This window comes from Cannabis sativa, chromosome X, assembly GCF_029168945.1.
Source record: "Cannabis sativa cultivar Pink pepper isolate KNU-18-1 chromosome X, ASM2916894v1, whole genome shotgun sequence".
Classification (NCBI taxonomy): Eukaryota; Viridiplantae; Streptophyta; class Magnoliopsida; order Rosales; family Cannabaceae; genus Cannabis; species Cannabis sativa.
Genome location: NC_083610.1, coordinates 41195184 through 41267272, shown reverse-complemented (window position 1 = coordinate 41267272; position 72089 = coordinate 41195184). Strand labels below are relative to the sequence as shown.

The 72089-nt window shown below is 30.8% G+C and overlaps 3 protein-coding genes and 1 pseudogene across 3 annotated transcripts; 3 read left to right on the top strand and 1 right to left on the bottom strand.

The window, feature by feature from the left end:
- Window positions 1-1925: 1925 nt before the first annotated feature.
- LOC115713254 (chalcone synthase-like protein 1) lies at window positions 1926-5631 on the top strand. The gene is made up of 2 exons (XM_030641739.2): window positions 1926-2177; window positions 4488-5631. Exons 1-2 carry the CDS (start codon window positions 1991-1993, stop codon window positions 5483-5485), a joined length of 1185 nt encoding a protein of 394 aa, XP_030497599.2. The 5' UTR covers window positions 1926-1990; the 3' UTR covers window positions 5486-5631.
- Window positions 5632-24050: 18419 nt separating this feature from the next.
- On the bottom strand, window positions 24051-25337 carry LOC133032160 (uncharacterized mitochondrial protein AtMg00810-like). The gene has a single exon (XM_061106024.1). It carries the CDS (start codon window positions 25335-25337, stop codon window positions 24051-24053), a length of 1287 nt encoding a protein of 428 aa, XP_060962007.1.
- Window positions 25338-50454: 25117 nt separating this feature from the next.
- Window positions 50455-51824, top strand: LOC115723137 (dof zinc finger protein DOF1.2-like; annotated as a pseudogene).
- Window positions 51825-59415: 7591 nt separating this feature from the next.
- LOC115723129 (dof zinc finger protein DOF1.2-like) lies at window positions 59416-60702 on the top strand. Its single transcript, XM_030652560.2, has one exon. The coding sequence runs from the start codon at window positions 59761-59763 to the stop codon at window positions 60643-60645; it is 885 nt and encodes a 294-aa protein (XP_030508420.2). The 5' UTR covers window positions 59416-59760; the 3' UTR covers window positions 60646-60702.
- The last annotated feature ends 11387 nt before the right edge of the window (window positions 60703-72089 follow it).

Here is a 72089-nt window from a genome sequence, read left to right as displayed (position 1 = left end):
CTACTTTTAGTAATAATTTTTTTGTCACAACATAAATTTTTTGTGACTAAATGTAATTTTTAGTCACAACAAAAAGTTACTTGCGACTAAAACATAGTATTTAGCTACAAGTTGGATCACTAGTTTAGTTTTAGTCACAACAAATATTGTGATTAAAATACATTTAGTCACAATAAATTGTAATTTTTGTGACTAATACTTTTAGCTACGAACTTTTTAGTCACAACAAATGAATAATGATTTATAATTAATTACAACTTTTTTATATACTTTTAGTTACAAGTTTTGTTGTCTAATAAAAATAAAAAATTTTATAGTGATTGTAAGTAGTTTTAAGGCTTATTTAAATACAAGTACTATATAGGTTGTAAATATATGTTTTGAGAATACAAACACTTATTTGCAGATTTATCAAAAAAAAAAAAATAAATAAATAAATAAATTTATTTATATATTATAACTTATATAAAAGTATGAATTATTTAGGTAATTGTATGTGTTTAAAGAAACATGCATTTCATGTTGTTATTGCCTAATAAATAGGTAGATTTCCATTAAAAAAATAATTAAAAAAAAAATATATAGGTAAATTGATAGATTTTTCTTTTACCTATACATCTCATAATTAAACGATATATATAGAGATATTGTCATAAGGTGGCCAATTTATTCAATTAGTGCCTAACTAGCATTATTATAAGGTGACGCTAGCTTTGCTAGCTTTAGAAATAGTATAAAATATTCCATTATAGTTATTATTAAATTATACAAACTTACTATTTGGCTCTTACAATTTTTTGATGTTTTTTTATGTTTTTTATAGTTTTTGTACTTTTTATGGTTTTTGTGCCATTTTATGGCTTATTCCTACTTGTTTAGGATAAGTTTGTGGTATGATGGACAAGAAATTTGATCCATTTTGTGCTCTCGTTTTTTACTTCAACAACCTTTTCACTTCAACAGATAAGTATTTTAAGTCTTTTTAAGTTCTTAATTTTAATATGGATTGGTTTACCATCATTTCTTTCGCATACTCTTTTTCATTATATTATTTGGTAATGAAGTTTTATTTTTGTTATTTTGTAGGTTGTTTTGTGGAGCGCCTATATTTACAGAGAATTTATCGATAAGTTTTAATTTTAAATATAATCTGTTTGTTATTGATTTTTAGCAATTTTAATAAGGGTGGTTATTCTTGTAATTTTGTTGGTTTTTTAGTTTTTTAGTAATTTTGAGCTAGTAATTTGGGTTGTGTGTTAAATTTTAAGTTTGTACTTTAGATTTTATTTTGAAAATTGTCATTCTAATATAACTGTGTTTTGGTTTGGTGTTGTGATGTTTTTTCAGTCTCGCTAACTCTGGCGACAACTATTAATAAAGGGAAGGTATTTTTCAAGGTGATGTGGTATTATTCAAATACATTATAGCTTTATTGTCTATATTTCCGGGGGCAGTTTTATCCTATGTGGCTTGCGTTTTGTTTTTCGCAGCTCATGGTTTGGCAAAACATGCCTTTCGGTTAGACAATGAGCTATTCTTGTTCGAGGGGCTTCATCGCTGATTGTGGTGTGCTGCATTGTTAATCATGTGTGACTTTGTTCACCACGTCAAAAAAAAAAAATATACAAACTTAATACTTAATTAATTACACTAATAGCTAAGGTGCTAGGTTGTGCTATTTCTCCATTGAAATTAACTATCAAAGTTTGTGGAATTGTTGTTGAAGTTTAATTAAAGTCCAAAGAAATTACAATCGTGCATGTATCAAAGTCTAAATTAATAGTACGTACGTAGTTGGTGTGTGTGAGTGTGTTGGATTGTATACATTTGCATACGTGGCCACTCAGATGACCGTCCATTTAACCTAATAATTGATTCAACTTATACTTCATATATATTTCCTCACTCTATATATAATATATATATAAATATCTTTCTAAGCAATATATAATACAATACATATACATATATACATTATTATAATTATTATATGATGGCATCCATAAGTGTGGACCAAATTCGAAAGGCTCAACGTGCCAATGGTCCGGCCACCGTGCTAGCCATCGGAACGGCCAATCCTCCTACTTCCTTCTACCAAGCTGATTATCCTGATTTCTACTTCCGAGTCACCAAAAACCAACACATGACTGAGCTCAAGGACAAGTTTAAACGAATATGTATGTCATATATTCAACTATATTACTATAATATACATATATCTTTATATATTAAAAGTGTCTATCTAACGGCATTTCTTGTTTAACATTCTTGGTTTAACAGAATATACTTAAAATAAAAGAATATTCTGTTAAATTTAACGATTAGGTTTGATCTCCCGTTAAAAAATAAACCCAATAATTAAACCCAAAAAAATTAAACAATCTTTTAAATAAACAATCTTTTAAATATTAATAATCTCTTTTTAAATTAAAAAAATCATCTTAGCCACATATCTCTCTAACAAACCTATGTTGGGAGAATATTAATAATTTTTTTATTTATTTTTTTAAAAAAAAAAATATAGATAAAATATTTAGAAAAGATAATATAAAAGAATATTGATTGTGTTGGCTTAGACATTTTTGGGCTTGGGCTTAAAAAAATAATAATAAAAAAAAAGATAAAATGGGCTGTAATTAGTATTTACCTTATATGTTTGTGCTTATTTTTAGTTTTATTTTTAATTTTACCACCAAGAGTAGAAGGTTGAAAAATATTAGAATATGAAAATATTATTGGTGCTTATTAGTAATTTGCAAAGAATGTGAAAGTCTATAAATATATAGTTGTGTAGCTATTATTAGATATGAAATGAGATAATAGAACTTTTTTCAATTAGAAGATTAATGTACATTTTACTATTGATAACATACATTATTATAACACAACTATATTTTACTTACTAAATATACTGACACATATTTTATTTTTATAAAATAAATCGTTCAAATAATTGTACTATTTTAATTATTAATTCAAATAAAAAACTAAAATATTAAATAAAACTAACACTACGTGGCTTGGCACGTAACAATCACCTAGTAAATATATATGTGCCATAGATATTGTGTAGTAAAATATTTGTTTATATAGTCAATATATAATGCTAAATCCTACAAGTTTAAACGGATATATGTATACTACTAGTAATAAAAAAAATATTTTTATTTATTTTTAGATTATATAGGTTTTTAAATTTAAAATAATTAAACATTATATATGATCACGTGATAGATGACACTTTGGATTTTCCCAACGTAGTTAGGGACGGAGCCAAATCATCTGTCCCAATTTTTCCCTGTCTCCCTATCCCAATCCAATTAAAATGCTCCACCTCAATTAATTTAAAATGTATATCCCCCTTTTCAATAGAGTTAATATATTTAAAGACTATTTTATTTTACCATTAATTTCTTCTGATAGAATTTTTTTTTGGTTAAATGTTCTTTTCATACTTTTTTTTAATAAAAAAAAAATATACAATAAAGAAACTTGAATAAAATAAAATGAATTCCGTTAGAAAAAAGAAGAAGAAGAATAAAATAACATTTTAGTTAAAAAATAATATAATTTTATATAAAAAAAATAGACCTATTTCTTTTATTTCAGATTTTTTTTTATTAAGAATCTTCTTTTTTTTTAAAAAAAAATTAAACTATGTTATCTTTAATATTTTTTAAATATTAATATTAATAATATATATTTTTTTTAAATGTATTAGTATTACAATTTATGTTAATATTAATAATATATTAGGGTAAAATCTAATTTATTCAAGTGTCTTCATTATTTTTTTTTTAAAATAATGACATGACAATAAATTATTATTAACAATAAAATAAAATGGTCCTTAAATATATTAATTCTCTTTATTTTGGAAAGAAAAATATATTCACTCTGTTAATAAATATACATTTAATTGAGGTGGAGCATTTTAATTAGATTGGGATAGAGAGACAGAGAAAAATTGGGACAGAAGATTTGGCTCCGTTAGGGACTGGTACATTGAATAAGGAAATGTTCTATTAAAAAGTTGTATGTCATACTGTGTTAAACCAATCTAAATTTGACACCTCAACTAATTTTTCATTTATTAAAAAATGAACCATTTATATAGTTTTTTTTCTTAAAATGCTCAAATAATTTTCACAGTGAGATTAATTTAATACACTATGAAACACAATCTTTTAACATAAAATCTTGATTCCTGGTAGATTTTGCCAAAAAAAAAAAATGGTAATTTAAGTTAATTAATTCTATACTAATAGCTCATTTCAATTTAGGACCGGCCCTGTTGACACCATGTAAAAAATCTCGTGTGCGATTTTACTTTTTGCAATCTTTTATTTTTGTGCTAATGTTTGATCGATCAAGATTGGTTTCTGATTGACCCTACTTTTGTTTTGATTAATCAACTTAATTATTCATAATTTCAGATTAATTGATCATAACAAACTAATCATTTTAAGACGCATGCATGTTTACAGGCGAGAAAACTACAATAAAGAAGCGTCACCTATACTTGACCGAAGATCACCTAAATCAGCATCCAAACTTACTGGAATACATGGCACCATCTCTAAACACACGTCAAGATATGTTGGTGGTTGAGATTCCCAAGCTAGGGAAGGAGGCAGCAATGAAAGCCATCAAAGAATGGGGCCAGCCTAAATCAAGAATCACCCATTTAATCTTTTGTAGCACTAACGGTGTAGACATGCCCGGTGCCGATTACGAATGTGCGAAGCTTCTGGGTCTCAGCTCATCTGTGAAGCGTGTGATGTTGTACCAACAAGGTTGCCATGCAGGTGGTTCTGTTCTCCGCATAGCCAAGGATCTAGCAGAGAACAACAAGGGTGCTCGTATTCTCACTGTAAACTCAGAAATCACAATCGGAATCTTTCATAGCCCGGACGAAACTTATTTTGATGGCATGGTTGGTCAAGCTTTGTTTGGAGATGGAGCTTCTGCCACCATTGTGGGTGCTGATCCAGATAAGGAAATCGGGGAACGACCGATCTTTGAAATGGTTTCGGCTGCACAAGAATTTATACCAAACTCAGATGGAGCAGTGGATGGGCATTTAACAGAAGCGGGACTCGTGTATCACATCCAGAAGGACGTGCCTGGGTTGATATCTAAAAACATTGAGAAGAGCTTGGTTGAAGCCTTGAATCCAATTGGGATTAGTGATTGGAACTCCTTATTCTGGATTGTGCATCCGGGTGGCCCGGCCATTCTAAATGCTGTTGAGGCTAAGCTCCATCTGAAGAAGGAGAAAATGGCAGACACTCGCTATGTGCTGAGTGAGTATGGGAACATGTCAAGTGTAAGCATCTTTTTCATAATGGATAAGTTAAGAAAGAGGTCATTAGAGGAAGGGAAGTCCACCACAGGAGATGGATTTGAGTGGGGTGTGCTTTTTGGGTTTGGACCTGGTTTGACAGTGGAGACAATTGTCTTGCACGCCTTGCAAACTAGCTAGGCTTTAATAACTTATTTATCCTAAGCTATATTTATACAATATTTTCATAATAATTGTTGTTGTAACAGTTGCATGGTACGTTGTGGCAAATGGTGAATGATATCTTTTTTATATATTCAATAACAAATTACAAGCTTGGATTCTCATGGTCTTGTTCTTTGTGATATTGTTTTTCCATTTGATATTAAAAATTATAATACTAATTTGTTAGGATTGGTACCCTTAAAGGTTATTTCTAAAATAATTACTAAATATTGAAATAAAAAAAATTATATTTACTCATAATTATATTTAGAGTAATTTGCGGCATAACCTCCTTAAGTGGTCAGGTTTTTGCAACTAACCCCCATTTCTAAAATTTTGGCGGTAAAACCTCCTAAACTAGTGTTCTGTTAGCACTTAGTCCTTTCCATCCATTTTTGGCGGTTAACTGCCATGGTGGAATAATTATTTCAAAAAAAAAATAAAAAATAAAAAAAAATTCTTTAAAAATTAAAAAATTTAAAATTTAAAAAAAAAACAATTTTTAAAAAATAAATAATAAAAAAAAAAACCCTAATAACCCTATCCCATTCCCACGCCCTCCTCCTCCTCCTCCTTCTCCTTCTCCTTCTTCTTCTTCTTCTTCTTCTTCTTCTTCTTCTTCTTCTTCTTCTTCTTCTTCTTCTTCTTCTTCTTCTTCTTCTCTGCTAAGACAAACATACCCACTACCAAGAATATTAAGAACAATGAGCTCCACCTTTCATTTTCCTTTTCTACGTTACAACCTTTCAGCCAAGTTCCAGCTTTTCAAGATGAGAGCCTTTCACTCTTCGGTCAATACTTGCGTTCGCCCAACTTTCCAGATTTATCTCCGTTACGTCGTTCGAATACTCTCCGCTCGATTGAGGTCCTCCATTGCTCCCGACTCGGCTGCCATTGCTGAGTCCATCAAGCGCCGACTCGCTAATAGGTAAGTCTTCCCAGGCCCTTGTTGGGTTTTATGCCCTAAATAAAACTCTTTACAATCTGATTAGTAATCAACATAAGAAATTTGAAGTGATTGATGTTTGCATGAATTTTACATGCTAATGGTTTAATATGTTTAATATGTTTATTACATTCATACACACAAAATCAGTTAAATCCAGATCATATGTTTATTCACAATTATAGTATCGTCAACACAGTGGAATGTGATTATGATCATATGCATCAAAAGTTTTGGTCCCTGTTTCATCAGTGTTATTGGATTTACACTAATGTGATAATCAGCGATGATGTGTACTTACACTTGGAGTAAGTGTTATGTTCTTTCCAGGACATTAGTAAAGTATACTAGTTTCGAATGTATGGAGTATACATTGGACTGGACCGATATTGCAACTAAGTTAAGATATTACAAACTTACCGTTATACATATCTTTCCAAGTCAATATCAGTAGTTGATCTTAAGATTAAAAAGAATCTAAATCCTGATATGCTTGGGCTCAACTCAGGAGTACTATTCATGTTCTTAGATTTATTAGTTAAGCCTACCTTTGGGTCAGGGTGATACGTATATTTTGGGAACATGATAGTATGATTGAGTGGGAGTGGTGAACATAAATATGGAATCTATAGCTTCTACTAGTGTATAGAAGTTAAGTGATGATTCCCTTCGAGCTTAGCAAATAGAAGTAAATGGATGAGCTCTTGTTTAACTGACTAATTATTAGATCACTAAATACCATTTACAGGTAGCTAAGTGTTTTAAGGGGCAAAATACATTGAGGGGTGAGAACGGTAAAGAAATCCCATCTCGATGTAAATCATCTATATAGAGGATCTTTAAATCACAATAAGATTATAACAATGGTTAAATGAGATAGTATATTGGTATCGTGAAACATACAATATGCTCTATATAAGTCTGAGAGTGCAATTCTAAGTTCTAAGAGTGGATTCAACGAAGAATTAATAAGTAGGAATTTACTTGGTAAATTTGGTTCACTTATTGGAAGCTCAGCATATAGATCCATGGTCCCCATTCTAGTTGAGAACATTCTGCTTGTAAGACTCATTAATTGATTCGTGATTGATCAATTATAATTCTAAAATTAGACTATGTCTAATTTTATGAATTTTCACTATTCAGGGGTGAAATTGTAAGGAAAAGAGTTTTATGTCTAATTAATAATTAAATTAAATGACAATATTATTTAATAATCTATTTTAGTTATTAAATAATTAGTTTTGGCATTTAAAAGGTTAGAATTGGAAAATTAGCGTTTTTGAGAAAATAGAGATAAAATTTGATAAAATTGCAAAATTAAGTAAGGCCCAATAGCACCATATGGCCGGCCACTTAATGATGATTTTTCAAATTATTATTTTCATTATTTTAATGCCAAATAATTCTAAACCTAGACCTAGTAGTTGCCTATAAATAGAAAGTGATGGCTCATTCACAACACATGCTTTCATAAGCCTTTCTGACAGAAAATTCTCTCTTCAGAAAACTGAGCCTTCCTCACTCTCTACCTTGGCCGAAATCTCTCTCTCTCTCTCTTTTCCCTTCATCTTTTTCGTGACCCTAGTGAAAGAGTAAGTGCCCACACACAGCAAGCAGTAACTCAATCATAGATTGGAAGACTGTGAAGGATCAAAGCTTGAAGAAGAAGGAGATTCGGGCTCAGATCTTGATTATACTCTGCTACAGAAAGGAATCAAGGGTTAGAGATCTGAGTGGAAGGAGACATTTATTCCGCTGCATCAATGTAAGGTTTTCTTAACTTTATATGTGTTTATTTTATCGTTTTAGAAAGTTCATATTTAGGATGTTAATAAACATACTTGTGAGTAGATCTAAGATCCTGGTAAAATAATTCCAAACAACTGGCCTCAGAGCCATGGTAATTGATTTAGTTACATGTAATTTGGACTTTAAAATGATTGTTTGTATGTTCTTTGGATGGTATCATGTTGTATTGAGTGTTATTTGATGATTGATTGATGATTGTGAAATTTTCGTGAAAAATAATTGTTATTTCGGTTCTGAAATTATTTTTATTGGATAGTATGGAAACAATTAAGCAAGTTAGCCTTTTACAGAACTCAATTTGGATTTTATTTGAATTAGTTATGATTTTTTGAAGATTTGACAAAATCGGGTCTGTGCTGATATTTTCCTGCGATCGCAGAACTGTCCGTACAGTTTCGAATTTTTTCTTTTTTCTTCAATTTTTCATACTTTTTCATGGAATCAACTTCCAATTTTTTTGTATGGTTTTGTATATATACTATTACTATTCCTAATTCAATTCTAATTATCATTTTGAATTAATTTAATTTTTTTTAATTTAATTCAAGATATTAGTGTAATTTGAATTTGAATAGAATTAGTATTTATCTTTTTGCTTAAAAATCTATCTTATTTTTAAATTTGATTATATTTTTTTAAAATTTTAAGGTCAGATTTTATAAGATATTTATCATATCTTTTAAGATATTTATAATATCTTTTAAGATATTTTAAAAATATCTTATCTTTTAAGATATTTTAAAAATATCTTATCTTTTAAGATTTTTTAATTAAATCTTTTTAGATATTTTGACCATATTTAAATTTAAAATAAGATATTTATAATCATGTAATTTTAAATAGATATAAGATATTTTGCTAACTTTTAAATTTTGTTATTTTATTTATTTGAATTAAATTTAAAAATCTGAAAAGATATTTCATTTATCTTTTCTAATTTTTATTTAATTTTTATTTTTAAAATAACATTTAATTTTTAAAAGTAGTTAGCAAATTTTGAAATGATATTTAGGTTGGTTGAAACCTAATTTTTCAAAAAGTAGGTTTAATTTTAAATATTTTTTTAAAAATTTCGAAATTTAATTTTTTTTTTATTTCCGAAATTAAATTTTTTTTAATTTTATTTTATTTTTCGAAAATTAAATTTTTTATTTAATTATTTATTTTTCGAAATTATTTATTTAAAATTAAATAAATCCTACTTCCAACTATCCAGCTAACCTTGTTGCAGGAGTATGTGTTTTTAGCTTATGTGTAAGTTTTTAAAAACCTATTATTACTTGATTGGAAATAGCCATGGTTACTTTTTGCCAGATCTAATGATCTGATGGCTCCCTTGGTCAAGTTAATAATTTGTAATAGGTAAATTTTACAATCTTCTTTCATCTGTGTATGACCAAGCAACATGATAGGATCCATCCAAAGTGTGCCTGTGTGAGCCTATATGTTTATTTTATTATATAGATGCATATAGGTTGTTGCTAAATAAAATGTCACACCATGATAGATTTTATTTAGGTCCATTTAGTTATTGGACCTATTCAATTAATAACAGTTATTCATTTTAAGGTTAAATTCCTCTCTTTTGGGCCTTGTGTGAGAGTTGGGAGCCATAGAAGTGGGTACGACATACTGAACCCAGCACCCCCTCACATGAACTACCCCAATTGTGAAGGCCCATTTGCCTGATTTGAATAACTGTACTAGGTTAATTATATTAGTTTGACCTAATAAAATTGAGTTAGCAACATAATTAACTTTTAAAATATATGAAAATTTATTTTTCATTTTAATATTTTAAAGTTAATTTTAAGAAAAACACTTTTAGTTTAGATATTATTTCTAGATAAACTATTTGTATTTTTCTTGTATTTAATTAAATATAGAATTTTAACTAACTAAGATTCTTTCTGGAGCTTATTTAATTAAATATTCCTATTTAAGTTATAAATTAGTTGTATCAACTGATTTTTCTTATCTAACTTAAATTTGAATATTTGATTTAAATTTTTAATCAAGTTGAGGAATCCTAGGCATTAGTTATTAAAGATTCTTAAGATATTTTTTAAGTTAATATCTTTTCAAATATAAACTTGAAATGGAATATCTTAGATATTTTTTTGGTTAATATCTTTTCAAATATTAACTTTAAAAAGATATCTTCAAATTAAGTGGTTACAACTTAATTTGTGATATTTAATTAAATCTAGATTTGAAATTATTTAAGTTTTAGATTTTTTCTATATAACTTAAATTAGATATTTTTTAAATTTTGAAAAGATACTTAGTCAAATAAGATATTTTCTAGATAGTAATTTCTAGACTACTTATTATTTCTAATATTTAAATAAGAAAATCATACTTTGTGAAATTAATTATTTAAATAATTAATTTTGGTACAATTTTATTAAGTATATTTTTCCTAGTATTAAATAGAAATTAATAATTAAGCCTTCTCTACACTTAATTATTATTTCTTGAATTTAATACATTTAATTAAGTTGAAAAATCTAAATATCTAAGTTGATTTTCATCATGATACTTAAATATTTATTGATCTTTCATGACACTTAATTAAATAGAAAATTATTTTTAGGTTGAAATTTAATTTCTCAACTTAAATTTAAATAATTTTCAATATATATATTTTCCTTTATTTTATTAATCAATTTCGAAATTTGCATTTTATTTATGCAATATTTTCGAATTTTTTGAAAAATAGATTGAGTTGTAAATTAATTATTTATTTTAATTAATTCTTGGACCAACTCAAGTCAATGATTTTTTCATTTAATTGATTAATTTAAAATAAATGAATTTAAAATATATATATATATATATATTATTAGAAATTGAATTAACTAGTCAAAAGAAAATCTAGATAGGTAATATTTTTGCTTGAAGTATTTCTTTTCTATTTTTAATTATTTTTCGAAAATTGTATTTTCATATACTTTAAATTTTCGAACCCAATAAATATATTCTCAAAGGAAATTTTTAAGTTGCTAATTATTTATTTAATTCAACTTAAATTAATTTCCTTAATATTTATATTTAAGATTATTACTAAGATGGAAGTAATTAATTTTATTTCAATCACCATCTAAGTATAATTTTATAAATATTATATTAAATTCTTATTTTTTGAATTTTAATTCTTAATTTAGAATTTAATGAGATTTATTTATTAGAATAATAAAGAAAATACATTTTAAACAATGAGCTTTATTATTATTAAGATATTCGATCTCCATTGTGGGTTTTACACCTCGTTTGTTTTAGTGAGTAATCCTCCCTAATGGAGGAACGTTCATTAGCAATTTCGCATCGTTTAATCTCGCATGATAAGTGGTTTGTAAGTGTTTTATATGGTATAGATCACCCTAATGGTGCGACCATATTTGACTTGCAAATTGCGAAACAATGGTAGAAGCTCATGAGATAGAATAGCCTTGACTCTCGCCTAAACGGGACAACGCTGGATTCTGATCTTGATCGAATAAAAGGTTGCTAGAATGTTTAACATTTTAGATGAGCTGACAACTCTATTCAATGGATGGTAGCTTTGACTCTCGCCTAAACGGGACACTGATATCAGTTTGTTGAAAACCTTGGAAATTATTTAGGATTGAATTTTTTAAGTATTTTCTCATATCATTCCTACTTGCTATGTGCTTATAATTTCTGAATTGATTTTGTGTGTTAAACCATTATTAATTTCTATTTGTTGATTTCTATTATTTTGTAGTATCCTGTTTTGTCAAAATGAATCCCATGTTATCACTGTTGACTGAAAATAAGCTGAATGGATCTAACTTTAATAAATAGAATGAGAACATTAATATTGCTCTCATAGGAGAAAGTGCCTTGTTTGTTTTAACTGAGCCGTCACACGAAGTGCACAGGGATAATGCATCCAAAGCTGTGAAAGAAAAGTATGAGCGTTGGCAGAAGGCAAATGACAAAGCTCTATACTTTATGCTTTCTAGCATGGTTGACACCCTCAAAACTCGGTTTTCTAAAACCGAGAAGGCTGCTGAAGTTGTGACGAAGTTAAATGAGCTATTCGGTAAGGCATCACTTCAGTCACGCTTTGACGCGACTAAGAAGTACATCAATGCACGGATGGAACCTCATCAAAACGTGCGTGATCATGTCCTCCTCATGTCCAGTTATTTCCAAGAAGCCCAGGATCATGGTGCTGAAATGGACAGTGCTACTCAAGTTAGTCTTATCTTGAATAGCCTGACTCCAGCATTTCTACCATACACATCAAATTATGTCATGAATAAGAAGGAAATTGACTTTCATGAATTAGTCAATGACCTTCAAACTTATGAAAATTTGATTGGAGGACCCAAGAAGAAAGTGTGTAAACCTCATAATCCTGGTAATGGTAATGGGACGATAAAACCTGAAGCAAATGTTGCATCTGCTTCAAAGCCCAAATCGAAGAAGAAGTGGAAGAACACCAAGAAGCGAGCCAAAGCCATGAAAAAGGCTGCTCCTTCTGGTGATGCTACACTTAAAGGAAAGTGTTTCTACTGCAATGAGAAAGGTCATTGGAAACCCCAGTGTCCTAAACTTCTTGCAAAGAAACAAGGTATTTCCATTTATAAACTTTAAAAGTTTAGTGAATTATTATCCAATTGGATTTATGATTTTGGACTAAACTTTGTTTATTTGTTTTCTTCTTCTTATAGGCCCAGCTACTTGAACTCAATTGAGTTGGATCAGAAAGCTGGACCAAGGGTGAAATCGTCCAGATGAAGATGAAGCTCTTCAATTTTTTGAATTAATTGTTTTAGTTTAAAAACAATTTGGATTTCAAATTTTAGTTAGGGATATTTATCCCTGTTTCTCTCACATTGTTGCAATACATTTTTTTATTAATAAAGTTTCTTATTTTCGAAATCACTATTGCAATTTATGAGATTGAGCTTCATTTAATTTATCTTCATCAATTATTACCACATTATATTTGTATGTTTGTATGTGTAAGTGTTTTTATTATTGATGCAAATTCTATAATATTTACAACTCTTCATAGAGTTATGTTAAATAAACACTAGAAATTATTTCTATGTTTATTAATAATTGTTAATTCTAATACAATTATTAAGAATTTGTTTAATAAAAGGATATTTTGATCTGATAGGGGTGGAGAAAAGTTAAGAAAACTATGCAGTTCAACGATCTTTTATATCTAATGAACTCTGGATAGTATTCAACTCCACATAAACTCTATCACACTTAGAGAATCACGATCTTTACAACCTTTAGGAATGGATCATAATCTCTATATACTTAGGGGTGGAGGTTATCCATAGTACCCTATATGTATATTCTTAGGGGTGGAGTCTATTCCACAATTCCCTATGAAACACATATCTTGTTTAAACATAGAAGTAATATAATGAGTCAGCTATTGTCAATATAAATTCTTGATCTTGATTGTATGTTCCATTTCGATTTTACTATTGTAAGTAAAAGTTTGATACCTTTGTAAGTTCTTTGTTAAAGTTTCACACTACCTTAATTGAGTGGGAGAATTTTAAAGTTCTATACCCATCTTCATTAGGTTGATAATTGTGATAGGTACTTAAGAACACTTCTGAAAAGCAAATCTAACCATTCACATGGATAGGTATAGCTTATCAGAATTATGAGAATAAGATAAAGAACTCTATTTCAGTCCATTCGAATGACTTGAACCAAGAATTCTAAATCCTCATAAAATTTGATGGTATCTTAATTTTGATTACTTTAATCTCTGGCATGTATTTTTCACTTCAAATACTAGTCTGTTATGTTGATGACTTAGTCTTGACTTAAAGTTTTAGACTAATACAAAAGTCACAACTAGGTAACTCTCCAAACAATCAGAGGTTAAAAGTATTATTTAACCAGACATCTGCTATTGAGTGGGAGCTATCTGAGATGTAATCAAATTGGGAACATTAGAAGATATTCAAGAAGGATTTATGAAAGTGATCTATATGTTAGATATTAAGGAACTGTGTATCAGTTGTCTTTGTATCTCACCATCTAATTTCGATTTCTATAAGATGGTGCTTACTTTGGGGGTGGAGGAATTATTGTATAATAATTCAAGCTCTACCAGAAAAGAACTACAACTTGGTCTATTCGAAAATACCATAAAGTTATATCACTGAAGAAAAGTCTACACTGTATTATCTCAATTACATATTTTAAAATATGAGAGATATGTCCTCTGTTAATTCAGATGTACTTTTAAAACAGTAAATATTTCAGTATCCCTTGATGAGTAAAGCATATAGTAAAGGATGTTTCATAAGAGTATTTATGAACTAGTTTCCAGAAGTTTGGGTGGATTCAAATATACTACACTTGATCTGAAGATCAAGACATCAGATTGACCTATTTGCACAGTTTGTTTTATATTAGTGCAAGTGGGAGTTTGTTGGGTTTTATGCCCTAAATAAAACTCTTTACAATCTGATTAGTAATCAACATAAGAAATTTGAAGTGATTGATGTTTGCATGAATTTTACATGCTAATGGTTTAATATGTTTAATATGTTTATTACATTCATACACACAAAATCAGTTAAATCCAGATCATATGTTTATTCACAATTACAGTATCGTCAACACAGTGGAATGTGATTGTGATCATATGCATCAAAAGTTTTGGTCCCTGTTACATCAGTGTTATTGGATTTACACTAATGTGATAATCAGCGATGATGTGTACTTACACTTGGAGTAAGTGTTATGTTCTTTCCAGGACATTAGTAAAGTATACTAGTTTCGAATGTATGGAGTATACATTGGACTGGACCGATATTGCAACTAAGTTAAGATATTACAAACTTACCGTTATACATATCTTTCCAAGTCAATATATCAGTAGTTGATCTTAAGATTAAAAAGAATCTAAATCCTGATATGCTTGGGCTCAACTCAGGAGTACTATTCATGTTCTTAGATTTATTAGTTAAGCCTACCTTTGGGTCAGGGTGATACGTATATTTTGGGAACATGATAGTATGATTGAGTGGGAGTGGTGAACATAAATATGGAATCTATAGCTTATACTGGTGTATAGAAGTTAAGTGATGATTCCCTTCGAGCTTAGCAAATAGAAGTAAATGGATGAGCTCTTGTTTAACTGACTAATTATTAGATCACTAAACACCATTTACAGGTAGCTAAGTGTTTTAAGGGGCAAAATACATTGAGGGGTGAGAACGGTAAAGAAATCCCATCTCGATGTAAATCATCTGTATAGAGGATCTTTAAATCACAATAAGATTATAACAATGGTTAAATGAGATAGTATATTGGTATCGTGAAACATACAATATGCTCTATATAAGTCTGAGAGTGCAATTCTAAGTTCTAAGAGTGGATTCAACGAAGAATTAATAAGTAGGAATTTACTTGGTAAATTTGGTTCACTTATTGGAAGCTCAGCATATAGATCCATGGTCCCCATTCTAGTTGAGAACATTCTGCTTGTAAGACTCATTAATTGATTCGTGATTGATCAATTATAATTCTAAAGTTAGACTATGTCTAATTTTATGAATTTTCACTATTCAGGGGTGAAATTGTAAGGAAAAGAGTTTTCTAGGTTTATTTATTTATTAATAGACTTTATATGTATAATTAATAATTAAATTAAATGACAATATTATTTAATAATCTATTTTAGTTATTAAATAATTAGTTTTGGCATTTAAAAGGTTAGAATTGGAAAATTGGCGTTTCTGAGAAAATAGAGATAAAATTTGATAAAATTGCAAAATTAAGTAAGGCCCAATAGCACCATATGGCCGGCCACTTAATGATGATTTTTCAAATTATTATTTTCATTATTTTAATGCCAAATAATTCTAAACCTAGACCTAGTAGTTGCCTATAAATAGAAAGTGATGGCTCATTCACAACACATGCTTTCATAAGTCTTTCTGACAGAAATTTCTCTCTTCAGAAAACTGAGCCTTCCTCACTCTCTACCTTGGCCGAAATCTCTCTCTCTCTCTTTTCCCTTCATCTTTTTCGTGACCCTAGTGAAAGAGTAAGTGCCCACACACAGCAAGCAGTAACTCAATCATAGATTGGAAGACTGTGAAGGATCAAAGCTTGAAGAAGAAGGAGATTCGGGCTCAGATCTTGATTATACTGCTACGTAAAGGAATCAAGGGTTAGAGATCTGAGTGGAAGGAGACATTTATTCCGCTGCATCAATGTAAGGTTTTCTTAACTTTATATGTGTTTATTTTATCGTTTTAGAAAGTTCATATTTAGGATGTTAATAAACATACTTGTGAGTAGATCTAAGATCCTGGTAAAATAATTCCCAACAGCCCTCACTTTTTCCGAGCTTTACAACAAATTCGAATCTGAAACTGGTCCTGGAAGTGTTAATAACAAGTGGGCAGTTCTTCATTTGCTTAATATTATATCTGAGAATAGGAAGAACACTACGACCCAGTTGGATTCTTCGTCGGTTTTACTGCCCAATCTGGCATTTAACGATGCCGAATTGGGTAACGATTTAAGGGTTTCTCGTAAAAGAGGCAGTAAGGAAAAGGGTTGGAATAATGGGGTTTTGTTGGTCTCAAAGGACCCGGAGAATCTAAGAGAGATTGCGTTTAAGGAGTTTGTGAATTTGTTGAAAGAAGAGAATGAAATTTCCGAAGAGGTTTCAGCTTGCGTTCGCCCCTTTGATGAAGATCAAACAAAACCCTTATGCCATTAAAGAGAACGAAGATAAGTTGGGTAAGGTTCTACAGCTTTACGATAAGAGACTCGGGGAGATTCGTTTCTTGGGTGGGGATGAATTTTCTCTGGCCGATCTTTCTCACTTGCCAAACATTAATATTCTGGGTATGTTTGTCTTAGCAGAGAAGAAGAAGAAGAAGGAGGAGGAGGGCGTGGGTATGGGATAGGGTTATTAGGGTTTTTTTTAATTTTTAATTTTTAAATTTTTTTTTTAATTTTAAATTTTTTAATTTTTAAAGAAAATGAGTTTTTTTTATTTTTTATTTTTGAAATAATTATTTTTTTTATTTTTTTAAATATTTATTTACATGAACCAATAAAATTGTGCCACGTGTACATTGTATACACGTGGACATTCCACCATGGCAGTTAACAGCCAAAAATGGATGGAAAGGGCTAAGTGCTAACAGAACACTAGTTTAGGAGGTTTTACCACCAAAATTTTAGAATTGGGGGTTAGTTGCAAAAACCTGGCCACTTAAGGAGGTTATGCCGCAAATTACTCTTATATTTATTTACATATATTTATCTAAAAAAATTATTGTGTGAAACCTCTAAGGCTTCGGTTATTTTGCCTTTAGTTTTTTTTTTTTTGACCCCTTCTGTTTGGAATGCCTTCGATTGCGAGATTTGTCAAAAGTTTCTGTATACGTCGGTTGGTTTGGTCGGGTTATAGCATATTTTTACTAACCCAATATAAATATCGGGTTGCAAATATTTAATCGTAACCCGCCCAATAAAAATTTAGAAAAAGTTCAACCCGCCCAATAATTTTGTCGGTTTGGTCGGGTTAACCCGTCCAAACTGTTCTTCTTTTTTTATTTTTTTTATAATTGATATTGTTAGTTTCTAGAATTGAAGTAATTAAATTTTTTAAAAAAAAATAAAAAATATATTATTTATATTTCAAGCTAAAAAATGGTGTAGTTTAAATTAATTTTAAGAACTTTAATATAAGATAAATATAATTGAGTACCATTACAAGAAAGGGGACCTTTTATCCCACTTTTTTAGTTAACAAAAATAAAAAATGGAATAAAAGATATATTGAGACTTTCTATCCCACTTTTAGATTTGGAGCCTCAAATATGGAGCAAAAAAAATTTTAGACAAGGGCCCTGTTTGGTAGAACGTTGAAAAAAAAATATCAAAGGTAAAAAAATAAGTTCAAGATTCGATTTTTATGGGTTAGCCAAACGGGGATTAAGATTTTTAGGGAAACTGTTTATCCCGATTTTTAGTTTGGATCAAAGGGTTTAGTATGAAACCCTTTTATCCCAGTTTTTAACTAAAAACTGGGATAGAAAGTGTTTCCCTAAAAACAATTTCATCTCGCGAAATCGCATATATCTCTGCTCTAACCTCAACAGAAACCCTCCCAAACTCAGAAACCCTCGCCCAAACCCAGAAACCCTCGCCAGCAAACCCATGTTAGCCTCCATCTCGCCCATACCAGAATCGCCCAAACCCAGCTGCTCAAACGGTTAAAGGTAAACTTTGTTTCTTTATTATTTTTCCCTATTTTGCATTTTCCACCATTTTTTTCTGGGTTCAAGAAAATATAAAACCTGATTTTTTTGTTAATAATGTCTTCTAGTTTAGGGATTATTTATTATGAATCATTTTTTTTACCTTTTTAGTTCTTAAAGATTTGTTTTTTATAATATTTGAATGAGTTATTGATAGAATTTTTTATGAGCTCCCTTTGCCAATTGTTGTACATCTTCTGCGAGTGTGACTTGTCTCTGCAATAATATTTTTTTTTTCTCTTGTTGCTACTTTCATGGCTGTTTCTTTATTATATTCTATATAATTTTATCAACCGAAGGGTCTCTAGGAAGAAGTTAGAGCAGCAGTAGCTTGTGCTCAGGGGGAAGTATTGACAACATGTAAGCTTGAATAATTTTGCTTCAAATTTTGTGAACTAGAAACACTAGAAACTTGAGAAACGAAGGAATGAAATTCTAATGCTTACTAGTGACAAGTAGAATACTGCTATACTTATTGCTCCAATTTATTGTAAATTTGTTTCAAGAGATAGTCAAACTAACAAGATTATTAAGTTTGTGTTTTATTTGTATTATTGTTTGAAGTAGCCTAAAATTATTATCTCAAAGATAAAATAATTTTGTTCATTTACTTATAACATATTATGGACTCTACTTTATGCATAAGAGTGATTGCCATTTTATGACTTTTGTAAAGGTACTCATAGAATTCGTGTGTTTTAATTTGAAAGTATTGCTATTCAAAACTTAATTTGCTATGCTATTTTAATTTGATACATACTTATGACTAGTTTTAATATGGATGTAAATTGTCACAGAATAATTGCAATGTAATGTGAGGTATTCATAAAAGAACATGATGTCCTTTCAACAAGCTTTATAAAATGTGTTTCATCAGTACATACCAAGAAATCGCAGGAAGGTGAGCTTTAATTTTTCTTTATTTACTTTTCTAATTCTATTCAAAATATTGTACTCATACCTTATCTATGAAAATCTCTTGAAATGACCACAATATAAGGTGGCTATTTTTTTTTTAATTTGAAATGTGTAGATGAATCTTGTTGAAAGAACCGATGTGTATATATAAATAAGTAAAATTTGTTTCCGCTAAGATATTATATTTGATTAGGAGCAATATTTTGAAATGCCCATCATTAGGTTTCAATCATGTATGTGAGGCATGCAATCAAGCATTAGAAATATTTCAAGATAATGAGGTGACTTTCAATTTCCAGTAATAAATCAATTATCTATTGAACTAGTAGGTGTTACTAGTTTTTAAAATTGTTGGCTTTATACATATAGAGAAAGAGTAGATTGCTTATGGTCTTTCTTTACTAGTTGGGCCACACTTTACGTTGATTAATTTTCTAAGTTAATAATGTTTAAGGTCATGTTTAATCAATTTTAAAATTTTTAATTATTTTCTTCTCCGGTTATTTTTTTTTTCTGTAATTATTGAAGAAGAAACAAAATAGAAGGAAAGAGAGTGAATGATAATCATAGGAAGGCATATTCAATTCCAATGATCAATGGTGAAAGTGATAATTACATAGTTACCAAAAATCTTAAAATTCAAAGATTCAGCGAGACTCTTCTTGGAACTATGGTAAGTCATTCTGATATGGGAAATTTTAATTGAAACTTTTAGTGGTTTGGTGTGGATTTATATAAAATGTAGTAGGAGTAACTCATGCATGCCCATAGTAAGTCATTCTTGTAATTTTTCGTTTATTCCGCGTTGTTGTAATTTTGCTGCCCATAATGTGGCTAATTGGGCGTTCGCCCAGAACATCTCAGGTTTTGTGAAACCCTCCGCAATACCTGATACTATCCTTTGTAATGATCGTGAGGTCTAATTTTGATATCTATCTAACGCTTTATTTCAAAAAAAAAAAACTCATGCATGCTTGGTGTTTGCCTTATGCCTACTTGTTTTGTTTCCTTTACTTTGAATGTTTCTTTTATTGTTCTCTACGGATTTTTTGTTTTTTTTTCAAATTGATGATTGGTAGGTTATGGTTTTTTAAATAAGAGCAAGGACAAGAAATGGGCTGATTGAACTGTATTATGGCCATTGAAAATTTCCTTATTTGTCTCAAAGCTATCATTTCCTTTTGGAATCTTAAGCTCAATATCAATATTTTTGCTATTCTTGAAGGTACCTGTACATATACATATAGATAAGTAAATATATAATTAAGGTACTCCATATATATATATATAATTGACAGTTATTGAAACAATTGCTATGAAGGACGATATAAGCTCCAACCATTGTCTTTCTCTTTTCTGTTGCCTAGTGTCAAGGGCAAGCCACAAGGTTAGCTCATAACAACCCTTTTCCCTTTAGTTGCATATGTATAGGTTTTTGGATTTTTATTGACAAGTGAGCATGATTTTAGAGTATGAAATGATTTGAAATAAAGTATGGTTATTGAATTCATTAGAAGTAGTAATTTGTTTTATTTTCTTGGGTTTGGTTCACATTTATAATGTTAATCAACATTGTTGTTTTTTGTGTTAAAAAAAAAAAAAAAGAGGAGTTTAAGAACCATCAAGGTTATTGATTCATGATTGTGCTTCAGTGTTCATTCATACATACTACTCTCAATTTTTGAATTTTGAACCCTAATATAGTTACTAATTTGAGATTATATCGTTTTGTTTTTTTGCTGAAAGTTAGGGATTATATCTTGGTTCCAAGTTTTTTCTATGTCGATCTGATGTTCAATATAATTTTTATTTGATTTCTATATTTTTTTTTTTATTTCTGTGATGTTGCTTGTGCAAGTTCAACGACTGTTTTTTCGTTGTTCGTTTTGTGTGTGAAAATAGTGTGTGGTGGTGCTTAATAAGGTGAAAATTTCTATTATTAATCAATGTCAAGAAAATTTTCGGATCTCCTAAAAACAGCAAGTGTGAACTTGAAATTTTAACAAAAGAAAAAAAAAAACAAGTGTGAACTTGAAATGTTTGACAGAGAGATTTTTTAACTTTTTTAACATATTGAAAGGATTTGTCTTTACATGTCTCTTGAACAAATATATTGATATTGTCTTTATTTTTCCTCAAGGAAAGACAAACAAATAAAAAAAAATATTACAATCTCAATACTAGTTTCATTAATCTTTATATGCCTCTCTTGTGGCACGACATGATTGTTTTTCTAAAGAATCGCATTGCATATTTTCTTGTCCATAGTTTTCGATATTAGTGTATTGACTTTACTTAGTTTTAATTGAATAAATATATTTATATTGTCTTTAGTTCACCTAAAAAATAGAAGAAAAAATAGTGAAGTACCACTGCTAGTTTTATTAATCTTTATATTGCCTTTTCTGTTTACTCTGCAATTTCCGAAGAGTAATCATCTCTGTTTATTAATCTTTATATAGTTTTATATCATGTTTGAGAAAGGCTCTATATAGTTAATAGTAGTTTGATTTTTGCTTTGAATTGTTATTACATGAATTAGTTGTGGTTGTTAATTTGCATAAGTCAATTATAATCATTTCTAGGTGGTTGTTAATTTGCATATATTGTGCACATTGCTTATCGTATTGTTATTTTTCTTTAGTTCTTTACCTAGAAGTTCTGGTTTTTAGAAGGGAAATTAGGTTCAATAGATTATTTTGTAATAACAAAAGTTTTTTATAAACTAATTTACCAATGACATTTTTTCCTTTTTTTTTTCTTTTCTGTTTGTGTTATAAGGATTATGAAGTGAAAACAACAATTGATATTATTAAATCTTCTCATGTTAGTTTATTGATTTTATTCTTTACACACGATTGTTTGAATGCGTTATTATTAAATTTATTTCTTTTCTCTTACAATATATTATAACTTTCAATTTTCAGGATAAAGTCACAAGTATAGGAAAGTAAGGGAAAAAAGATAGCTCATGGGAGGAATATTGTGCATTTTCTTTACTTTTGTAACTTGGAAGATTTATGGTATTAGCTATGTGTTAATGTTTATATATATAAAGTTATAATGGTATGAATGTATGTAAAAAATATTTTATTTATCATTTGTAAATAATTTTGTTAGTACAATAAATTTTATTTGCTTTCCAATAAAAAATTGTATATATATGTAAAATATATATTATATAGGCAGTATTAATATATATATAATATAGGCAGAATATGCATGTATTAAAAAATAAGACTTTTTATCCCAATTTTTATAGAAAAAGTGGGATAAAAAGGTACATTTTATCCCAATTTTCTCATAAAAAGTGGGATAAAAAGTACCCCTTTTATCCCGGTTTTTTAAATACCTTTTATCTCACTAGCATACATCCCGATTTTTATTTTAGCGAAAACCGGGATAAAAAACGCCCTTAAAAACAGGGATAAAAGACCTTTTTTTTGTAGTAGTTAACATATAATAATTGAATAAAATAATAATAAAAAAAAGTGATAATATGGTATAGATTTTAAACTTTAACTTCAATATCCAAATACACTAAAACTTATTAACTATAAAATCTAAGTTTTAAGTTAAAAATTAAAATGTACAAACTTTAAATACAAAATAGTTTAACTAATAAATGTAATTTATATAATATAAGATATACACTTATATATAAATCGGTTTAATTCGGTTTATTCGGGTTAATTGGGCGGTTTAGAATAATTTGTAAACCACCTAATATATTCATTGGTCGGTTTGGATTTTCATTGTATTATTTCAGGTTGTATTTTTTGTCGATTTATTCGGTTTGGTTTGAACGGTTTATTTGTGTTATGCGGTTTGTAAATTTTATTGAACACCCTAGTCGAAACCAAAGCTAAATGTCTAAAAATATTGAAGTTAAAGGGCCATTTTATAATAGTGATATAAGCAGATTTAATTTAAGAATATAACATAATTAATTATCAATAATCATTAATAATAAAATAGGAGCTTTGATATTAATTAAGATTATATGCACAATCTATTCACTCTCCTGTTCGACAGGACAATCTGAATCTACAAGATTGCTAATTGTAGTTGACACAAAATGGATTGTATAGGACTTGAGACATAATGAAAGATTAAAACTTCTAATAATCTCTGCTGAAATATAGAAGTTCATCATTCATCATACGATGATTGTTTGAGACTTGATCTTAATCTTGAAGTGAGCAATGGACTCCTATTTATAATCTTGTAACTTTTAACTTATTGAGTAAATTTTATGAAAGATAACATAGACCAAATTCTTGATATCTTGGAGTTTTGAGATTATTCACGCGGATTAGAGAAAAGAAAAACATCATTTATTAAAGAATGAATGAATGATAGGTACAGAGTACAACCAGCTTTATATAGGTAGAGACAAAAGATCCTTAAACCGCCTTAACTAATTGATTAGCAATAACTAATTAGTTAAATAACAAAAAGGATAGAAAAACAATAAAAGGGTAACAACAACCTGACATAATATACAAAACAGAGGGATTAGCCAAAGACAAACTAATGACTAAATCTTAATAGCCCCCCCTCAAGGTTGATTGTATAGATCATATACAGACATCTTGACAATATGAGAGGAAAGGGTTGTTGAAGGCAATGGCTTGGTGAAAGTATCTGCGAGCTGAAGGTTGTTGGGAACAGGGATAAGCCGAATTGTGGAGTTGTTTATTTTGTCACGGATGAAGTGGCAATCAAGCTCAATATGTTTGGTGCGTTCATGAAAAGTGGGGTTATTTGCGATATGAATGGCAGATTGATTGTCACAATAAATGAAAGCTGGTGTAGGTTGGGGTATATGGAGGTCTTTGAATAGGTATTGAATCCATGTGATCTCGCTGGTAGTGGCAGCGAGGGCCCTGTATTCGGCTTCAGCCGAACTCTTGGAAATGGTAGGTTGTTTCTTGGTTTTCCAGGAAATAAGATAATCCCCAATAAAGATGCAGAAACCGGTTGTTGAACGCCGAGTGACAGGGCATGATGCCCAATCTGAATCTGAAAAGCCTCTGAGGTGTAGAGAGGAAGTGGGAGAGTATAAGAGACCTTGCCCCAGATTGCCTTTAAGGTAACGTAGCAGGTGATTGAGAGCCTGTAAGTGAGGACTTCGGGGGTTTGACATGAACTGGCTGAGACAATTGACGGCAAAAGTGATGTCGGGTCTGGATAGTGTCAAATAGAGAAGCTTGCCAATGATTTGTCGATAGGCAGATGGATTGGTCAAAAGATCTCCTTGCTGATCATCAAGTTTGGTGCGAGGGTCCATAGCAGTTTTGGCGGGTTTGCAGCCGACATAACCCGTATCTTCAAGTAGTTGAATGGTGTACTTTCGTTGTGAGAGAAAGAGTCCATCTTTACTTCTAGCAATTTCAAAACCCAAGAAGTATCGAAGAGGGCCAAGGGTTTTGAGTTTGAACTTCTGGTATAGAGAAGATTGAACTTGGTGTAGAACATCAAGATTTGGTCCAGTGAGCACAATGTCGTCGACATAGACAAGAAGTGCAATGAATTGGTCTTCCGAGCCTCGTGTGAACAGCGTATAATCAGCTTGAGATTGATGAAAACCTTCTTGAAGTAAGGCGTCTGAAAGATTTTTGTACCATTGACGAGAAGATTGTCGTAGGCCATAGATAGATTTATGTAGCTTGCACACGGGGTTGGAATCTGCAGAAATAGAAGGAGGTAAAGTTAGTCCAGGTGGCAATTTCATATAGACCTCTTCAAGGAGGTCACCATTTAAGAAGGCGTTGTCTATGTCGATTTGTAACATATGCCAATTTTTAATTGTGGAAACAGCAATTAATAGTTTAAAAGTGACCATTTTGGCCACAGGAGAAAAAGTGTCAAAAAAATCAAGGCCTTCTTGTTGAGTATATCCTTGAGCAACAAGGCGAGCTTTGTTCCTTTCGACGGAACCATCACTGTTGAATTTGATTTTATAAACCTAACGACAACCGATAGCTTTCTTGCCAGGTGGAAGAGGCACAACAGACCAAGTTTTGTTGTTGCGAAGAGCAGTAAGTTCTAGATCCATAGCATCCAACCATTTCTTGAATTGTATTGCCTGCTGATATGTTTAGGGTTCTTTCTGAGAAGTAACAGCAAGGATAAAAGCTTTGTAAGAGTTTGTGAGCCAAGTATAAGCAAGAAATTTATCAAGAGTGTGTGGTGTTGAAGAATGATCTTGAATGGTAGAATAGCATTCAAAATCTTTTAAATAACTTGGCTTTTTAACACTTCTGCTAGATCTTCTTAGGGGCACAGGGGGTGTCTCATGTGGTGTTTCGAAGGTGACATGTGGAGATGGTGGGATTGAAGCAGCTGGAGTAGTAACATGTGGAGAGTGTGGGATAGCAGCAGCTAGATTATTGTTGTCATCAACGGCATCTGGTGTGTTGCTGTCATTAATGTCTTCAGTAGTGAAATCTTGGGTAGATCCTGCAGGGTTAGTATCTGTAATGGGATAATCATGAATGGGAACATTCTGTATAGCAGGAGATGGTAAAACCGGTCCTACAAAAGGATCAATATGTTAATGGCATCTTTATTTAATTTGTGAAAGGGAAAAATACCTTCATGAAAAACAACATTTCTAGAAATAAAAAATTGTTTGGAATTAATATCATAAAGTTTGTAGCCTTTTACTTCTTGAGGATAACCCATGAAGATACAAGTTCTAGCTCGTGGAGCAAATTTTGTTCTATGAGCTGCAAGAGTTGAAGCAAAAACTAAACATCCAAAATTACGTAAGTAAGTATAATCAGGTTCCTTTTTAAACAAGAGTTCATAAGGGGATTTATTTTGTAGAATTAGAGTAGGTGTTCGGTTGATTAAGAAGGTCGCAGTTAAGATGCATTCAGTCCAAAAAATAATAGGTATGTGGGCTTGAAAACAAAGAGCGCGAGCAACATTTAACAAGTGTTGATGCTTTCGTTCAGCAACGACATTTTGTTCAGGGGTTTCAACAGAAGTGAAGTCATGTAGGATGCCAAGTTTTTGAAAAAGATCCTTGAAAACCAGCTCAGGTGCATTGTCGGATCTAAACTTTTTAATCATACAATTAAACTGATTTTGAACATATGAAAGAAATTGGGGAATGATATTAAGAGCATCAGATTTTTGTTTCAAAAGATAAGTCCATGTAAAACGTGAATGATCATCAACTAAGGTAAGAAAAAACTTATGCCCAGAATAAGAGGTAATGTGATAAGGCCCCCATATATCACAATGTATGAGATCAAAAGTATGAGAAGAAAAACTGTTTTTATTAGGAAAAGGAAGTTTCCTTTGTTTAGCCATGGGACAAATGTAACAAGGAGAATCTTTATGCAAGTTGGTAACATTACATTTCAGTTTATTGCTAAGTAAATGCAAGTATTTATTCGAAAGGTGTCCTAGCCGAGAGTGCCAAAGATCAGCAGCTATGGAAAGAACGGGTGATTCAATGGGTGAGAGATCCAACAGGTACAGACCATGCTTGGACTCACCTTTGCCAATCATTTTTCTTTTGGATGGTGTCCTGGATAATGAAATGATTATCGAAAAATTTAACAAAAAAAGAGTTTTCATTAGTGAGACAATGAACAGATATAATATTATATTTAAAAGTTGGGACATATAAGACATCTGTTAGAGTCAAAGTAGAAGAAATGGCAACAGACCCTCCTTTATTCACTAATATTCTGTCATTGTTTGGTAATAATAAATTGGTAGTGTAAATATTGCAAATAAACTGAAAGAGTTTAGGATTTGAGCAAATGTGTCTCGTTGCCCCAGAATCTAAAATCCAAGATTCATTGACAGGGAAAGAAGACACATTTGAAAGGATTATACCTGTGTTTCCTATAGAAGTGCTAGGTTCTGATGAGGCTATACCGGTTTGTTGTGCAGCAAGAAGATTTAAAAGTTGCTGATATTGTGTCGATGTGAGTTGTGGCAGTAGAGTTTGACTATCACCAATAGCTCCAGCATTTTCGTTGTTAGTTTGAACTTGATTCGCAGCAGCTTCTTTTCCTTTGTTCTTGTTGTAACCGGAGGGTACCCGTGTATCTTATAACATCTTTCAATATCAATCGTATGCCCAAGAATGTTGCAATGAGTGCAAAAAGGCCTATTTCTCTTCTGTGGAAATGATTTGTTTCCACTTGAATTAGGCTTGTTCATTTTGCTTTTGTCTCCTTGAAAAGTAAAAGCCATGTTTTGGTTTTGCTCACCACCAGAAGTGGAACTCTCTCGTTGATTTTCCTCCTGTGTAACTAAGTGAAAAACACGATTTATTTCTGGTAGAGGGTCCATAAGCAGTATACTACTCCTTACTTGAGAATAAGAGTCAGAAAGCCCCATCAAGAATGACATTATATGCTTCATGTGGTAGTGTTCTTGAAGTCTTTTGACACCACCACAATTACAGCCATTACAAACACAATTAGAACGATATTGAGATAGTTGTTCCCAGATCGTTTTCAACTTAGTGAAATACATACTGATTCCTTGATTGTCTTGTCTCAGATTCATTAAGCCCTTCCTCAAATTGTAAATATGTGGTCCATTCTTTTGATGAAAGTGAATTTTAAGATCATTCCATATAGCAGCTGCAGATTCATCATACAAAATACTAGAGGAAATTTCTTTAGAGACTGAATTTAGGATCCAAGAAATAACAATGTTATTGTTTCTAGTCCAGGCATTATACAAAACAGATTCAGATAAAGAAGGTTTAGGGATAGAACCGTCCAAGAATCCGAGCTTGTTCTTGACTGAGATGGCCAATTGCATAGCCCTGCTCCATGACATGTAGTTGTCCTGCCCAGTCAGAAGTTGAGAAACGAGTATATTTCCTGGGTTATCAGCATGGTGAAGATAATATGGGTCCGTTGGATCTTCAAGAGGGTTTCTCTACTGCATCATTTGCTGGATTTGTCCTCTTTGCACAGCAAGATTCACTGGTGGTCCATTATCTTCTCCCATGATAGTAAAACCAGAGTTATCGTCATTAGACATTTTAGTAGCAAGAAAGGCTTATTCGAGAAAGAACTGATAGAAGACGAATGCGCAGAATTGGTTGGAACACCAATTCTGGTATTGGAAAAACAAGGAACAGAGGAAGAGAAAGAAACACGACGAAGGAGTCGGAGAACACGACGGAGAAGTCGAAGAAAGATCAAGATCTGGGGAAAGCTTTCTTTCCCCGCTCTGATACCATAACGCGGATTAGAGAAAAGAAAAACATCATTTATTAAAGAATGAATGAATGATAGGTACAGAGTAAAACCAGCTTTATATAGGTAGAGACAAAAGATCCTTAAACCGCCTTAACTAACTGATTAGCAATAACTAATCAGTTAAATAACAAAAAGGACAGAAAAACAATAAAAGGGTAACAACAACCTGACATAATATATAAAACAGAGGGATTAGCTAAAGACAAACTAATGACTAAATCTTAATAATTATCGATACTTGAGAACATATTGCACATATATGGAATCCAGTCCTTCTTTGATTGAGAGTAAATTAAATATTTCTTTTAGTATTGATAGCAATACTTAAACATAGAGCACTCAATTTCTATTAATTTCTTTTGTATGTGGCTTACAGAAATGTTAATTAGAGTATCAAGGTACTAATTGATAAACAAAGAATTAGAGAGGTTAATAGACGAAGATACATCGCTCTATTACGTTATAATTATTTAATGGAGGATCTCAACTCATGCCATGCCATGACTATATCAAAACATATAAATTATTGTGATTAATTGCTTCTAATTTCTAAAATATAGAAATTATACGATTTGAGTGTGAAACTATGATTTATTAGTGGGATAATATAGTTAAATTTGTTCAACCAAGAGTTAGCGAAATAATTAATTTATTAGAGCTTAGAAATACAAATTCATTTGTCCCCAAACTGTAGTTTGATAACAAAGACAAAGTATTTGGTAAAATAGAAAAATACTAATGATTATTTTCTTTGTAAAAATAAATTAAAAAAGTATTAATTTATTTATTACAATAAAATAATAAAGTATTATTTTATATAAATTATTTTTAAGAAAAAAATAATATAAATTATTATTTATAAAACAATAAAATATAATAATATTTTATAGAAAATTAATTATATAATTATTTATTTGATAAATAAAAGATGATATAAAATAAAAGGAGAGAAACAAAGTATAGTTGGACTGCATAAAGAGAAGCCCATCACAGTCTATGGAGTGTGTTGTGGTTGGCGACCCAGTAATAGTATATGGACTATGATAGGCGTCTAAGCCCAACCCTAACACAAGCAAAAAGTTTTCTTGCTTTTCAGTCAATAGGTTTTTATATTGAAAACTTACAAAAATACTGAAATTTAATTTAATTTTTACAAAATTACTGTCACACAGAAATTATTTTAAAAATACTGTATTTTTAAATAACAGTGGAATACAAAACAAAACCACTAAAATTAGCAGCAGAACAACTAAAAAAAATCGTAAAATAACAGTGAAAACTTAATATAATACACAGTATAAAATTTACACAGTATTTTTGAAAAAAAATCCGTCCCACATTATAAAAGTAAAAAAGTTAAAAATTTCAGTACTGTAATTATCTCTTTATATATAGATCCTTAAGAACATAAAATCCTTACATAATAATTTAAAATTAAGACGCTAATATTGTGTAGTTAAATATATTGTAAAGTCAATAATATTAAATGTTGGAAGTAAAAATTTAAATGAATGAGATTTAGATTTACAATCTTTTCTCAATAAACAATTTAACTATTACAAAAAAAAAAAAAAAAAAAGACATATTAAGACTTGTTATAAGGAATTCTAAAGTATATTTTAATGCGGATCACTATGAGAATCGTGAAAAGTAATTTTTAGAGTTTCAAAATGTGGAAGAAATATATCTAATTTTTCTATTTATGAAAAATAAGGCATAAAGGGTAAATTGGATGACTCATCATTTTTCTATCCAGCTGTGTATATCTGATCTTGTGTGAGTTTCTTAATATGTTTGATCAGATTTCTTGTAAAGAAAATCGAAGCAAATTTTCTTTTTCTATAAAAAGAAACTTGCACTTACTGCTTACAATTATGTAGGTGCAGAAACACAAATTTCTGGGCTGATTGAAGATCTATTTTAAGAAATTATCTAGTGAGTTGTGGTCTTTTCAAGTCTTGCCTCGATAGGAAGCAAGCACTCTTCAAGGATATTGAAGGGAGTTCGAGCACTTGAAGTTTCAACAAGATTCGATTAGAAGGTAGAATACATCAAGCTTGCGACATACAATAAAAGGGAGTCTATTTATGCATAAGTCAATTACTTTGTATTTTTGAGATTTATCTAATGAATCTTATCTTTGGGCGTAGCCCCGTGGACTAGTAACAAACTGTAAGGATTGTTGATACTACGTACAAAAATTTTGTATATTTTTACTTTCCTGCACTGTTTGTTTTCTGGTTTTATTCTGTAGTTATAGAGTTAGTTACAAAATAACTATTTCAGTACCATATATATTATTTTGCATTTAATTAATTGACTAATTAAATAATAAATTGGTAATACTAAAATACAAAATTTCAATTGGTATCAAAACAGGTTATTAAACTCTTAGTGAGATCTTATGATTATTTTATTTTGTGTTAGATGTCGTTGTTTGCAGAAGGCAGCTCCATTACTCGAACACTCCTGTTGAATGACTTGCATTATCCATATTGAAAGGTCAGAATGAGAGCATTCATTAAGTCACAAGATGAGAAGGTATGGAGGGCTATAGTTGTAGGTTGGTCTCGACCTACTAAAAATGATGATGAAGGTAATGCTAAGGTATAACCTGAACTTAATTGGACCACTGAAGATGAAAAAATATCTGGTTATAACAATAAAGTTTTGCATGTTATTTTTAATAGTGTTGGTGAACACTTTATTAAATTGATATTATCTTGTGATTCTGCAAAGGAAGCATGGGAAATTCTTTAAATTCAATTTGAAGGTACCGTTGATGTAAAGAGATCATGTTTTACCATGTTGCAAACTAGATTCGATGAATTAAGAATGTCAGAAACTGAAACATTATCTGAATTTTATATATGAAAGATTATTTGATATTGCTAATAAGTTTTTTGCCTTGGCAAAAAAAGTAGATGAATCTGTGCTGGTTCAGAAAATTGTTCATGTGCTTCTTGACAGATTTGATACGAAAATACTAGCAATGGAAGAGACAAAAGATTTTGGTAAAATAAAAAATTGAAGAGCTCATGGGTTCATTAAGAATATTTGAGTTAAATCAACAAATTAAGAAAAAAAGTAAGTCGAATACTAAAAATGAGAAAAGCAAAGTGTTTACCCAAATTTCGATGATGGTGACATGGCAAGAGTAACGACATGTGGCATAGAAATACTGGGACTACATCATTAATGGAGAATATGTAAAGTCCGTTAAAGTGATAATTAGTCATGACGAGTGGTCATGACCGTTAGAATAAAAGTCTGACGTTTACGTTTACCCCTAGCTTGAGCAAGATGCTTACCTCCAAGAAGGAAAAATGGTGGACTGACACCCTCATAGGTGGGATAAACGATCACCACACACTTACGGGTCAAATTAGTCTAGGGGGTAGATGACACTACTCCCACCATGGACGTGATGCCATCCTCAAAGGTAGATAAGTACATCCTCATGACACCATGACTACCCACAATGTTGAAAGGGTCTGGGGGAAGTCACCCCGAGATAGTCATTGACACCTTCCTCATGTTGGATCTCGGGGGTATCACCCCCAAGTATTAGCTTCTATCCCCGAACGTGGTTAATGATCACACCACACCCTTGGGAGACCCTCATCGTCAATGACTAATTCAAATATTCAAATCCCGCAAGAAGCTCAAAGACGATTACAAACCCGCAAAAATAGCGGGATATTACCATAAGAATAAGATTTCAATCACTTCCAAAAACCAAGGAGGCGGTTGAGATAGCACCACATTAGTCGCTTCTCCTGAAGTGAGAAGCACCGACCTTTTTCCCTATATAAAGGGTCAGCCATGACTTGGGAAGGGGATTCAAAAATTTGAGGACTTAGAGAGAAAAGACTCTGCCATTGTTATTTTTCCTTCATTTAAGAGCCTATTCTTGATATTGCAACTCTAATCAATAAAACACAAAGGGAGGAGGCTATTACCCACATCTAGGGTCGAACCTCTTTAAATTTCGGTGTCTTTCTTTACATTTATTGTAAATTTTGGTATCATTATTTACATTTATTGTTACAATTTTGGTTTAAATCTCATTTATTATGACTCCGCATCAGTTGGCTAAAAATCTAGTCAATATTTTGGTACTTTCATTGAGAGCTTTAACCAAAATCTTGAAGCTTTTTACCGAAGTAATGGTGCTAACTAGAAGATCTCAAGAACAACCTGATGAGAAGATAGATAATTCCTAGCAAGTTCCATCAGCAAGGAATCTCTACAGGAACAATGGAGAGCGACCCCGACGTCTTGGTAATAGTGGTGCAACTACCACTCATGCTACTGCCCAAACTACTATTGGTCATGGGACAACTTGCCAAAATGATGTTGCTGGGCAAACAACGACTGGGCGTACCACCCATGCTACCACCGCTAGAGGCGACGGTACTAACAGTGCCACCAGAAGGGCCAATACAAGAAACTTTGTCCTACCTAATGAAGGCATGAGCCAAACTCAAACTACTCAAGGTCTTGGCATCTTTAATTAGGCCACGGAATAAACCCCATATGGTTATCAAAGGAATTGACCTAGAGATGGATCAGTTACGAGACGCGATAGGCTAAATGCAAGGTTAGTTCCAAACCGTTCACCAAGAGCAAACTTAAACTCGAGCAGCCCTAACTAAAAGTCTTGCTAACCAAAGGAGAGAGTTCTAATCTTGGTTGGAAGAGCATGCTTGAGAAATGAGAAGGTGCCAAGATGACTAAGATCGCTACACTCAAGAAATGAGAAGGTGCCAACATAACAGTGAGTTCATGAAGTGCTTTTTTTGTTTGCTCAATCTCACTATTTAATCACTTTTTCTTCTTCTTATTCCAATCATGCAAAGCCTTCCCACACTTATTAATTTTACACCTAAAAGCATATGGGCGGCCTCTGCTACTACTCTCCTTCCATAATTGATCGACTATCTCCGTACATTCCTCCTCTTGGCACCACGCTTCCTGAAAATGAAAGCGAATTTTCCGCTTTGTTTTTCCACATTTACTACCATCTATCCGAATCGGCATATCCACAACCAACGCCCGATGATCCGACTCCCACCAATCTAACAAAGAAATGCCAGCCCCTTCAAACTGAGCTAGCCACTCCTCTGTACACAACCCGCGGTCAAGCCGCTCCATAATTGGGGAAGTACCATGTTCATTACACCAAGTTAAATCATGCTTCACTGAACTGAAATCCATAAACCGACAATCATCTAAAACTTCTTTGAATCCATCCATCACCCCCAGAAGCCTATCTCTACCCCCCACTTTTTCCGACAAACTTGAAATTTCATTAAAATCCCCAATACAAAGCCATGGACCCTGCACTTCCTTTCGCAAATCTCGTAAGAGCCGCCAAGAAAAATGTCGTTGGCTAGCATCAGGATTTCCATAAAATCCTGTAAAAAACCATGGAGAAAATCCACTACCAGCAACTGTAGCAAGAATATGACCCGGAGAACTAGACAAAACTTGCACTTTAATATCATCTTTCCACATCAATAACAATCCCTCACTCAGCCCCACTCTATCAACTATCCACAAGTTCCCATATTAAAGAACACTACATACCCTTTCCGCTTGATCACGAGTTAATTTACTCTCAGCAAGAAAAATTAAACTTGGACCAATATCACGCACATGGGATTGCAATGCTCGTAATGTCCAGGGATTCCCAATCCCCTGGACATTCCAACTTAATATTTTCATTGCGCTCGGCAGCCTTGATCAACAAGGCTCGCCGCTTCAAATTCAGAACAAGAGGCAGATAAATCCACACAATTAGAAACACCTACCTCTGAAATAATGTCATTAACGTTGTCCCCATCTTCCCCAGCAGCAGAATCGGCTTCAACCACTCCAAACCCACCATCTCGAACACTGGTATTCTCAGCCAGAGCACAACCAGTTTTATTCCCTCCACTCCTAGCTTTTGCCTGTGCCTTATTCTTGATTGAAATGCGTTTTCTGCTCTCCTTCCCACCCGAAATAGTCCCCTGACCTTCCATTGTATGCCCTGGCTTATAATTCCCCAAAGCCACCATGTCTTCCATCGCCGCCCCTTCAATCGGTCGAGCATCTCGGCCATCAACACTTCCCAGTCGCCCACACTGCCTCTTCCTACCCGCCCCCTCATTCTCAAGCTCAACCTCCACCCTACCCTCCACCTGGTCACGAGACCATGCCCCTTACCATTACTTTCTTTCAAACTCTCCACTATCGAAGCCACACCAGCATTTGCATCCTGTTTCCCTGACTCTTGTGAGATATTGGGCTCCTTTTGTTGTAGCCCAATTGAGCTTTGACCAGCTTCTAAAGTAGATGGGCTTTTCATATAGTCCATTTGAGTACACTTATGGCCCACTTCAAAACCCACCTGCATTTTAGCTTTTAATTTTTGAGTCATCAGATCTCCTATAACTGCCTGCCCACGACCCACGCCAGTCGCCACCTCCTTCTCCATCTGTTGCATCGTGGGAACCACACTTCTACGCACATCTAGAGTCTCATGTCGCCCTTCCTCCGACCGGCGAACCCCATCCACCACCGGTTCATCAGTATTATCACGAACCCGACCTTCACCTTGTTTAGACATAAGTTGATGATATGCTACAAAGCAATTCGGAATAGGATCCTCATCCTTCAACCATACTCCATATTTTGGAACTTGACCTCCAGACACATTAGATTCCATCACCAACTCCTTCACACAGTTTGCTTGATCATGCCCCCATATACCACAATTAAAGCATAATAAAGGTAGTTTATCAAACTTATATTGGACCCAACATTTACCACCATCTACAGGAATGTACCTGCCAACAAAAACCGCACTATCAATTGGGAATGCAATCTTAACCCGGACATAGCCATTTAAAAACACTTGTTGTGGATTATTCCAAAATAACATCCTGAACCTCTCCCGCCATGTTCCCAATCCTCTTGACATTGTTAATCGTTAAAGTCTTGAGTGGGAAGTCTCTCAACTTAACCCAAAGTGGAACTCTACTTAACCGAGCATCCCTCCACAGTCCACTTTTTGGCCAATCATCAAGGACCAAAAAACCTCCATTAAAGAGCCAGGGTTGCTTCTCAAGTATCTTCTTAGCATCATTTTTACTCTGAAAGGAGAGACCAAAGTACATGTTTTCTGCATCTTCTTCCATAATCTTAACTTTCCATTCCCCAACATATTTCCACATCCTAGTGAAAATTATTTTGAATAAACCAAGACTAATACTTTGTTTTGAGACGATTCTCCCTATCAACAACTTTTCTCCAAACTCAGTAGCTTGTTCTTCATTCACTTCCCATTCCTCCTCTTGTTCCATTCCCAACCTATCCGTCAATTGCACAATCTCATCAACAAAATTAGCATCCATTACCGTGGCCATTAATCCACAAAGCAGTAAAAAATTGATCATAATCAGAGTCACAAGGAATATTCAAAATCGTCTGGAGTCACAAAGACCATTGATATTTTAGTTACTTCCACCCGTGTATCTCCACCTTCACATACTTTGTTTATATTCTTTAAATGAGACTAGAATTTGAACCCTATTTTCTCATTGTAAATTATTTTTAATTTCTCATCAAAAAATTTACCAAATATTTTAAATAATTGTATTTCTTTTATTTAAGTGTTTAAGCGTTTAATACTCGAACCCAAGACCTTCAACACACACCATCTTATACTACTTATATATATATGATAATTGCTAAAAGATATAATTGGTACCTAGCACCCTCCTCGGTGTCATACTGCTATTAATGTAATTAAGTATCGAGTCTCATATAACTTAAGAAAATAATTTTTCATGAATATCACTAACTAATTGTGGGGCGCCACATATAAAAAGTATTGGGCACTACTGGTGCCAAATAGCAATGTTCTATGTAGGAAAGATAAATAACAATATAAGTACTCAATGTTTTAAATTTGTAAGCGGCATAAACTTCAATATTTATTTTTAGCGATATAAGTACCAATGTTTGTAAAACTGTAATATATTTAGAAGTAACAGATATTACATATTTTTTTATAAACCCAATTATCTAGAATTTGGGCCTTATATGTTCTCTGTCTAAAACAATAACAGAGTCTATACTAACATAATTAGAGAAAAATTACAGTTTTACAAACATTGGATACTTATACCGCTAAAAATAATCATTGAATTTATGCAACTTATAAACTTAAAATTTTAGGTACTTATGCCACTATTTACCCATATATAAACTAAAATTAAAACTATCTAGATATTTAAAACACTAATAAGGTACATACATCAGTATACACCCTTTCTAAGCACCCAATATTATCTAGATATTTGCTCCAGGCCATTCATTTCTATTGGAGTCAAAAAATGGTTTTCTAAAAGTATTGTTAGAGACATAGAGACCATCTGTAGAGGATTTTTATGGAGTAACAACCATCATTTGACTGGGGCTGCTGCTGTGACCTAGAGCAAAGTCTGTCAACCCAAATCACCAGGAGTTGGGGTTTAAACAGGTTTCTGATTGGAATAAATGTTGGGTTTTATGCCCTTAATAAAACTCTTTACAATCTGATTAGTTATCAATATAAGAAATTTGAAGTGATTAATGTTTGCATGAATTTTACATGCTAATGGTTTATATATGTTTATTACATTTACACACAGAATCAGTTAAATCCAGATCATATGTTTATTCACAATTACAGTATCGTCAACACAGTGGAATGTGATTGTGATCATATGTATCAAAAGTTTTGGTCCCTGTTTCATCAGTGTTATTGGGTTTACACTAATGTGATAATCAGCGATGATGTATACTTACACTTGGAGTAAGTGTTATGTTCTTTCCAGGACATTAGTAAAGTATACTAGTTTCGAATGTATGGAGTATACATTGGACTGGACCGATACTGCAACTAAGTTAAGATATTACAAACTTACCGTTATACATATCTTTCCAAGTCAATATCAGTAGTTGATCTTAAGATTAAAAGAATCTAAATCCTGATATGCTTGGGCTCAACTCAGGAGTGCTATTCATGTTCTTTGATTTATTAGTTAAGCCTACTTTTGGGTCAGGGTGATACGTATATTTTGGGAACATGATAGTATGATTGAGTGGGAGTGCTGAACATAAATATGGAATCTATAGCTTCTACTGGTGTATAGAAGTCAAGTGATGATTCCCTTCGAGCTTAGCAAATAGAAGTAAATGGATGAGCTCTTGTTTAACTGACTAATTATTAGATCACTAAACACCATTTACAGGTAGCTAAGTGTTTTAAGGGGCAAAATACATTGAGGGGTGAGAACGGTAAAGGAATCCCATCTCGATGTAGATCATCTATATAGAGGATCTTTAAATCACAATAAGATTATAACAATGGTTAAATGAGATAGCATATTGATATCGTGGAACATACAATATGCTCTATATAAGTCTGAGAGTGCAATTCTAAGTTCTAAGAGTGGATTCAACGAAGAATTAATAAGTAGGAATTTACTTGGTAAATTTAGTTCACTTATTGGAAGCTCAGCATATAGATCCATGGTCCCCATTCTAGTTGAGAACATTCTGCTTGTAAGACTCATTAATTGATTCGTGATTGATCAATTATAATTCTAAAGTTAGACTATGTCTAATTTTATGAATTTTCACTAAGCAGGGGTGAAATTGTAAAGAAAAGAGTTTCTAGGTTTATTTATTTATTAATAGACTTTATATGTCTAATTAATAATTAAATTAAATTACAATATTATTTAATAATCTATTTTAGTTATTAAATAATTAGTTTTGGCATTTTAAATGTTAGAATTGGAAAATTGGCGTTTTTGAGAAAATAGAGATAAAATTTGATAAAACTGCAAAATCAAGTGGGGCCCAATACAACACCATGGTCGGCCACTAATTAAGGAGTTTCAAATTGATTTTTTCATTATTTTAATGCCAAATAATTTTTAACCTAAACCTAGTAGTTGCCTATAAATAGAAAGTGATGGCTCAGTCAAATACACATCTTTGAATATCATCTTTTGACAGAAATTTCTCTCTTCAGAAAAACTGAGCCTTCCCCACTTTCTATACCTAGCCGAAATCCCTATTCTCTTTTCTCCTTCATCAATTTCGAACCCTAGTGAGAGAGTAAGTGCCCACACACAGCAAGCAGTAACTCAATCATAGATTGGAAGACTGTGAAGGATCAAACTTGAAGAAGAAGGACATTCGGGCTCAGATCTTGATTATACTCTGCTACAGAAAGGATACAAGGGTTAGAGATCTGAGTGGAAGGAGACATTAATTCCGCTGCATCAATGTAAGGTTTTCTTAACTTTATATGTGTTTAATTTATCGTTTTAGAAAGTTCATATTTAGGGTGTTTAAACAACATACTTGTGAGTAGATCTAAGATCCTGGTAAAATAAATGTCCAACAACTGGCCTCAGAGCCATGGTAATTGATTTATATGCAAGAAATTTGGACTTTAAAACGATTGTTTGTTTGTTTTTGGATGGTATCATGTTGTATTGAGTGTTATTTGATGATCTATTGGTGTTTGTAAATTTTCTTGAAAAATAATTGCGATTTTGTTTCTAGAATTATTTTTATTGGATAGTATGGAAAAAATTAAGCAAGTTACCTTTTTACAGAACTCAATTTCGATTTAATTTGAATTAGTTATGATTTTTTGAAGATTCGAAAAAATCGGAGTTGTGTTGAAATTTTCCTGCGATCGCAAAAACTGTCCGTACGACTCACAATTTTTTCGTTTTCCTTCGTTTTTTCATGCTTTTTCATGGAATTAACTTCTGATTTTTTGTGTAGTTTTGTATTTATAGATTTACTATTCCTAATTCAATTCTAATTATCATTATGAATTAATTTAATATTTTTTAAATTTAATTCAAGATATTAGTGTAATTTGAATTTTAAAATAGTAAATATCTATCTTATTTTTAAATTTGATTATATCTTATCTTATTTTTAAATTTAAGGTCAGATTTTAACTATTTTTTAAATTAAATCTTTTTAAATAATTTGACCTTATTTAAATTTAAAATAAGATAACTATAATCATGTAATTTTAAATAGATGTAAGATATTTTGCTAACTTTTAAATTTTGTTATTTTATTTATTCAAATTAAATTTAAAATCTGAAAAAGATATTTAATTTATCTTTTCTAATTTTTATTTAATTTTTATTTATAAAATAACATTTAATTTTTTAAAAGTAGTTAGCAAATTTTGAAATGATATTTAGGTTGGTTGAAACCTAATTTTTCAAAATTGTAGGTTTAATTTTAATTTTTTTTTAAATAATTTCGAAATTTATATTAATATTTTTTTTATTTTTCGAAAATAAATATTTATTTTTATTTTTATTTTATTTATTTTTGAAAATTAAATTTTTTTAAATTAAATATTTTTTTTAATTATTAATTTCGAAATTTATTTATTTAAAATTAAATAAATTCTACTTCCAACTATCCAGCTAACCTTGTTGCAGGAGTATGTGGTTTTAGCTTGTATGTAAGTTTTCAAAACCTATTATTACTTGATTGCAAATAGCCATGGTTACTTTTTGCCAGATCTAATGATCTGATGGCTCCCTTGGTCAAGTTAATAATTTGTAACAGGTAAATTTTACAATCTTCTTTCATCTGTGTATGACCTAGCAACATGATAGGATCCATCCAAGTGTGTACCTGTGTGAGCCTATGTGTTTATTTTATTATATAGATGCATATAGGTTGTTGCTAAATAAAATTTTCACACCATGATAGATTTTATTTAGGTCCATTTAGTTATTGGACCTATTCAATTAATAACAGTTATTTATTTTAAGGTTAAATTCCTCTCTTTTGGGCCTTGTGTGAGAGTTGGGAGCCATAGAAGTGGGTACGACATACTCAACCCAACACCCGCTCACATGAACTACCCCAATTGTGAAGGCCCATTTGCCTGATTTGAATAACTGTACTAGGTTAATTATATTAGTTTGACCTAATAAAATTGAATTAGCAACATAATTAACTTTTTAAAATACATGAAAATTTATTTTCATTTTAATATTTTAAAGTTAATTTTAAGAAATACACTTTTAGTTTTAGATATTATTTCTAGACAAACTATTTGTATTTTTCTTGTATTTAATTAAATATAGAATTTTAACTAACTAAGATTCTTTCTGGAGCTTGTTTAATTAAATATTCCTATTTAAGTTATAAATTAGTTGTATCAACTGATTTTTCTCATCTAACTTAAATTTGAATATTTTATTTAAATTTTAAATCAAGTTGAGGAATCCTAAGCATTAGTTATTAAAGATTCTTAAGATATTTTTTAAGTTAATATCTTTTCGAATATTAATTTAAAATGGAATACTTTAGATATTTTTTAGGTTAATATCTTTTCGAATATTAACTTAAAAAGATATCTTCAAATTAAGTGGTTATAACTTAATTTTTGATATTTAATTAAATCTAAATTTAAAATTATTTAAGTTTTAGATTTTTTCTATAACTTAAATTAGATATTTTTCAAATTTTTGTTGAAAAGATACTTAGTCAAATAAGATATTTTCTAGATAGTAATTTCTAGACTACTTATTATTTCTAATATTTAAATAGAAAAATATTATACTTTGTGAAATTAATTATTTAAATAATTGATTTTGGTACAATTTTATTAAGTATATTTTTCCTAGTATTAAACTAGAAATTAATAATTAAGCCTTCTCTACACTTAATTATTTATTTCTTGAATTTAATACATTTAATTAACTTTAAAAATTTAAATATCTAAGTTGATTTTCATCATGATACTTAAATATTTATTTATTTTTCATGACACTTAATTAAATAGAAAATTATTTTTTGGTTGAAATTTAATTTTTCAACTTAAATTTAAATAATTTTTAAAATATATATTTTTCTTTATTTTATCAATCAATTTCGAAAATTGCATTTTAATTTATGCAATATTTTTGAATTTATCTTGAAAAATAGATTGAGTTGTAAATTAATTATTTATTTTAATTAATTCTTGGGCCAACTTAAATCTATGATTTTTTTCATTTAATTGATTAATTTAAAATAAAAGAATTCAAAATATATATTATTAGAAATTGAATTAATTAGTCAAAAGAATCTAGATAGGTGATATTTTTGCTTGAAGTATTTCTTTTCTAATTTTTATTATTTTTCGAAATTTGTATATATTTTTTTAATATATACTTAATTTTCGAATTCAATAAATATATTCTCAAAGGAAATTTTTAAGTTGCTAATTAATCTAATTTAATTCAACTTAAATTAATTTCCTTAATATTTATATTTAAGATTATTACTAAGATGGAAATAATTAATTTTATTTCAATCACCATCTAAGTGTAATTTTATAAATATTATATTAAATTCTTATTTTTGAATTTCAATTCTAAATTTCGAATTTAATGAGAATTTATTTATTAGAATAATAAAGAAAATACATTTTAAAGAATGGGCTTTATTATTATTAAGATATTCGATCTCCATTGTGGGTTTTACACCGCGTTTGTTTTAGTGAGTAATCCTCCCTAATGGAGGAACGTTCATTAGCAATTTCGCACCGTTTAATCTCGAATGATAAGTAGTTTGTAAGTGTTTTATATGGTATAGATCACCCTAATGGTGGCGACCATATTTGACTTGCAAATTGCGAAAGAATGGTAGTAGCTCATAAGATAGAATAGCCTTGACTCTCGCCTAAACGGGACAACGATGGATTCCAATCTTGATCGAATAAAAGGTTGCTAGAATGTTTAACATTTTAGATGAGCTGACAACTCTATTCAATGGATGGTAACTTTGACTCTCGCCTAAACGGGACACTGATATCAGTTTGTTGAAAAACCTTGGAAATTATTTAGGATTGAATTTTTTAAGTATTTTCTCATATCATTCCTACTTGCTATGTGCTTATAATTTCTGAATTGATTTTGTGTTAAACCATTATTAATTTCTATTTGTTGATTTCTATTATTTTGTAGTATCCTGTTTACCAAAATGAATCCCATGTTATCACTGTTGACTGAAAATAAGCTCAATGGATCTAACTTTAATAAGTGGAATGAGAACATTAATATTGCTCTCATAGGAGAAAGTGCCTTGTTTGTTTTAACTGAGCCGTCACCTGAAGTGCCTGGGGACAATGCATCCAAAGCTGTGAAAGAAAAGTATGAGCGTTGGCAGAAAGCAAATGACAAAGCTCTATACTTTATGCTTTCTAGCATGGTTGACACCCTCAAAACTCAGTTTTCTAAAACTGAGAAGGCTGCTGAAGTTATGACAAAGTTAAATGAGCTATTCGGTAAGGCATCACTTCAGTCACGCTTTGACGCGACTAAGAAGTACATTAATGCACGGATGGAATCTCATCAAAACGTGCGTGACCATGTTCTCCTAATGTCAAGTTATTTCCAAGAAGCCCAGGATCATGGTGCTGAAATGGATAGTGCTACTCAAGTAAGTCTTATCTTGAATAGCCTAACTCCAGCATTTCTACCATACACTTCAAATTATGTCATGAATAAGAAGGAAATTGACTTTCATGAATTAGTCAATGACCTTCAAACTTATAAAAATTTGATTGGAGGACCCAAGAAGAAAGGGAGCAAACCTCACAATCCTGGGAATGGTAATGGGACGATAAAACCTGAAGCAAATATTGCCTCAGCTTCAAAGCCCAAATCGAAGAAGAAGTGGAACAACACCAAGAAGCGAACAAAAGCCATGAAGAATAAAAAGGTTGTTCCTTCATGTGATGCTACACTTAAAGGAAAGTGTTTCTACTGCAATGAGAAAGGTCATTGGAAACCCCAGTGTCCTAAACTTCTTGCAAAGAAACAAGGTATTTCCATTAATAAACTTTAAGAGTTTTAGTGAATTGTTATCCAAATGGATTTATGATTCTGGACTAACTTTGTTTATTTGTTTTCTTCTTCTTATAGGCCAAGCTACTTGAACTCAAATGAGTTGGATCAGAAAGCTGGACCAAGGGTGAAATCGTCCAGATGAAGATGAAGCTCTTCAATTTTTTTTTTGAATTAATTGTTTTAGTTTAAAGACAATTTGGATTTCAAATTTTATCTAGGGATATTTATCCATATTTTTCTCATATTGTTGCAATACATTTTTTTTTATTTTATTATTAATAAAGTATTCTTTAATTTCGAAACTCAATATTGCAAATTATGAGATTGAGCTTCATTTAATTTATCTTCATCAAGTATTACCACATTATATTTGTATGTTTGTATGTGTAAGTGTTTTTATTATTGATGCAAATTCTATAATATTTACAACTCTTCATAGAGTTATGTTAAATAAACACTAGAAATTATTTCTATGTTTATTAATAATTGTTAATTCTAATACAATTATTAAGAATTTGTTTAATAAAAGGATATTTTGATCTGATAGGGGTGGAGAAAAGTTAAGAAAACTATGCAGTTCAACGATCTTTTATATCTAATGAACTCTGGATAGTATTCAACTCCACATAAACTCTATCACACTTAGAGAATCACGATCTTTACAACCTTTAGGAATGGATCATAATCTCTATATACTTAGGGGTGGAGGTTATCCACAAGTACCCTATATGTATATTCTTAGGGGTGGAGTCTATTCCACAATTCCTTATGTAACACATATCTTCTTTAAACATGGAAGTAATATAATGAGTCAGCTATTGTCAATATAAATTCTTGATCTTGATTGTATGTTCCATTTCGATTTTACTGTTGTAAGTAAAAGTTTGATACCTTTGAAAGTTCTTTGTTAAAGTTTCACACTACCTTAATTGAGTGGGAGAATTTTAAAGTTCTATACCCATCTTCATTAGGTTGATACTTGTGATAGATACTTAAGAACACCACTGAAAAGCAAATCTAACCATTCACATGGATAGGAATAGCTTATCAGAATTATGAGAATAAGATAAAGAACTCTAGTTCAGTCCATTCGAATGACTTGAACATAGAATTCTTAATCCTCATAAAATTTGATGGTATCTTAAAATTTTGATTACTTTATCTCTGGCATGTATTTTTCACTTCAAATACTAGGCTGCTATGTTGATGACTTAGTATTAACTTAAAGTTTTAGACTAATACAAAAGTCACAACTAGGTAACTCTCCAAACAATCAGAGGTTAAAAGTATTATTTAACCAGACATCTGCTATTGAGTGGGAGCTATCTGAGATGTAATCAAATAGGGAACATTAGAAGATATTCAAGAAGGATTTATGAAAGTGATTTATATGTTAGATATTAAGCAACTGTGTATCAGTTGTCTTTGTATCTCACCATCTAATTTCGAAATTCTTGAGATGGTGCTTACTTTGGGGGTGGAGGAATTATTGTATAATAATTCAAGCTCTACCAGAGAAGAATTATAACTTTGTGTATTCGAAATCCAAGAAAGTTATATCACTGAAGATAAGTCTACACTGTATTATCTCAATTACATATTTTAAAATATGAGAGATAAGTCTTCTGTTAATTCAGATGTACTTTTAAAACGGTAAAAGATTTCAGTATCCCTTAATGAGTAAAGGATATAGAAAAGGATAATTCACAAGAGTATTTATGAACTAGTTCCAGAAGTTTGGGTGGATTCAAATATACTACACTTGATCTGAAGATCAAGACATCAGATTGACCTATTTGCACAGTTTGTTTTATGTTAGTGCAAGTGGGAGTTTGTTGGGTTTTATGCCCTTAATAAAACTCTTTACAATCTGATTAGTTATCAATATAAGAAATTTGAAGTGATTAATGTTTGCATGAATTTTACATGCTAATGGTTTAAATATATTTATTACATTTACACACAGAATCAGTTAAATCCAGATCATATGTTTATTCACAATTACAGTATCGTCAACACAGTGGAATGTGATTGTGATCATACGTATCAAAAGTTTTGGTCCCTGTTTCATCAGTGTTATTGGGTTTACACTAATGTGATAATCAGCGATGATGTATACTTACACTTGGAGTAAGTGTTATGTTCTTTCCAGGACATTAGTAAAGTATACTAGTTTCGAATGTATGGAGTATACATTGGACTGGACCGATACTGCAACTAAGTTAAGATATTACAAACTTACCGTTATACATATCATTCAAAGTCAATATCAGTAGTTGATCTTAAGATTAAAAGAATCTAAATCCTGATATGCTTGGGCTCAACTCAGGAGTGCTATTCATGTTCTTTGATTTATTAGTTAAGCCTACTTTTGGGTCAGGGTGATACGTATATTTTAAGAACATGATAGTATGATTGAGTGGGAGTGCTGAACATAAATATGGAATCTATAGCTTCTACTGGTGTATAGAAGTCAAGTGATGATTCCCTTCGAGCTTAGCAAATAGAAGTAAATGGATGAGCTCTTGTTTAACTGACTAATTATTAGATCACTAAACACCATTTACAGGTAGCTAAGTGTTTTAAGGGGCAAAATACATTGAGGGGTGAGAACGGTAAAGGAATCCCATCTCGATGTAGATCATCTATATAGAGGATCTTTAAATCACAATAAGATTATAACAATGGTTAAATAAGATAGCATATTGATATCGTGGAACATACAATATGCTCTATATAAGTCTGAGAGTGCAATTCTAAGTTCTAAGAGTGGATTCAACGAAGAATTAATAAGTAGGAATTTACTTGGTAAATTTGGTTCACTTATTGGAAGCTTAGCATATAGATCCATGGTCCCCATTCTAGTTGAGAACATTCTGCTTGTAAGACTCATTAATTGATTCGTGATTGATCAATTATAATTCTAAAGTTAGACTATGTCTAATTTTATGAATTTTCACTAAGCAGGGGTGAAATTGTAAAGAAAAGAGTTTCTAGGTTTATTTATTTATTAATAGACTTTATATGTCTAATTAATAATTAAATTAAATGACAATATTATTTAATAATCTATTTTAGTTATTAAATAATTAGTTTTGGCATTTAAAAGGTTAGAATTGGAAAATTGGCGTTTTTGAGAAAATAGAGATAAAATTTGATAAAACTGCAAAATCAAGTGGGGCCCAATACAACACCATGGTCGGCCACTAATTAAGGAGTTTCAAATTGATTTTTTCATTATTTTAATGTCAAATAATTCTTAACCTGAACCTAGTAGTTGCCTATAAATAGAAAGTGATGGCTCAGTCAAATACACATCTTTGAATATCATCTTTTGACAGAAATTTCTCTCTTCAGAAAAACTGAGCCTTTCCCACCTTCTATACCTGGCCAAAATCCCTATTCTCTTTTCTCCTTCATCAATTTCGAACCCTAGTGAGAGAGTAAGTGCCCACACACAGCAAGCAGTAACTCAATCATAGATTGGAAGACTGTGAAGGATCAAACTTGAAGAAGAAGGACATTCGGGCTCAGATCTTGATTATACTCTGCTACAGAAAGGATACAAGGGTTAGAGATCTGAGTGGAAGGAGACATTAATTCCGCTGCATCAATGTAAGGTTTTCTTAAATTTATATGTGTTTAATTTATCGTTTTAGAAAGTTCATATTTAGGGTGTTTAAACAACATACTTGTGAGTAGATCTGAGATCCTGGTAAAATAAATGTCCAACAATAAAGTATGTTCAAATATGTGTGGGTTGTTGCTAAAAAAGAGGAAAAATTGTTGGTTAAATGAGTACATTGCATGTATATATCAAATGAGAGAATTGGTGGAACTACAGTGCTAAAGTGCTAAAGCATTAGCTGGCATTGGAGGAAATTGGTCATTTTAAAGGAGAGATTGAATGAACTGTTTGACAGAGGAGATAGGGAAGCTACAAGCATCAAATACCAGATTGCACAAGGGTATAAAAATTAAACTTGTTCCTAATGTAACTAAAGAGCATTGGACTACCATTCTGTGGAGTCGACTTAACTCTCCTAAGCACAGTTTCATTCTATGGCTAATTACTATGCTTAAGAGGCTTAAGACCAAGGATAGGCTCATAAAGTTCAAACCAGACATAGACCCCTGTTGTTTGTTATGCAGCAATGGAGAGGAATCGGTTGATCACCTCAACTTTGCTTGCTCTTTCTCGCAGGAATACTTAAACCAGACCAAGACTTAGCTGCATTGGAACATGAATTTCAATTCCTTATTTCATGTTGTCAAATGGCTAGGTAAAACAAAGATGAGAAAATTCAAGAAGTTGGCATTGGCTACTACACTTACAGCCCTGGTGTACATCATTTGGTGTACTCGAAACACCAAATATTGGGAGAATAAAGCAGAGAATAGCAACACAGTGTTTACACAGTTTGAGAATGTAACTAAAAGTCGAATTTCATGTATATGGCCAAAAAAAGTTTCTAATAGTGATAAAGTATGGCTAGACACATTGTAAATAATATATTTTTCTTAAGATCCTCTATTTTATTTGAAGATGTTTGTAGGTTGTACAAATTGAGATTTGGAGTAATAAAATATCACTTAATTCATAAAAAAAAAATATTATATACATACATACACAATGACGGACCTAGAATTTAAAGTGAGGAGAACGTAATTTTTTTTATAAGTCGGGAACAAAAATAAACTTAAAAAGAAAAAAAAAAAGTCTTGGTGAAATTTGAACTTGACATCTATTATATACAATCTAAGTTAATCATTACACCAAAATTAATATTATGTCAATAAATATCATCTTTTATTACAAATATACATCATAACTAACTAAAATGCATATACAATTTTTTTCTGATTTTTTGTAGGGGCCAATGCCGCTCTCTTCTATATGTCTATCACCACCTAATAATCACATCTTCTAATTAATTAATAATATTCAATAATAATTATTAGGGTAAATGGCGGCAAAATCCCCAATACTTTCGTTGTGGTTTCATTAAACCCCACAACCCAAATTTCTGCGGGTAAACCCCCAAAACCACTATTCTGTTAGCAATTTACCCTTTCCGCCTAAATTTAGCTGTTAAGTGCCAGGTTGGCTTGTCCACGTGGACACAATATACACGTGGCACAATTTTATTGGTCCACGTAAATAATTTTATTAAAAAAATTAAAAAATTAAAAAAAAATTAAAAAAATTATAAATAAATTATAAATAAAAAATAAATAATTTTTTCTTTCTTTCTTTTTTCCTTTCTTTCTTTTTCTTTTTCTTTTTTTATTCTTTTCTTTCCGTCTGAAAACCCCAGCACATCTCCTTCTTCCTTGTCTCTCTCTCTCTCTCTCTCTCTCTCTCTCTCTCTCTCTCTCTCGATCTCCTCTCTCTTTCTCTCTTGGGTTTTGATGATGATGATGATGATCTTCGAACGAGATTTGGGGGTGGGTTGATCCCTCGCCATTGACGCTCGGGGTGACAACGCAGGTGGCCGAGTGCCACCAGTGCCGGAGATGGAAGCAGCAGGCGACCGAGATTTGGGGGTGGGTTGATCCCTCGCCATTGGCGCAATGGACGGAGAGGTCGTCCTTAAGAACAGCCTGGAGTTCGGGATCCGGTTGAGGATCTAGGGCTTGATTCCCCCTCTGTTCGACTCGCCCCTTTCCCCGTGCTCTCTCACAGTTGCTGCCAAAGGCTACAAAATGAAAACCCACAAGGTAAATTTCTTTCTTCTCTAGTAATTATGATCATAATTTTTTTCTGGGTTGGTTAGCGAATTGGGTTCTGTTTGGTTCGTGAGAAAACGTGGGAAAATGAAGATATTGAATGAAATTTGAAATCTTTGTATTGTTTTTTTGTATTAGGCTTCGCCTAAGCGGTTCAGGGTGACTGGTAGAGGAAAAATAGTTCGGAGGGGAGCTGAAATTTGAAATCTTTGTATTGTTTTTTGTGTTTGATTGTTTGTATGGAATTGGGACCCGATGGTAGGTGTTTAGGTCTTTTGATGTGTTTGGATCTGAGATGTGGGGTTTTGTTTGGATATGAAAAAGAGGTTTCGGTGATTGTTGTGGTGTGTAGATGTGGTTTTGATGGTGGTGGGCAGATGTGGTGGTCTTGGCGGTGGCCTGGGCAGAGGAAGTGGGCGGTGGTTTGGGCGGTGTTCTATCGATGTTGCTTCTGCATATTAGAGAGAGAGAGAGAGAGAGAATCGCACTGAAGAAGAAGAAGAAAAAGAAAGAAAAAAAAAAGAAAGAGAAAGAAACAGAAAAAGAAAGAAAAGAAAAAAAAATATTTAATTTTTTATTTATAATTTTTTTTTTAATTTTTTTTAATTTTATTTTAATTTTTTAATTTTTTTAATATAATTATTTACGTGGACCAATAAAATTGTGCCACGTGTATATTGTGTCCACGTGAACAAGCCCACCTGACACTTAACAGCTAAATTTAGACGGAAAGGGTAAATTGCTGACAGAATAGTGGTTTTGGGGGTTTACCCGCAGAAATTTGGGTTGTGAGGTTTAATGAAACCAAAACGAAAGAATTAGGGATTTTGCTGCCATTTACCCTAATTATTAAATTAAATTAGGGAGAATTCTACACTTATTAATTGAGAAATGCTAAAGGGTGTCAGCATTTCTCATATATTTACTCTCTCTCTCCTTATTAATTACAAACTATTGGAGGATAGGGTGTCAACATTTCTCATATATTTACTCTCTCTCTCCTATTCTCTCTCTTACCCTCTTTCTTGGACTAAACGACTCCCCAACCGACCATTCCCTTATCAAATATCCCCTCATCACTTCATCACCCCATTCCTCAAATAATACAAATACAAATCTCTTCTCAACTCTCTCTCTCACACACACATAAACAATCAGTAATTATACTAATCAATATCAACATGATGTTCACCATTGCTGATATGGATCAAAATAACCAGATGTTTCATCAATTCCCCACCACACTAACCGATGAAATTGACAAAAGATGGAAACCCAGTATCGAAATCGCTCCCAATTGCCCTCGATGTGCTTCTTCCAACACCAAATTCTGCTACTACAACAACTACAGTCTCTCTCAGCCTCGTTACTTCTGTAAAGGTTGCCGACGTTACTGGACCAAAGGAGGCTCCTTAAGAAACGTCCCCGTCGGCGGAGGTTACCGGAAAAACCGTCGCTCTAAGTCCTCTAATAAGATTAATCACGGAAGGAAGAGTAATAATTATTCTCCAGACTCCACTGAGCTCTCCGAAAGCTCTAATGGCGACTCGAGTTCGGGTTCGGGTTCGGATATCGACTTGGCAGCTGTATTTGCTAACTTCTTGAACCAAAATCCGGAGTCCAGTTCTAATAAAGCAGCAGCAGCAGTTCATTCAAGCATTTCATCAAACAATTGTAACCCACGAAAAGAGGGATCATCATCATCAATCATCACTGATCAAACGCTGTAGATTCAACAGTGCCTTGTTCTTGAAGAAACCGAACTAGTCGAAGAATTACTATTAGATCCGGAATGTAATCAATTCGGGTTTCAAAATTTGGTTGGGAATGATGAAGATGTTCAGGTTAATGGAGAGGATATTTTTTGGTCGAATTCTACGGCGGCGGTTGCGGCGGCGGTTGCGGCGGCGGAGACCATGCCAAGCTATAATAATAATAATAATAATAATAATAATAATAATAATAATATTCAAGAGCTGGAAAGTTTTCCATCAACAAATCTAGTAAATGATATATGGAATTCCTTCGATTTTTCCGGGTTTGAGATTTTCTCAAGATCCTAATTATATATATTAAATGGCATCATGATTATTTATTCATCTGATTTGCCTATATATTCTTACAATATTTTTGTAATTTTTGAATCAATTAAAAGAAAATATATCATAATGGTATAAATAGGTAATTATATACAATAATAATATCATATTTTTCTAAGTTGTGGTTTTTGATTTTTACTGCATATATTTATACTTAAAATAATAATAATAATAATAATAATAATAATAATAATAGCTCTTCGATCGATTTAGTGATTGTGTACTGTATAGTGTATGCAAATCTTTATTCTTTGAGTTTTGATATGCATGAGTCATGAGTGGGTGTTACGGCTTCGTTACTAGTGACTGCATTTACTATTATCGTATATATAATATAAATATATACTATATATAATATATTCATTCATAAAAATGGTATATTCGCATATAACTCTAATACTTAAGCCTTAATGCAAGGTTTTATACTAGGGAAATACCAAAAAATGGATCTATGTTGTATTACAAGAAATATATATATTAACGATCTTATGAACCGACGAAAATAGCTTTTCAAACAATTTCAAATCGCCGAAAAAGACAAATTTTGTAGTATTGATCCAAAACTTTAGTTAGAAATAAATATTGGTGCAAACTAAGAAGAACTAGATACGTTGACTATATAAAATTAAATAATAGTGGTGTGTAACTATTAAGGGTTCCAACTTCCAAGTTCCAACTATATAAATTTAAATTATTTTATAAACCAGAATTAATTTTATTATATTATATTATTTATGTTTATGATTAGCGAGTAACCAACTTGGTCCGCAACCTAGGATCAAGTCAACCCTAACCTTTATGATTAATTAATTTTAATATGTTTAAATTAAGAAATTGAAAACGAAGGAAATGGCGCCACGTAGCCCTGTTGGCACGTGGAATGAAGAGAAAAGCGTAAGCTTAGCCTATGATTAATCAAATTATTAAAATTAAAATAGAATATCTCATTCTTTTGTACTTTTTATTATTCTTTTTTATGATCCCCACGACTGATCCAGTAACGTACGTACACTGTATCAGTCCATGCATGCCGACTTTTAGTTTTTTTTTCATTATTGTAATAACTTTTACATCAAATTACTAAATTCTCCTTTTCTTTTATTTAAAAACTCCCAAAAGAAATTTACTTCTAACATTTAAGCTAATTAATTTTTTTTTCACAATTTATTTACTCTGTTATTATAAATGATTTACCAGTTTAATTTCTATTCTATATAAAGTGTGTCTATATAACTAAAATTCTTGATTTTTGAGAAATTTATGGGTGACTTTTAGTTTTTATTTAATAAAATAATAAAATATTATTTATATATAATAAAATAATAATAAAACAAATCCCATTAATATTTGAACTGATATTTGGGTGACTTTTAATTTTTATTTAATAAAATAATAAAATATTATTTATATATAATAAAATAATAATAAAACAAATTCCATTAATATTTGAATTGATATTTGATGCTAAATATTCGAGAATCACAACACATTAAAAAAAAACCCGAGATTTGATACTCTGAGACTCTCAATTAAAAAAAAAAAAGTAATATGCTCATCAAATTTGTATTTATTTTTAAACATGGTGAAAAAAATGAATTATCTTTCATATTAAAGTTTTATATTGGTTTACTATTCAACAACCTTGTCAAGAATTCTTGTAAGTTGTAACCACAAAATTGCCAGGTCAAACCAACACTTTCATTGCAATATTCACAGACTAACTACAAAATTATTTCATAGCATTTACAGAACCGCACACCCCAATCATCTTTAATATGGACGTATCAGAAGCCAGATCATTAACCTAAATTGGTTAGTTCTATTATGTTTTGGAACAAATCGTCTATAATACAAAAAACCCATCATACTTGTATCTTGAAACATTCTTCAGGAACTAAGATTTTAAAACACAATTGTTACTTCCTTAAAGTCAACCCACTCCCAAGTCTCATTTGTTGTATTTATATCATAGACCAAAGCATGCCGGCCCTGTAAATAATAAGAAAATCAAACGTGGTTTAAATCTCAAGGCAATAGAGCCTTTTCCGTTAAATCTCAAAGATACATAAATATACAATATAAAAAAGCCAATCTAAGAAGTGGGTGCCACGTTAAAGCTAAGGAAACATTAAGCAACTGTTAGGCTTGTTTTACAATTTATGGTGTTTTAAAAGAACATATCGAAACAGAAACACATAAAAAAACCTCCACATCATTTAATTTCTTTTAAGGTAGTGTTCAACTAGGAGATCTAACGAGTTTCGCCCCTTCGCTAATGGCTTCTAAGAGTTCAAATTCCAGTATTGTATAAATCTTCAATTTGTTCTATTTCCTATATTAAATGAAATTTTGCTACTTTTTTTTTTTAATTTACAACTTTATTGTTTATATATTATTAGGGACATTCATGGAAATTAGGGTTTCTTTGAAATATACAATTAATGAGCATTACTTTTTGATCATAGTGTATTTTCCATGGCTGAAAACCTCAATAATCTCTATCATTTGATATCAAATAAAATAAAATTATCATGATGTATACATTATGGTTATTTAATGAGTAATTAGTGTGTTGAAATTGTCAAGCTGATATTTAGAATTGTTTATAATTGAATTGTTTCTTTGTCAAAATTAATATTAAGTATATTTATATGTTTATAAGTTTATCTATTTTCTCTTAGATCAATTATGCTCATATAGCAATAGAATCATACTCATATAGACATGTTATTTTCATTTTGTAATTTAGATCTTCTTAGTCATTATTTAGTTCACTTAAACCTTTTCCGATTATGCTAACTGAAGTTTTGTTTCTTTTAGGTACTTCATTACAAAGATCTGTATTACATGTATTGTTTATTTTTGACTATGAGGAGGTGGATTTCTTTATTGGGAAACATATAGCGTGACAAATTATTGTTCATATATTTAATAATTCTTTTTGATTAATGAGATTCATATATATAAATGTGTATATTGAATTCTTTATTCAAATAATTATTTTTTATTTTAACGTGATTATTTATTGTTCTTTATTCAAATAATCTCACCTAATAACTAATAATATTTTTTTTTAATTTTTTATTGTATCACTTTCAAATAACATAGAAAAAAACTAGCATAAAATTTAGTATACGTGCCTCGCACGTAGTTTTTGCTAGTATAATAATAAGTATTTATCCTAAAAAAAAATAAACTAATTATTTTTACCCTTTAAATTTTAACATGTACTAAATTATATATCTTAAAATTTTAAGGTCCTTAAAATTTTTTTCTGAACTATTGAAATGGTTTAATTTAACGACTTTTTTTTTTTTTCAATTTTAGTAAGGAAAGTCTAACATAAATGAAAGTTCAAGGGACTTAATTTTGTACATGTCAAAGTTCAGGGAGAATTTTTAATGAAAAAAAAAAGTTCAAGGGACATAATTTGGTACATGTCAAAATTGAGGAAAGTCAAAATCCAAATTAGCCTAATATTTATTTTATTTGGTTTCGAAAGAATTTTTTTTCCCAAATTTATTTAAGTTAGTTTCCAATAAAAAGAAAACGATTATTTCACAAATACACAAAAACAATAAAAAAAAATTATAAAAATACGGTTGTATGGGATTTTAAATATTTTTACGATTTTTATGATTTTATTTACAAAAAATACGATCTTTTGATGTATTTTGTTGATATTGTAATCTTGTTAATTTGTTGTTATTTTATGTTATTTTTTGTTGATGTTTTAATATTGTTTGAATGTTATTTTTTTTAGTTTTATGTTATTTTCTAATTTTTTTTTATAGAACCCCCATAAATATATAATTAAAAAAATCTTTGAACCCAAAATTGTAAAAAATTTATAATAATGCATTATGTAATTATCTAAAAAACAAAATAAATTTAACTTATTTATATGTTGAAGACAATAAGTACTAGTCCATGTGGGGTTACTTTGGGCTATTTATTTGGGTTTTAAGCTTTCTAATGTTGTTGAAATTGACTCTTTGTGTAATTGGGTTAATTTTTACCAAAGTAATATTGTCTTTAAGTTTTGTTGTTGATGAGATTTTATCATTTTTAAATTTTATAGCTCATGTTGGTGGTGGTATTTGTTATGCCACTTTGCATTTAGCGAATGGTGTAGACTATAGCCTGTATTAGAAAAATTTATTACTAGTTTCGTTGGAGTTCGAGTTTAGAAAAATATTTGTTTTAGATTTTGGTTTTTTTAGTGAAAAACCTTATTTAAAAAAATAATCTATAAATAAATAATAAAAAATTAACTATTGTGTGATACTATATTTATATGCCCTAGCTAGTAAAAATTGTAAATATTTGTTAATCAATTTTATTTTTGAGGCAATTTATTATAATTTTGTTATTATGCTATTTACCTAATATTATTTAATAATTTGTGTAAATGTTTTCTTCGACAAAATAAAATATGCATAAAATTTTACTAAAAATTAATTATTGTACCAAAAATTGTTGAAAAATTATATAACCTAAATATTTAAATTATACTAAATATTAAAATAGTATTAATTAAACAACAAGTTCGTAATATAAGATTTGTTACACGCACGATAAACTATAAATGTTAATTAGTAATTTTTGTCCCCGAATTTTGATATTGCTCCTTGAAATTTTTTGGGCGCCGTTAAAAATTTCCCCTAAATTATTAAAATGTTAGATTTAAGGACTTTTATCTAATTTTAGTAAAAAAATTCTAATATGGATGAAAGTTCAGGGGGCATGATTTAGTACATATCAAAGTTTGAGGGGCATGATTTGATAAATATCAAAGTATGAGAGCATAGTTTAATACATAAACAATCACTGAAATAATAAAATTGAATAAAATTAGACAAAAGTCCTTAAATCTAACAATATCAATAATTCAGTGGGAATTTTTAACAGCCAAAAAAGTTCAGGAGGTATGATTTAGTATATGTCAAAGATCGGGAGAAAAATTACTGATTAGCTAACTATAAAATACTAAAATATATAGTATATTCCAAATTTTAAGACATATAATATCTTTGTAATTATTTTGATCGATCTAATAGTGTGAACGGGAACTAACATATATATATATATTTATATATATATATATATATTGCATATCATTCTATAAATAATTCTCTAAGAGATGACATGACTATAATTATTACATTTTGAAAAAAGTCCTATTTTTTTTTCTAGTGTGATACTTTTATATTATATATATATATATATCAAAGTTTGTTCCTTTCTACATAGGTTCTCTACCTCTAAATAATTTTTTTACTTGATTCAATTAACCAAATGAAAATTTTCAAAAGATTTAATTGCCAAAAAGTACAAAATAGTATAACTATATGGAACATATTCATGTGTAATGTACATCTATATTTGGAGAAGAAAAAAGAAGACAAAACAAACTTGAAGAATTAGGTATATATGCTTGTATTTTTCTTTATTTTGTATGTATATATATGCTTTCCAAATTCTAATAAAATAAAAGCTATTAATATATCTCTGCTAGTGTACGTACACAAAATAATAATACAAAAAGGAAAGGTGACATATTGGTCATTTTACTTAATAACAAACGAGAAAACATTAATGACAACTAAGAAGCTTTGACTTGTCAACATATTAAAATATATTTTTGATCTCACTTCTCACCCAATCAACAATCGCCACGATCATCATTGGAGCCACGCTTCCTCCGCCTACTAAAAAGTTCGTAACATGAGAAAACTACACTCTTACCTCTTAAATTTTATACGCCAATTTAAGGTGCATGCGTGTATCTCCACCTTCACATACTTTGTTTATATTCTTTAAATGAGACTAGAATTTGAACCCTTTTTTTTCAATGTAAATTATTTTTAATTTCTGATCAAAATTTTCACCAAATATTATAAATAATTGTATTTCTTTTATTTAAGCGTTTATATATTATAACAATATATAATTTAATACTCGAGCCCAAGACCTTCAACACACACCTTTTTATGCTACTTATATATATATATATGATAATTACTAAAAGATATAATTGGTACATAGCACCCTCCTCGGTGTCATACTGCTATTGATGTAATTAAGTATCGAGTCTCATATAACTTAAGAAAATAATTTTTCATAAATATCACTAACTAATTGTGCGGCGCTACTTATAAAAAGTATTGGGCACCAGTAGTACCAAATAGCAATGCTCTATATATGAAAGATAAATAACAATATAAGTACTCAATGTTTTAAATTTGTAAGCGGCATAAACTTCAATATTTATTTTTAGCGACATAAGTACCAAATATTTGTAAAACTGTAATACATTTAGAAGTAACAGATATTACATATTTTTTTATAAACCCAATTATCTAGAATTTGGGCCTTATATGTTCTCTATCTAAAACAATAACAGAGTCTATACTGACATAATTAGAGAAAAATTACAGTTTTACAAACATTGGATACTTATGCCGCTAAAAATAATCATTGAATTTATGCCACTTATAAACTTAAAATTTTAGGTACTTATGCCGCTATTTACTCATATATAAACTAAAACTAAAACTATTTAGATATTTAAAACACTAATAAGATACATACATCAGTATACACCCTTTCTAAGCACCCAATATTATCTAGATATTTGCTCCAGGCCATTCATTTCTATTGGAGTCAAAAAATGGTTTTTCTAAAAGTATTGTTAGAGACATAGAGACCATCTGTAAAGGACTTTCATGGAGTAACAACCATCATTTGACTGGGGCTGCTGTTGTGACCTAGAGCAAAGTCTGTCAACCCAAATCACCAGGGGTTGGGGTTTAAACAGGTTTCTGATTGGAATAAAGTATGCTCAAATATGTGTGGGTTGTTGCTAAGAAAGAGGACAAATTGTTGGTTAAATGAGTACATTGTGTGTATATATTAAATGAGAGAATTGGTGGAACTACAGTGCTAAAGCATTAGCTGGCATTGGAGGAAATTGGTCACTTTAAAGGAGAGATTGAATGAACTGTTTGACAGAGGAGACAGGGAAGCTACAAGCATCAAATACCAAATTGCACAAGGGTATAAAAAACTTGTTCCTGATGTAACTAAAGAGCATTGGACTACCATTGTGTGGAGTCGCCTTAACTCTCCTAAGCACAGTTTCATTCTATGGCTAATTACGATGCTTAAGAGGCTTAAGACCACGGATAAACTCATAAAGTTCAAACTAGACATAGACCCCTGCTGTTTGTTATGCAACAATGGAGAGGAATAGGTTGATCACCTCATTTTTGCTTGCTCTTTCTCACAGGAATGCTTAAACCAGACCAAGACTTAGCTGCATTGGAACATGAATTTCAATTCCTTATTTTGTGTTGTCAAATGGCTAGGTAAAACAAAGATGAGCAAATTCAAGAAGTTGGCATTGGCTACTACACTTGTAGCCCTGGTGTACATCATTTGGTGTACTCGAAACACCAAATATTGGGAGAATAAAGCAGAGAATAGCAATACAGTGTTTACACAGTTTGAGAATGTAACTAAAAGTCGAATTTCATGTATATGGCCAAAAAAAATTTCTAATAGTGATAAAGTATGGTTAGACACATTGTAAATAATATAATTTTCTTAAGATCCTCTATTTTATTGGAAGATGCTTGTAGGTTATACAAATTGAGATTTGGAGTAATAAAACATCACTTGATTCATAAAAAAAATATTATATACATAAATACACAATGATGGACCTAGAATTTAAAGTGAGAAGAACGTAATTTTTTTTATAAGTCAGGAACAAAAATAAACTTAAAAAGAAAAAAAAAAAACTCTTGGAATCATTAATATTATATCAATAAATATCATCTTTTATTATAAATATATATCGTAATTAATTAAAATACATATACTATTTTCTGTAGGGGCGAATGCCGCTCTCCTTTATGTGTCTAGCACCACCTATAATGATCATTTTACATCTATTAATTAGTTAATAATATTTAATAATAATTATTAAATTAAATTACAGAGAATTCTACACTTATTAATTACAAACTATTGAAAGATAAGGTGTCAGCATTTCTCATATATTTACTCTCTCTCTCCTGTTCTCTCTCTTACCCTCTTTCTTGGACTAAACGACTCCCCAACCGACCATTCCCTTATCAAATATCCCCTCATCACTTCATAACCCCATTGCTCAAATAATACAAATACAAATCTCTTCTCAACTCTCTCTCTCACACACACATAAACAAACAGTAATTATACTAATCAATATCAACATGATGTTCACCATTGCTGATATGGATCAAAATAACCAGATGTTTCATCAATTCCCCACCACACTAACCGATGAAATTGACAAAAGATGGAAACCCAGTATCGAAATCGCTCCCAATTGCCCTCGATGTGCTTCTTCCAACACCAAATTCTGCTACTACAACAACTACAGTCTCTCTCAGCCTCGTTACTTCTGTAAAGGTTGCCGACGTTACTGGACCAAAGGAGGCTCCTTAAGAAACGTCCCCGTCGGCGGAGGTTACCGGAAAAACCGTCGCTCTAAGTCCTCTAATAAGATTAATCACGGAAGGAAGAGTAATAATTATTCTCCAGACTCCACTGAGCTCTCCGAAAGCTCTAATGGCGACTCGAGTTCGGGTTCGGGTTCGGATATCGACTTGGCAGCTGTATTTGCTAACTTCTTGAACCAAAATCCGGAGTCCAGTTCTAATAAAGCAGCAGCAGCAGCAGTTGATTCAAGCATTTCATCAAACAATTGTAACCCACGAAAAGAGGGATCATCACCATCAATCATCACTGACCAAACGCTGCAGATTCAACAGTGCCTTGTTCTTGAAGAAACCGAACTAGTCGAAGAATTACTATTAGATCCGGAATGTAATCAATTCGGGTTTCAAAATTTGGTTGGGAATGATGAAGATGTTCAAGTTAATGGAGAGGATATTTTTTGGTCGAATTCTACGGCGGCGGTTGCGGCGGCGGTTGCGGCGGCGGAGACCATGCCAAGCTATAATAATAATAATAATAATAATAATAATAATAATAATAATATTCAAGAGCTGGAAAGTTTTCCATCAACAAATCTAGTAAATGATATATGGAATTCCTTCGATTTTTCCGGGTTTGAGATTTTCTCAAGATCCTAATTATATATATTAAATGGCATCATGATTATTTATTCATCTGATTTGCCTATATATTCTTACAATAGTTTTGTAATTTTTGAATCAATTAAAAGAAAATATATCATAATGGTATAAATAGGTAATTATATACAATAATAATATCATATTTTTCTGAGTTGTAGTTTTTCATTTTTACTGCATATATAATAATAATAATAATAATAATAATAGCTCTTCGATCGATTTAGTGATTGTGTACTGTATAGTGTATGCAAATATTTACTCTTTGAGTTTTGATGTGCATGAGTCATGAGTGGTTGTTACGGCTTCGTTACTAGTGACTGCATTTACTATTATTTTATAATATATTTATTCATAAAAATGGTATATTCGCATATAACTCTAATACTTAAGCCTTAATGCAAGGTTTTACATTAGGGAAATACCAAAAAAATGGATCTATGTTGTATTACAAGAAATATATATATATTTCTTTATCAAGAAAAAAAAAAAAAAGAAATATTTTTTTTAAGTAGCTAGAGATGTTAGATTGAAATTGCAAGGAACAATAAGAGAATTGAATTTGGTATGAAATATTATTTGTGGATGTCTAAATTATCAAATTAATTATTGTTGTATTTTTTTTATTATATTAATTTAGTTTCGTATTTTTTTAGTCATGTTTTTATATAAATAGGAGTTCATCAGGGGCGGAGGTATACATTAGGCTATAGAGGCCATGGCCCCCCCTTAATTTTCAAAACTATACATAGTAAATGTATAATATATAATATATAATATATACTGTCACTCCTATCATGAAATTGATGCGGTTCTCTATGGAAGAAATAGATAAAATTGTAGGTTTATGTTGTTGACTTAATCAGTAATATATGCCTAAGTGCAAAATTATAATAATTTTTTAAATGAAAATTCAATATTTCATAATTGTGTATTTTTAATTCTCTTTATTTGAATTAAACATAAAATGAGCTTTTATTATACAAGTGCACTAATATATTACTTATATGTTTCAGTATTTAGGGAAATTTTTTAATCTAATTATTTTTTATATAGTTGTGTATATATTATAGTTATTGAAGACATTACAAAATTTTAATAAATTTAGAATAATTTACAATATAGAAAGTAGTGTTCAAACAGTCTATTTCATACGCATATAAAATAAAAGAGTCATGCGTGCAACAAAATATTTGAATCTTATTTTCAGCGTGTTAAATTTTTTTGAATTTCTCAAAATTTTACAAGATGTCTTAAATAACTACAGCGCAAAAAAATTAACTAAAAAATTATTGAAGAATGCATCGGTGCACCATAGAATTTTTCAATACTACATATACATGTATTAATTACATGTATATAAATTTGTAAAATATTAGTATGTAAAATAAATAAAATAGAACATTCTTAATATTAATGAACACACATCTCTTATTCTTTTCCATTTTAGAAATTACAAGTAAATTTTAGTGATACTTTAGTTTCCTAACTTTATTATCGGTGTATTTTTATTTTAATTTCTTGATTCATATTTTATAGTTTATTCATTACTGTATAAAATATATTTATAAAAATTAAAAATACAATATTTTTTTTCATCGACATATGTACTTTTCAAAAAAAAAATTTAGTCACCAAATTCCACAATTAATTTTACTGTATGTGTTATTTGATGTTGGCCCCCCCTACTATTCAATCCTGGCCCGCCTCTGGAGTTCATCATCTATTAAAATAAATAACTGAAAAATTTTCATTCAGTTTCTCTTTCTCTTTTCATCTTTTTCTTTTAATTCTTATAGACTTTATATTATTTTATAACAAGTTATCACTACTGCCTAAGCTCAAGAGTAAATAATTTTTTTTAAAGTTGTTGAATTATTTCAAAGTCACGATACACTAAATATCTATATTATTTATATATGTATATAAGTTTTTATTCTCATAAAATTATTCTTAAATTTATTTATATATATATTATATGCTCTTATTGTTTATCTATGATATATATATGATAGAGAATATATATAAATTATTATGCATATATCCTGAAAATTATGCGTCTTCGATAAAATTTTACATATATCCTAAAGATTTAAAAACATAATATTCATCTTATAATTGATTGAAACACTACAAGAAATGTCACTTTTACCAGCACAGTTCGCTAATGTTACTTTTACCAGTGCATTTCGCAAACTGCGCTCGCAAAGAGGTCAAAGTTTTACCAGCGCACATTTGTAGTGGCTAAAATCTAACTTTTACCCGCGCATTTACGCGCTGGGAAAAGTCATTTTTGCCAGCGCTTTTTATTTTATGCTGGCAAAAGTTCTAATACCAACATTGATTTGCCAACTCCCTTTTGCCAACACATCACAAGTAAATTCTATTTTACCAGCGCAATACCAACTTTTGCAAGCACAAAAATATACTGGCAAAAGTGACATTTCTTGTAGTGAAATATAATAAAAGAGATGAATATATATATATTCATATATATATGTGTTCTTATATTCTTTGAGAACAATAAAAGTAATCTAATATCTATATAAATTTTGACAAATATTTTCTGAAGTAAATATATTTTATATTTTTCAAAAAAAAAATATTGCATTTATGTGAATACAATCAAAGAATTATTAAAATGATTATAATTGATACAATTTTATAGCGAATTTTGAATAGCCAAAAAGAATGTTAAATAAATTGTATTGAAACATCAAAGTATAAGAATAACAATGAATATATGACTAATAATATTTAAACACATGAGACATGTATTTCTTGTTCATCATTCCCTGCAGAAAATTGAATTTATTTAATTTTAAAGAGTATTCATATTCTATATATTAGTCATATTATTATACATTAATATTAATTTTAATGTTTATATTAGAATTTATTGCATGTGACATACATTAAAGATTAGATGATTACACAAAAACTATATTCATATATTCTTTGAAATATTGTAAAAGAAATTACTGAATAATTTCTTATATTTTTATAGATGAGTTAACAAGTTTTTAAGAAATTTATAATAATATTTTTCTTGTTCAACGTCATTCTGGAAGTGAATGCAATAATTTTAAATAATCAATGTCATTATTTACTAATCAAATATGTCTAGAAGAAATTAAAAATAATAAGAAGAAGAAATACTACACACAATCAATGTGAATGAAATCTATATATGTATAGAATTGAATAATAGTGGTCACGTACCTGTAGAATAGGCACACTTATAATCAAGGTAAAATTATATTTGATTATTGAATAAAATGTGAATTGTATTTAGAATAATTAAATATCATTCCTTGAAAAGAATGAATAGACATGAAATTATATTTCAAAAATATAGATTAGTAATGCCAAAAGTAAATTAATATATATACATATTTTATTATTTCTTGAAATTAATGGTTTTAAACTGTTGTTGTTACAAGATATGTATATATACATATACTATTTAATTAAATTTACATATTCTAAGAAGTGAATATATAATTTACTAATATTTGTTAGCGATTCAATTTAATCTAATATAATCAACGTGATAAAGAATCATAAAATAATTTGAAAAGCTTCTTGAATAAGTCTTACATACAATTGCTATTTGAAGTAGTTAATATCTTTGTATGTAGCTAGATGTATAGTTTTTATCAATTCATGAAAGTGACAAGTTATGATAATTAGACTGCTAAATAGTCTATTAATAAATTAGACCACTTGTTAAAAAGAGATGAAAGAATATAAATGATATATTATGATTTTTATGATCAGTATCTCTTACAATGGCTTGATGGTTTTTATGGTTTTTAGTAGAACAATTCATCCATGCTTGAACATTAAGAGATTAACATCTTAGAGCTTTCATGACAATTATTGAAATGGATCTTGAAGTGTATATCTGAACAATTCGAAGCTGCAAGATACCTCATTTTCCACTCTTAAGAATAGAATATTTTGTAATGAAGATTTAATTACCTCTCCAAACTTCTGTTTGGTTACTAAGGCAGGAGAACTCAAGGTTAATAGTTCAATATACTAATGAAGTAGTACGATGCTCCAGTGTAAGTGGGTGTTTGAGCTTGCAATAATGCAGTACATATTTAGTATTTTAATATTGTAAGATGTCTATGAGTTATGAATTAAGACCCAGTTTCTACTGTTTTGAAAAGGCATGATGAAATCTAATCAAATTCTTCTTTGAATAGTGTGTTTTTCAATCGTTTTAGTATTATTAATTGAAAGGTTTATTGATGAGTGTTATTTGTTAGTCACATTTTGCATATCTTAATAAAGATTTAAACTTTATGACCTGAGTTGAAGGGTTCAGGATTGTGGACCCGCTGGTTGGTTTTGCCACATAAAACCATTGAAAATAATAGAATCTTAGTTATGTTCTTGACTAGAGAACTATCATATGGTCTCAGGTGCCAGCATGATATTTTGTGCTCCAAAGATTCAAAAATTTTAGCAGAAGAAGTGATGGTGATCTTCGTGACATAGTTGTAAGTATCAGCAGTAGAGAACGGTCTCGCGATTCTCATATTTTGAACAATATGGCATGATTTTGAATGAACAATTAGTATGTTCCTATAACAAGTACTTTTAGAAAGAATTGTTGTTCGATCAAATGTAATCTTAAACTATTATTATATGTGTAAAATACCATACAAGAGAGTGGTCTCATGTTGAGAAATTTTAATTAGCATTAACATATGAGTATATAAATTGCTATTCATCTGATGCATTTGCCATACACATAGAACATATTGTTAGATAAATTAACAATTAACCTAAGATTGTATATAACATAGAACACAATAATAAGATATAATAATTAGGTATGTGTACCTGATTGATCCATAGCAATTATCTCTGTTTGATCTACAGCAGTTACTCCAATTTGATAGTGCAATACTATCAACTAAGTCTTCCTTCCTAGATCTCTAAATCAGAAGCAGTTTATTTATCTGATTATCAAAAGGTATACAATTGTGATGAAACAATATGTATTTATAGAGTTAGGGAGGGGACTTAGCTACAAAACTCTAGTTGGGCTGGGCCTGCTCATCAAAGGCTTCAGTCAACTAGAAAAGCCCACACTTCTGCTTCACCTAGACTTTACTCACAGATGCTAAGCCCATTAACAATTGATCACCAACAACATGGGCTAACACAGCAAAGAACTATCCAATCAACCCAAGTTTTAATAAAATCAATAAAATTTAATGTAAGCCCAAATAAAAGTCTAACATTCTCCCACTTGGGCTACATTGATTTTAATACATATATATTATATATCAAAATAATTTGTTTGAAAACGACTCATGGGTTGAACAACAGGAAAACATTTGTGGCCACTTTAAAAATGATAGTTCTCTGATAGCATCTCAACATACCGGTCCAATTTAACCTTTGATAATGAACTATGACAGTCATATTGTTTTTAACTCAACAAAAGACATTCATAATCACAAATACCAAAGTATTAAATCGACATGGTCAATAAGTCTAGTAGTGTGGTAAGGAATTATGTTCAACATGTGATCAATTTAAAATAACATAATATCCTTATCAGTCCTCAATTTCACTGATACCGTGATGCTTAATAAATAAGCCAGTGAAATTAAACATACACCACTTAAAATAAGTAAGTGTCACTAAACTTGCTTAAAGAATTAAGCCAACAACATATCATTGTCAATAAGCAAATAAATTTAAAAGACAATGATCACAACAATATGAACCACATGCTTTCAATTCAATCATTCTCGAGAATATAACAAAACATAATTGAAAACATATCCATTCAATAATAAAAAATTGAAACATAAAATGTAGTTCATAACTTTATTCAGAAAATTATAAATAATAATTTCTAAAAACAAACAAAAAACAAAACTCCCACTAACCCAAAAGATCAAAAGATTCTAAAATGCCCATATTAACAACATGTTTATTAAACAGCACGGCACTTAACCCTTTGGTTAGAGGATCAGCTAACATCGACTCGGTCTTGCAATTTTCAATGACAATGTCTCCTTTCTTGACCAAGTCTCTGACAGTGAGATACTTTATTTCCATATGTTTAGAAGCACTACTAATCTTGTTATTCTTTGAAAAGAAAACAACAGCATTATTATCACAATAGATTAGCATACGTGTGGAAATAGAATCAACCACTCGTATCTCCGAAATAAAATTCTTCAGCCACAAAGCTTGCAAAGATGCCCCATAACATGCAACAAACTCAGCATACATAGTAGATGACGTGATCAAAGTCTGTTTGACACTCTTCCAAGAAATAGCAGCACCTGCCAAGGTGAAAATATAGCCAGAAGTTGACTTTAAATCATCTACACAACCACCAAAATTTGAATCTGAATAACCAACAACTCCAAGATTGTCAACATGCTTATACACAAGCATAAAACTCTTCGTTCTTTGCAAATATCTCAAAACTTTCTTGGCTGCAACCCAATGATCATGGCCATGATCAGATAAATATCTCCCAAGAACATTGACTACGAAAGCTATGTCAGGTCGAGTGCAAACCTGAGCATACATCAAACTCCCTACTACACTTGCATAAGGGATGTTCTTCATTGCTCCTCTTTCCAAGTCGTTCTTAGGACATTGTTGCTTAGTGAACTTGTCCCCTTTCAGAATAGGAACAGAACCAGCTTTACACAAATCCATGTTGAACCTTTTGAGCACACGATTAATGTAAGCTTCTTGAGATAAGCGAAGAACTTTTCGATTCCTGTCACGATGGATCTCAATCCCCAAAACATAGGATGCCTCTCCAAGATCTTTCATATCAAAATTGGAAGACAGAAAATTTTTGGTCTCATTTAGTAGTGACAAATCACTGCTGGCAAGTAAAATGTCATCTACATAAAGAACAAGAAAAATATAACGACTCCCACCGATCTTCATATAAATACAATCGATCAAACTTGTTCTCTACAAAACCAAACGATGTCACAACCTTGTCAAACTTCAAGTACCACTGGCGAGATGCCTGTTTGAGACCATAAATGGATCGTTTCAACTTGCAAACTAAGTGTTCTTTTCCTTTCTCCTTGTAGCCTTCAAGTTGAGACATATAGACTTCCTCATTCAATTCTCCATTCAGAAAAGCAGTTTTAACATCCATTTGATGCAATTCTAAATCAAAATGCGCAACTAAGGCCATAATAATTCTGAATGAATCTTTAGTGGAAACAGGTGAGAAAGTTTCAGTGTAATCAATACCTTCTCTTTGAGTAAAGCCTTTAGCCACTAAACGCGCTTTAAACCTTTCAATCTGTCCCTTTTTATCCCTTTTAGCCTTTAAAATCCACTTACAACCTATTAGTTTAAAACCATCAGGTAATAAAACTAGCTCCCATACACCATTTTTCTTCATGGAGTCGATCTCATCATCCGTAGCTGCTAACCATTTTGAAGATTGTGGACTATTAAGGGCTTCACTAAAAGTGACAGGATCCACAAAATGATCAATATCATATTCTCCTTCTCCAAGATAAACAAAATTATCATGACACTTTGTTGACTTCTTTTGTCTCTGAGATCTTCTTAGAGGAGGTACTTCTGGAATAACTTCTCTTTGTTGATCATTGTTTTGAATAACATCTTCCACAACTGGAATTTCTTCAATAACAGGATTCTCATTAACAATAGGAGCTTCGTCATTAATAGGCCCTTCATCAATAATAGGACCTTCATCATCTTCAATATCGGGAGCAATGTATTCATCAACAATGGGAGCATTACCAACTGGAGTAGGATGGAGACTACTATTATCATCTCTTGAAAATGACATAGGAATACAAATTCCTTTAGAGGACTCCCCCATTTCAAGAGATGTTGAAGGAATTTTTTCAGCAACATCAAATTCCAGAAATTTAGCAGTCTGAGATTCAACAATTCGCGTACCACGAGTGGGACAGTAAAAGCGATAGCCTTTTGAGCGCATTGGATAACCAATGAAATAACAGCGATTTGTTCTCGGATCTAACTTTTTCAAATTAGGATCATAAATCTTTACTTCAGCTGGACAACCCCATACACGAAGATGATTTAGACTAGGCTTACGCCCAGTCCACAACTCAAAAGGGGTTTTGGGAACAGATTTACTGGGAACACGATTTAAAATATAAGTTGCAGTCATTAGTGCTTCACCCCATAAAAACTTTGGAAGATTTGTTCTACTCATCATACTTCTAACCATATCCATGAGAGTGCGATTTCTCCTTTCAGCAACGCCATTTTGCTCAGGTGAACCAGGCATAGTGTATTGAGCAACTATACCATTTTCTTGTAAGTACTCTGCAAAAAGCCCCATGTGTTGTCCAGATTCTGTATAACGACCATAATATTCTCCTCCACGATCAGAATGAACAACTTTGATGACTCTTCCTACTTGTTTCTCAACCTCATTTCGAAAAATTTTGAGTTTATCAAGGGCGTCAGATTTTTCTTTAATTAAATAGGTGAATCCATAACGAGAAAAATCATCGATAAAAGTGATAAAATATTTATTTCTGCACAATGTGGTGGAATAAGGACCACTGATGTCTGTGTGGATAATTTCCAATAAAGATTGACTGCGGTTTGCAGTCTTCTTTCTTGTTTTAGTCAATTTTCCACGAGTACAATCAACACAAGTATCCCAATCAGAAGCATCAAGAGGAGGAAGTATTTCAGATTTAATTAAACGATCAACCCTTTCTCTGGAAATATGACCCAATCTTTTGTGCCATAACAATAAGGATGTTTCCTTAATATGAGGTCTTTTACCCACAGTATTCACAACATTAAAAGAGGAATCTAAAGGAGCCAATGACAACTTGTAAAGACCATCAGAATAAAAGCAATTTCCAATAATTCAAGAGTCAAGCATAATGTCAACATTATCATTTGCAAAATGAAAAGAATATCCTTGTTTAACCAAAAGCGGAAGCGAAACTAAATTCCTTTTAAAAGTAGGAACATAAAAGGTATTGTTCAAAATAATCTTAACAGTAGACTGTAATTCAAGAATAAATGTTCCAACATAGATAACGTCAACTCCAACATCATTGCCCACTTTAAGCTTGGACTCCCTCTCACTTGGCTTCCTGAGATCCCTTAGCCCCTGTAAGGAAGCAGAAACATGAACAGTAGCACCACTGTCTAACCACCAAGAATCAATAGGAACATCAACTAGATTAGATTCAAAACAAACACATGCTAATGGATCACCTGATTGTGCTTGCTTCTTTTCTAACCAAGTCTTAAATTTGTGACAGTCCGTTCTCCGATGCTCCAATTTTTCACAAAAGTAACACTTCACATTAGAGTATTTGGACTTTCCATTGTTATTCTTCTGTTTATTCTTATGCTCCTTACCATTACCATTCTGTTTAGTAGCACCATCATTTTTATTCTTGAATTTTTCTTTTCCTTTGTTGGGCTTGAGGTGAGAAACATAGTTAGCAGATTCATTCTTCTCCCTTTTAAGCTTGCTTTCTTCAGCTACACACTGAGAAATTAGGTCGCTGATAGTCCATGTTTGATTGTAAGTGTTGTAGGCTGTCTTGATAAGGCTGAAAGAGGCAGGAAGAGCATGAAGAGCTCGATGAATAATGAAAGAGTCAGGAAGAGGAATATTATGATCTTTCAACTTGGACCGAATATTCACCAATTTCAGAATAAAATCTCTCACTCCTTTTAATTCATCATACTTAATGGTTGTCATTTCATCCATAAGATGTCCAGCTTCAGCGTTTTCACCAGTGTCATATAGTTTTTCTACAGCATTGAAAAACTCTTTGGCATTTGTAGTGTCTGGCAAACCACTCAATAGATGTTCAGGAATGGATCTTTTCATAGTAAGAAGACTAAGACGACTTGACTTTTCCCATTGTGCATGATGAGTTCTCTCGGCAGCTGTACTAGAGTCAGTAAGATCAGCAGATTTTTCTTCTCGTAGGCACAAGTCCAAATCCATTATGCCTAAAGTAAATTCCACATCTCATTTCCATGTCTTGTAGTTGGAAGCATTCAAAATATGGATGGAAGCATTATTGTTGTTCACAGAAAAGGAGACTGAAAAATTCAAAAATTAAAACTTGAATAAGCAATATGAGCAATGTATTAGAAAATATTGTAGAATCAACTGGTCATTATAAACTCCCCTTTGGGGTGAGAATATAACACACACATGATCTACCTTCATGAAGTTAACAACAAAGGAAAAAAATACATATCATTTGAGAATTTTATTACCTTTGGGCAAATAAATTTCTTAAAAATATGTATTAATTCAAGCAAAAAAAAAAAATAATAAATTTATATATTTAAATTATTACCTTTGGGCAAATAATTAAAATATATATATTTAATATTAACGCACTTCATGGAATGTGAACTAATATATGTAAATACTACCTTTGGACAAGTAATTACACATATAGTCAACCAAAAGATATAATATTTTCTTCAACATGTGAAATTTAGTGATAAAATAAGCATTGAAAATTAATAATTTTCAACCAAATTTCCAAAAGAGATATGTAATTGCTTTTATTATATTGATAATCAAAAAATAAAGTGTCCACCATAACACATTATTTTTGTATCAAACAACCAAGTTTTATAACTTTAGAACAACAAATAATCAAAAGATTTGAATATAAGAAAATTGGTGGAGACTACATAGTCAAAATAAATTAAATAAGAGAGTGACTATGTCATATGGAACGAGAAGAAACCCAAAAAATTTTCTATGATCGACAGATTTCGAAAAATCATCAAAAAATATTTTTAATAATTTTTTAACTACATAATTATCATTAAAATAATAATAATTATTAAACGGAGTCAAAAAATTAATTAAAAATCATAGAAAAATCAGAAATTGAATTTTAAGCACGCTGGAAAAAAAAACGTCGAAAAACGACATCCCACGCGGCCACACGCGCCCCCACGCGCCGCCTGCGCGAGTGGGCTTTGCGGCTGGGAGTTCTTCTTCTTCCTTGGGCGGATCTGAAGTCGGGTCACGCGACCCGGTTGCCTCCAGTCGGGTCTGGCGTGAAAAACCGGCGAAAAACTGACGGAAAAATTCGAGAAATAGATGGTTTTGCTCGGGATTGAATTTCTAGTCAATCTATGTCTCTAATTTCGGCTATTAATTGCTAAAAAAAAATAGATCTAAAGAAAAGTTATCCAAAAATAAAGAACATAAAAAAATTGATTTAGAACATCAATCTTGATCAAAATACATAATTAATCATTGAAGAACATTCATAAACAATTAATTATGAGAAATCTATTATCAATTTTAGATCAAAAACAATAAAATTAAAAAACACAAATTATAATTTCATAATGTAATTATATAAACCCTAAAACTTTAAAGTTAAAATTCTCTTAATATACACAATGATTTC

Bases quoted from the DNA above. Each gene is read 5' to 3' on its own strand.
- LOC133032160 (XM_061106024.1), bottom strand. From the start codon at position 25,337: ATGGTCACTTTTAAACTATTAATTGCTGTTTCCACAATTAAAAATTGG.
- LOC115723129 (XM_030652560.2), top strand. From the start codon at position 59,761: ATGATGTTCACCATTGCTGATATGGATCAAAATAACCAGATGTTTCAT.
- LOC115713254 (XM_030641739.2), top strand. From the start codon at position 1,991: ATGATGGCATCCATAAGTGTGGACCAAATTCGAAAGGCTCAACGTGCC. The intron at 2,178-4,487 runs GTATGTCATATA...GCATGTTTACAG, and splicing joins GGACAAGTTTAAACGAATAT to GCGAGAAAACTACAATAAAG.